Source organism: Humulus lupulus, chromosome X, assembly GCF_963169125.1.
Source record: "Humulus lupulus chromosome X, drHumLupu1.1, whole genome shotgun sequence".
Taxonomy (NCBI): Eukaryota; Viridiplantae; Streptophyta; class Magnoliopsida; order Rosales; family Cannabaceae; genus Humulus; species Humulus lupulus.
In genome coordinates, this window is record NC_084802.1 from 22701185 (window position 1) to 22773273 (window position 72089).

Sequence of the window (72089 nt, forward strand, 5' to 3'; positions counted from 1 at the left end):
TATTATGATGAAAACAAGATGTTTTTACGTGGTTCAGCAGTTAAAAATCTGTCTAATCCACGAGTCTATATTATTAGTTCTTTGGAGTTTCCTGGAAACTTTCAGAGAATAGTTGCCCAGATTTTTCTCTCCAAATCTCAATCTTTCGGTCCCTTGCAAATGGAGTTTCCTTCTCTATTTATGGAGAAGGTTTCAAAATTCGTTTCCACATATTTCGAGAAGATATTCTGTGAATCATATAATATAATGTAAATAAATACATTATTTACTATGTACGCGGTAATATCCCATAAAATGTGGGATTTAATAATAATATCACATTAGATCTCTTAAACATTGTGAAGTTATAACAATAAATACATTCACACACAACTGACGTATTCGGATGCTGGATCCATGTGTCTTTGAGACCATTTTCCCATTACGAGCTCTTCAATTTGGTTCGCTTATGCTCCCAACAAGTTACCATTGACGAAGTCATTATGTTCCGAGCTTACCCTCTCAAACTCGAACCATCTTGTCTGAGGGCTAGAGATACATCAAAAAAACTTATACAAGTGTTGAACCCTTGATGTTGTGAGTTGCGAGTCCAACTTATAAGCTCAGAGCACTTTCGAGGTTACATATTTCTCGAGCTCGTGAGGTCGTTATTTACAGCGAAAACATCTCTGAATAATAGGTAAAATGATGGTCGTGTTCATTTCGAGCTTACACCTAACGAGCGTAGATTTCGAAATCATAATTCCCATATTCGAAATTTGGGTGTAACAGATATAAAAGTGCAACATTTTGAAAACATTGAGTATATTTATTACAAAAAAAAATTGAGTATAAAAGTGCAACATTTTGAAAATATTAGGTATTTTAGTCGCAATTTACTCTTTTTAAATTGGTCTAGAATCTTCATGAGAATATAAGATTATTTGATTTAAAATCTTGTAAAGTTAGTAAGTTTTTTAACTGATTCCCGTATGTATATATATATACTAGGTAAAAGCAACGTGCAATGCACGTTTGCTTAGTTTTTCCAAAATTGTAAACATTGTATATAATTTTAATAAAAACTGGTTCACTATTTTTTTAAAAATATATATTTATAATCGAATGAATTATAGTTCTAGCAGAAAGCAATGTGCAATGCACGTTTGCTTAGTTATATTAAGAAAATGTGTGAATTTAGTTTTATTTTATCACTTTCATATTAAATTTTATTATTTAATCAAGGGTAAGTAAGCATTTAGTACGGTATATTTTTGTGAAGTGTCGTTTTGCTACCCTATATTTACATTAATAGTCATTTGGTACTATGTATTTCATTGATATAATTTTACCAATTTAATAAAAATTATGTCAATTATATGAGTTCCAAATATAAATTTAATTACTTAATTACATATGATTGATGACAGTTTAGTCATATTGATAAAAATTATATTTATGAAATTTGAGTTTAAATACTAAATATCTATGATTTTGAAATAAATAGTACCATATGATTGATTATTGAAAAAAAGGGTACCAAAATGATATTTTGTAAAAATACGGGTTCCAAATGAATAAATATCCTCTAATTAGTGTCATATATTTTAAAAGACAATATTTAATATAATGTATGACATAAAAATATTACTAAAAATATTGTTGGAATTCCAATAATAACATTGTAAATAAAAAAATAAAAATAAAATTGCATATAGTTTAATAAAGAATGTGATTTTGTCTGAATAAATAAATAATTAAAAAAAATGAAGAAAGAGATTAATTTGTCTTTGTAGTTTAGGATGATGATTCATCCTCGTTGTTATCTTGTTTGGCTTCAATTGAGAGAATGAAATGTTTGTATTTCACATTATTCATTTTTTCTTCATCTCCAGACAATTTGATTGTCCATTTTTTTGTTGCTAATTTATTTGCAACAATTTCAATGTGTTGAGGAATTTCCTACAAGAACAATTTAGAGTTAATTTAGATAAATTATGGTATTTTTCATATGTATTATTTTGAAATGTAGTAATATTTATTCTTACCTGTGTAGAATTTTCCACCAACTGGACTGTAGAACTACCAAATATCTTTTCTACTACTTCTCCGAACATAACAGCATCGAGCTTTCCAGTATCATCTTCTAGTTGCACATATGCCCTATCACTTAAAATTTATTTAAATATATTAGTTTTAATGTGAATATTAGTTTTTTAAAATTTGTAATTTATTTAGAAATTTAAATAAAATGTACTCACTGTGGTGTAGGGGTGCCTCGCTGTTTGCAGTTTGGATTTTCACAAACAATTATTTCGTCATACTTATGTTGTATTTTTCTATGGCATGTCGCACAGGACATGTAATAGTACATTTGGGCAGAATCAATTATATTTATCTTTGCTTCTATCCAAAAGTATTTTTTCTACATCAAATAAGAATATTTCTTTAGAAAGTTAATAATTGTACTTTGTTATTAAATTGAAATAAAAAAGTAATATTTACCTCCATAGATTGCAAAGCCTTCATTGCACGGGGAATATCACAAATTTTGACGGTTTTTTGAAGTCCAATAGATGATATAGTAGTAGATAGATGTGTCAACGACGTTTCAATGATACTTTTAATTTTCAGTGTATTATTATTCGCCCTTTAGAATAAAAAAGGAATAGTAATAAAAGTTAATAAATTTAAGAAGATTGTATGAAAATAATATAACTAAATGTAAAGTAATTTGAGCAATATGTGTATTTTAATATGGGGGTTTTACCATTACTTCAATGCAGTTGCCTCTGGAATTTGAGGATTGATTGTAAAGGTACTTGATGAACGTGATGATAAGGACAATCATGTGTTCAATTTGAGATTTATATTAATGAAAGTATATCAAAGATATAAGAATATATAAGTTATGTATTTGTAAGTACCTCTATATGTTCGAACAACTATTTGTGTTCCCAATATTATTGGGCATTCTTGAATAATTTTTGTTATTGTTTTGCATTCGTCTTGGACAAACCGACCCCACATAGTCAATTTTATTGGGTTGAAGCTGACAAATTAGATTGAATAAAAAATGTTAGTGTACATTTTGTAAAGTAATATCAATACTAAATGTAATTGAAAGTGTGTTTTTTTTTTACCTTTCATCGATAAGATATATCTCTTGGATTGTTTGTTGTTGAAATTTTGTGGGTATCTCTTTTGTTGATTCAATCTGGATTGCAACAGCTAAGAAATCTACATATTGAAATAAGAAAATGGTTATTTTGATGATAATCAATTTGTATAAGAAATAAATTTGAAATACCTATTCGTTTAGTTGAGTCTTTGTAAGAGTCCAAGTCTGTAAATGGAACGATGTTATATTTTGGCACCTCTATTTTATTATCTTGTTCTTCTACATCTTCTATTAGTGTTCTTGAGTTGAGGGTCCAATCATATTCATATGATCCAATCTTGTACCTTGGGTTGGCATTTTTGACAAGTGCGTCACTGATATAATAAGAGTGAAACAATTTTAAAGTGTCCTCTCTAGAGTCAATATCTGTTCCATAAATTACTGATTGGACTCGATTCCCCTGAACCAAAATTTTAAGAAATAATGGTTAATATTGTATTATATGAGTTGCAAATGATAAATAGAGGTATGCTACATTCATTTAGGAGAGTATTAGTAATTTTCAAACTAATATATATTATAACAAATATGATACCTGTTGGTCAATTAATATTAGATTTTGGTATTTGACTGCTGAGGAACGACTTGTTCGCTTTGGAGATTTGTCTGCCACAATCATCTTGATTTTCCAGGGTTTTGTATTTGGTGTGATCTCGTTGATCGATGTACATATTGTCGGCATTTTTTCCTGTAAAGATAAAAGAATATTACACACATAAATATAATGTATTTGAATTATTAATTTATCAAATAATTGATTGAAAATAGATTAATAAAATCTGTGAATATTACTTACGTAAACATTAATTTAAACATGATGCTGATAATAATTATGTGCACACAATATTTTTGGTGTAGTTTTTGTCAAGTTTATCAGTAGTCACTGGTCGAATTAAAATCCTTACTATAGACGATGTCTTTGCCCTTGATAAAGCCACGTACAATTGGCCATGAGAAAATACTGGCTGTGGTAAATAATTCCCAACATAATCTAATGTTTGGCCTTGTGACTTATTTATGGTCATTGTAAAACTTAATCTTATAGGAAATTGAGTTCGCTTAAACGGAAAACCACTATTATCATCCACATTTGGTAAGAATGGTATTCTTGGAATGAAGACTCTTTTTCCCATATGATGTCCAACGGCAATTTCAGCATCTATGATATTTCGATCGAAAGCCCAACAAATCAAACGGGTTCCATTGCATAGTCCCTCTGAAGGATTAATGTTTCTTAGGAGCATGATGGGACAATTTTTCTTTAGTAATAATTCATGAGGCGGAAGTCCATTAGGCGTTAATGTGTTTAAGAAATCTTCCATAACTGATTGCTCAGTTTTATCTATTGTCTCATCTACACTGTAATATCGCTGGGCTTCACCTGGAAATCTTTGTATTAACAATGCATTTATTTCATCCACAAAACTATTCTTTGGTGTTAGTATGGCCCGATTCATCATAGTTGACATATTTCCTGAATAATCTTGAATGTTGTGGAAAACGTCTTGTATTAAGTGATCTAATGAAGTCTTGTCATCATCATAGGGAACAAGCATCCCATTTGGTATTTTGATGATTTCATCTTTTGTAGTGGGTGGCAATCCATTACCTACTGATAACACATAATTTGAAAACATTGGATCTAATCTTGCTCGCATATTTTCAGTTAGTCGAAACTTAGTCAATGTAGGCCACAAGTAAGAATGAACCAGACTGGAATTAACCTGCTCTTGTCTAGTTCCTTTACGGACCACAGGCAATACTTGTCGAAAATCTCCCCCAAAAACAACAACCTTTCCACCGAAGGCTACGTCAGAATCATTGATGTCTCGTAGCATTTTGTCTAATGCCTCTATGTGTTGTTTTCTTGTCATCGGTGCCTCATCCCATATTATTAATTTTGCTGCACGAAGAAGGTTTGCAAGTGCACTTTGTTTGCTCACAGAACATGTGGTTTTTTCGTCAGTATCAAGTGGAAGCTTAAAGCGAGAGTGAGCTGTTCGACCTCCTGGAAGTATAGATGCAGCCACACCCGATGAAGCAGTTGCAAGTGCTACCAAGTTTCTTGATCATACTGTTGCCAGAAGTGCCCTGTATAGGAATGTTTTCCCTGTCCCACCTGGGCCATCTACAAAGAATGCAGCATTTTGGTTTGATAAAACTTTTTCCAACACTACATTATACACTTGTTGTTGCTCGCTATTAAGTGATCTTGAAGATGTAATATCTTCTTCTGGAATTTCAACACCCAACTCATCATCGATTTCTCTAGATTGAAATTCATTTCCATCGAAAGAAATGTCTTCATCAAGAAGATGGTAAGAGTTAATGTTTTTCCCCATTGATTCAATTGTAGAAGAGATTGACCTTAATACATGATATCTTGCAGTCGATGTAGAATCTTCTGAAGATTTGAAATCAATTGACATATCTTCCTCAAAACATTCCCAAAGGTCTCTTGGATTGGTTGGATTACAATATACCAATATTGTTGCGAACAGTCGCCTCAAACTGGATGGCATTTGATATAAAGATGCCTCATGTAAACAGTCTTCTAAGCTACTGTCTCTTTGTAACAAACCATGCATTGTTGCTGCCTCACGAAATGTGGGGGCCAAAATGCCCTCGACTGTTCTAAGATCTTCAAAGGACAACGGTCCCCTTACATGGTTTAGCAATATCCGCATGAAATAACGCTCACCCTCAAATGGATTTGCTGTAACAATACGACCTATGACTGTTTTCGTTTTTCGGGGAGTCCATTCTTTGTGTTGATGGTTCCAAACATAATATTCTGGAATTTGTTTGTACAGTAATTTCTTTACATTTTCATCTACTCGATTTAATGCAAAGAATTGCGTTAGCATAGTTTTTCTAGAACGGTCTAAATTGAGGATGTTAATTAGATCGTCGTTTGCTTGGAAAGTGACCGGGTGTTGATCCTCCAGATGTAAATGCAAACTATACACTGTTGGGGACATCTCATTGATAATAAATCCATATATTCTCCACATTGCTTCTGGGGGAGCAATCCATCGGGATGACTGGAATTGTTGGATTTCATCAACTTGTTGATTGTTTGTTTCAGAAACCAAGTTGAAAGCGATACGATCATGACCTTTATAAATGTACTTGTAAAGATATTTCACTGCTTTTATTGTAGAACAAATCTCTACATTAATGTGAGAGTCAAATATTGCAAGGAGATACGGGTTGTATGGAACAACCCAACGATTGTCTAGATATTGTCCTCGGACCTTCACAGTCATTCCATTGTTTGAACGCCTATATATTGGGAAGCAATCATTTCCAACAGTTGTTGCAGATGCATAATTCTTTGGATAATTACTTTTGCATCCACGATTTCCTTTCATGCAAACATTTGATGGATTCAATACTCCACATGGTCCATGCATCATGTGCTTCACAACTGCGTTATGGAGGTGGATGTTTGTATTTTTATCAGGTATCTCTGCTGATACGATCTCATCAAAAGATTCTGGTGCATGGAGTTTCCACTCATTTTGTAAGATAATTAAAAAGTGGGCATGCGGAAGACCCCTTTTTTGGTGCTCAATAACATAGACATATGCTGACACTTTTCCAAATATTTGCCTTTTGAATAACTGGTCCTTTAATTCTTCCAATTTTGCACGAAACACTCGAGCAACCAAATCAGGTCGATTTTGACTCTCCTCGTGTGGACTTAATTCATTTGTAATTTCTGGTCAATTTGGATTGCATGTCATTGTTAAGAAAATGTCAGGTTTGCCGTAACGTTGAACTAAAGCCATTGCTTCCATATATCTTTTTCTCATGTCTCTTGGACCTCCAATAAAAGAAGATGGGAGTATAATCCGTTTCCCAACATTAGAAGGATTTGTTTCCCCAAGTGTAATTGTATCAACAATACCTTGATATAACTCTGATCGAATATGTTGTTGCTTGCCTCTAAAATAATCTAGTCTTGAGGTCTCGATCTTCACATACATATCGACTACAAATTGCTGCAATAATCGACCAGAAAGCAGCAAAATTGATCTGACATTTTCTCTTATTTGCAACTTGTAGCAATAATATTCGCGACATGAAACTATTGGGCACTTTCTTTGTTGGTTTAATCCTACAAAAGTTGAATGTGAAAGAAATGTTACTAACATGAATGTATATATACTAAATGTATTTTTGTAAATATTTAATACTATGGTCTAACCTCGCTCTTCTTGTAAAGAACGCCCTAGACTAATACTTACAAAACATTCGCATAACATAATTTATAAAAGAATACCATCCATTATTAAAGGTCTCAGGGGGACTTATTTAAAATCATGCAAGTTGGCGCCATAAGTTTAAAATAAAACATAGGTTTTTATGCAAAGTTCAAAGAAAAACCAATTAAGTTAAATAACAGAGTCCCACTGATAATTTAGGAAAGTCTCTTAAAAACAAAACATAATTTAAATGGCGTTCTACGTTGATCGTTTTATCATCCATAGGATTGCCCCACGCCATACACCCCATGATGAAAGAACTCCTCACGTCACCACACGTGCCATAGAGAAAACCTATTTGCTACCTGGAAGGAAAGTAAGGGGGGTGAGCTAAAAGCCCAGTAAGGAAGTACAAGCAAATAAGAAAACAACAAACAACCAAACACTAACGTTCATCTAAAACATCATGGTATATCATAACATAATCGTAACATTTCATCACATCATAACATAAATGTGACATATCATCATATCATAACATAAATGTGACATATCATCATATCATAACATAAATGTGACATATCATCATATCATAACATAAATGTGACATATCATCATATCACAAACATACAGCATACATGATGAGCATGGAACGCTAGTTGTCCATGTCACCCTATGAGGTAAACAGGAGATCACTGGTCCTTGAATAACCTCGGCGCGTCCGCCCTAGGAGTCACGTCTCAATGTCCTTAGTAACTCGTTCGATGCATCTGACATCGAAATCTGTTTGATGTATCTAACATCGTATTCTGTTTGATGTATCTAACATCCATACACATATCACATTCAACAGATCATCACATTAAGGCATTCATAATTTCATAACAGTTCATTCATATAACAGCCTTACCATTCATATCATAAAATCATAAAATCTATTTAACTTCCTTACCTCAGGTCCAAGCTAAGAATTTCACAATCTTTCAACGAGCCTATATCATAATCAAAATAACGTTTCTTAGGTTCATAAAATTACTATTTTGCCCTTCCATACAACTCATGTGTGCATGGGCCATGCACTCATGATAACAGTTACACTAAACATGCAATTATCGCTAAAAAGAATAATGCTCGTTCTACCCATTTTACTAACATGATTGTTTTATAAAAATCACATAGTTGAATAATAATCATGATTTTGGACGTAAAAGTTGATTTGCATGTAACATGCATACGTGGGAATGTTGCGTAATAAAAACGTTTTCAAAAACGATAATTCTACATTTATTTTATTATTTTAAAATCAATAGACATATTACATGCTTTATTTTTCTTAAAATTTCTAGGTTGATTAAATTTCTCAAAACTTTATTTTATTTTATAAATTTATTTTATTTTAGTTCAAAATAAAATATGTGACATTTTCATTAAATAAGTATTAATTTACCAAGAATTACCCAACAAGCTTGGATTTAATTAAAATACCTATTTTAATATGTTTCTTTAGAAAAATATATTTTATCATGGTGTTACACAAAAATGATGTGAAAAATATATTTTAAGTGTGGAAAAATACATTTTGATTTAATTTATTTAAGACTTAGTTTTTAAGTAGCAAAAATCCATATGTGACAATTTAATAACAATTGTTAACCTTTTTAAAACAAACTTTCAGCCACCATTTATTTTATTCAAAAATCACAAATAAATAGAGTCTAAATATTTTTCTCAATCAAAATAAAGAAAAATCATTATTTAACAAAATATGCATTCATACCATTAAAATATCATTTTTCAATATTACCATAACTTAGGAAAAATAATTTATTCCAAAAATTACTCAAATTCATTTTTAGTGAAACTTACTTCATATTTTATTACAAAATTCCAGAAACTATTATTATCATTAAAAATCACCATATTCAAGTTTATAAACCCATATTTTCCCAAAATTCAATAAAAATTCTGTAGGAAATTAATTGAGTAAAATATCATAACATGAGACTTAAAATCCTCTTTTAATTTCATAAAAATTAACATATTCATCAAGAACATTATTTATGCATGCAACTCATCTTTTTATCAACTTTTACTCAATTATTTACAAAAAAAACAGCAAGCTTAATTCTTTATAAAACTCAACTTTTGTCTCAAAAATTACATAAAATCATACATGCTTAAAATCTCATTATACTCTTATAATATGCATGATTCTAATATCACTAACATATTCACATGAATCCTTTTAAAAACCATTTGTTGCAATTCCATGAAACCAACAAAACACTATCAATAAAATAACATATAGTAATTTATAAGCACCATATTCACATATGCCTTATATTAACCTAACATGTTTCTATCATTATTTTCATGCATCTTATAATTTAATCATTCAAAATATAACATGCATCTAACAAAATTTCATGATCAAGATATCAAGATTGTCATTTATTCTCTTACCCATATAACATAGGTCCTAAAACATGGATCTAATTTATTGTAAATCACACAACATATCAAGAACACCCTTGGGTGTACCTAGGCCGAAATCACCAAACATGCACTCATAGATTATTACAATTTTTATGCATAGCAAAATCAACATCACAACCCTTAAACACAAATCATACTCTCACAAAATCCAAATCCTATACATCAATCCTACCAAAATCAACCATTAGCACCATTAACAAAACCTCATATACAACCCACCAAAAACAATATAAGGGCTAAGAAAAGGCCATTACCTATCTTGATTGTAAAATCAAGAACACAAAAGATCAATACCCAAACTCCACACCCTTGTTCAAGCCTAGGGTTTTTATGGGAAAGCCACCATGAGGAGAAGGAAGAACCCAAACGCACACAAGAAAATAACACAAATCAATAACATATTATCAAATAAAGAGATTATGCAAAAGAGAAAACAAGAAGACATACTCTAGGGGGTTCCTCTTTACCTTCTCCTTCCTTCTTCCTTTCTTTCTTTCTTCCTCTCTCTCTCTCTCTCTCTACACGCCACTCTCTCTCCCTCTCTCTCTAGGTCACGGCAGCCACACACACAAGAGCAAAGGCTCTTCTCTCCTTTCATAGCCTCTTTATCACAAATCCTCCCATAAAGTCTCTCCTAACACAATAAGGTAAGTTTCCATTTCCCTTTTATTTTTCTTAATTTCTCTTTATTTTAAAAAGATATAAAGGAATAAAAATATGATCATGCCTATCCCCAAAATGATTATGGTCTTAATTTTTTTTTATTTTTACCATCTTAAGGAAATTATTCATTTCCCACTAGGTCACACGCCCAACTCCCTATTTCCCTTTTCTTTTTTTTTTTTTTTTTTTTAATAAATTAACCCAAATAAAATCTAAAATAAGGAAACATAAAATGTGTAGAAAATCTACACATGTGCACCATGCTACCATGCACTAGCACACACTAAATCACTAGGGTGCATTACTATCTACCATGCACCTTAGTGCATTCCACCATAGCTCACATAATTACCTCAATTGTCACACTTAAATTAAAATGTAACACTAATAGTAAAATAACATGTTACACAATTATTCACTTATTAAATTAATTAACCAAAACATTTCTAACAATTAAATAAAATAACACACAATCAAATAAAAAAAATAATCAACCAAATAAACTAACAACACTTAAATAAAACAATTCATCACACTTAACATTTAAATCAAATAAATCACAAAAATTTAAATAATCTAAAAAAAATAATTTGGTGCACTACACTTCTGTTGCAAGTAGTTCGTCTGCAGTGGTTGATTCTTGAGGATTTATTGATGGGTTTATTTCATTGTACTTTGATCTGCTTCCTCTAAGCCTTTGAATCCCTTGATGCCAGCCAGTATCACCGAAAGGAAATAATATCGGATATTGCAGTGGATCATAACACCCAAAGTAATACTGAACTTTATGACTTCCACCAGAATGGTTATACACAAGAATATTACGTCCTCTTGGTTGATCTCCGTCATCATTTTCGACCCATATCGCTGCAACTTGTGAGGATGTAGGGGCATTGAATACACGTTGATCAAGCCCAGCATCTGTTTTTATATGAATGATTTGTTTTTCCAAATCAGGGAGATCCCCAAGTGAACGAAAAAAAATAGAATAAGGATTGATGTGAAGAATACTGATGAGCTGGGTTACAATTGATGGCTCCATTCTGTCTGAATCATTAATTCGATTTTGTAATTCATGCTCCGTGTCGTAGAAATACAATTGGAGATAAGAAGGACGACTATTGGAAGGGAGCAAGTCGTTGATATAGTGATATATTTGTCCTTGGGTTCTGAAAGTATATACTCCTCTATTTCTTCGACATAGCTCTTTATCAAAATTAACACCGAACGATGTAAACGCAAACTTATTGTTATAAGTTCGAATGTATGTTCGGAAATGTTGAGATTCACTACTGTTGGATGTAAACAGTGCATAAAGCTCATTTGGTACATTATTTGTGGCTAGAGAAATTTTTCCATCAGCACAACAAAACCCAGTTGTTTCATGGCAGAATCTCTTTGCTTTACAATGTCGACAGCTAGGCACTAATGGGAGTGAATATGGTTCAGATGGCACTACTTTAAGCAATTGTCTAAATCCAGTAGAACGCGTATGCGATTGACCTATTTTGATGAGAATGACTAATTAGAAAACAAAATGAAACTGTCCATATTGTTTTGATGAATAATTTTGAAAAACTAACTAATTTTATATTAATTCCTTACCCCTACAAGGTATTGGTATGTTTGTTTCATAGATTAGATCATGTCGAACAACATATGGGTCCTATTCATAAAAAAATTTGAAATGTTAAGAAAAAAACGAATAGAAGGATGGTTGAATTAGACAACCGAGAAAAATAATTTCAGGAAAACTTGTTCGATAAATACATTTATAGATGAATTTGGCTCTGAATGAATTAGCCTGTTGCCATCAAGATTGGGATAGATTAAGACTTCACGAGACGATCCCTCTTCATTGATGTCGGTATGAGTATGAGAATTTCGTTGTCTCTTTGATACTCTTTGAAGAGGACTAACATGTTCAATATTGTTCGTATATTGAACGCCAATATTTGAATGTTGAGTAATCAATACTGTCGTACGATCACTATCAAATGTGTCCAAATCATCGTTATTTGATGATTCAGTATCATTTATACGAATTGAATTGGTTTTTAATGCTTTCTGTTTAGCATATCTCTCTCTTTGTTTTCTACGAATTTCTTCCTTTTTTTCTTCTGGAAAATCTTTATCTGAAATTCTTCTTGTAGGTGGTTTGTCATGATCTTCAAAAAGGAAAAAATTTCAAATATAAAGTTCATAAATTATTTTTAGGTTTCTAATTTTTTTAAACTATTATTAATGAAATCTTACCATTTCCCATTATGTCTATGCATGTAATATATGTTTCAACTGCAAGATATATTTCTATAGGAAAAAAATAACAAATGTATCATATCATAGTATAGATTAAATAAATCAAATATACTAATTAACTAAATTTTCATATTCCAAACAACTTCCACTTATTTATGTAATAATAAATAATTAATATTTTAATACTAACCTGGTAGTACTCAAAGTGTTGAAGGTGAATAGAGATGAGTGTAATCCTGAAAGTAAAATTATTATAATAATAAAGTTAAATTTTTTAGAATAATAAATAATTAAATAAATTAAAATAAGATATTTTACAATGATAATTATTTAAAAATAATAAATCATACATTTTATAACTTAAATAAAATTTAATTAAACTTAAACTCACTTATTAGAATAATATCATATTATACATATTATATAATATACTGTCAATTAGTAACAAATTATTATTTATTTTTAAAAACTAACAAAAAATTTAAATTTAAAATCCACGTATAATATTTAATATTACATTAAACATATAATATATAATCTCTTGATATCACTCTCAGATTTAAAAATTAGAACAAACATAAACTTAAATAAAAATAAATAAATTTTTTAATATTATAAATAAAACTAAGCAAACGTGTATTGCACATTGCTTTTACCTAGTATATATATATATGAAAATTAATAACAATAATATTTATATATTTATTAAGATATACAATTCATATATTATGAATATTATTATTAGTATATATCTTATTTGTTATCCAAAATAACATAATTAACCTATAGTTACACCAATATTTATATGTAAATCATTCACTCAATCAATCACGATTAGCTTCTTCCAATCTCTCACCTAGATGTTCATCATATGGGTTCTTTTATCTATTTACGTCCACCAAAGTTTTTTTTATTTTTATTTTTCAAAAAATAAAACAAAAAACAAATTATGTGAATTCTTTGTTATAACTCTATGGTTTTAACCTTGATATGATTATTAAGAAAAATAAAAAAGTTTGTGGGTCCAACTTTGTACCACCGTTTTCAATTACATATAATTATGTTTTTATTTGATTTATACCATTTTTTAGGAAACCACTTGAGTATATTTTGTGGTAGTTTTTTATTAAATAAAAAAGTGGTAGAAATCTTATTTAATTTTGGGAGGGGTTCAAATCCAATAAAAACATTGGGCTTTGTATAAACAAAGGCTCATAATAACTGAGATTAGGGTTGTTTCTTTGTATTGTTGAAATTGAGAAGCAAGGAGTTGGATTCAATGGCTTTGACCAACTTTATACTCACCGTGCCTGGTGTTAGCGCCGTCGTCAAGCTTCTCAGATCCGATGTAAAGCAGTTGGCCTCAATCTTCAGGCGAAACGTTAAGCACATAAGAAATTAGTTCGAAGAAGAATCCTCCTCTGCCTCCAAGTAATTTTCTTTCTATATAAATATATAAAATGTATATTTATTTTATATATTCTGACATAATTGTAGGGTTTATGGTTTATAATTCTGTAGCTTAATGGGAAATTCATTGGTTTGATTAGCTTTCATATTTGATTCTTAGTTCACGGAATTAGTAGTAACTTTTGTTTAAGAACTTTGTATGCTAATTTGTGTTCTATATATGTATATATCTGGGTGTGTTTGACCCTGGCATATGATGAATTTAGGCCAATTCAGTCAATTGTTAAGGAGCAAAAATTGCTCCTTTTTTTTTATTAAGTTGGGGTTGTTTATGTTATGGACCAAGTAAGGCTATATTAGTACCTTCCATTTTGTTGATGGGAGCTTCTAAAGTTACCTCCTGTTCTGGCTTATTATATTGATGCTGTTGGAGAAATGCTTGAATTAGTTTTAAGGGAATTTTATAGAAAATTGCTCATCATATTGATATGGAGAATCCTAGATTTGTGGTATGGAATGGTTGACATATTTGAGAGGTTATTTCCTCATGTTCTTCTTTATTCATTCATTACCATTGATAGGTTAGCATCGCCTCATGTGTTAGAGCAAAGTGTTAGTTTCAGCATAAGTTTTTTTTAGGCAGTTTTTTTACTTAGATTCTGGTCTTCGCTATGATTTTTGAGGTAGAGCATTGTTGAATCTGTAATAAGACTATAGGTACTTTTTATAATGATGAATCTGTTATAAGTGTCTGGACTATAGGTACTTTTATAATGATAATAATATATTCCAAATTTGTATACCTAGCTTATTTAATTTTAATTAATTTAAATATATAAATGAAAATTTTGTTCAAGTAAGTTATAAATTTTTAGTTAGTAATTTTTGTAGTATAAATTTTGGGTAGACATAATTGGTGGTAAAAATTACACATTATTGGGCCAAACCCAAACTAATTATCTGAAGCCCAATAATCAAAGCCTATTGGGCCAAACCCAAACTAATTAATTGAAGCCCAATAATCTAACCCTACCTACAAAACCCTAGTATAAATATATATATTTCTACCACACCACATTTCATTTCTAAACCTAGCCGTCTCCCTCCCCTCTCTTCACAACTCTTAACCTAATTTCATTTCTAAACCTAGCTGTCTCCCTCCCCTCTCCTCTGTGTCGTGCCTTCTCTTTGTCTCTTGGCAATGGAACCCACCACCACTCCACCAGCTCCACCAACCCTCTCCTCTGTGCCTTGACTTCTCTACTGAACCGTTAGCTCCATCTCCCCTCACCCAAAAGCACTCGGCCCTTGTCCTCTTCACCCACTACTCTCATTCCATAAACTATTTCGACTGAGGCTCAGATCTGAGATCCTCTGAGCTATGGGGGAAAAGGTACTTTCTTTTAATTTATTTTGGATAACTTTTCTTGGGTGATTCATATTCTCTTTGTATTATAATGTGTGATTTTGCTTTGTATTCTATTATTTATAAATAAAATTTCAAGGGTATATTTGTTTGGTTTCAGATGTATTTATTCAAAGTAGATATTTGTGGGTTGTGTTCAGCCTCAACTTCGGCCTCATCAATACTGGCAGTTACTATGTCCTCATCAATGACCTTTGATTGTTGAAATAGCTGCTGCTTCTACAAGAAGAGTATTTTATTTCCAAGAAGCAAAGAAGTTTATGCCTTTGTGTTTTGTTGTTGATATATAGCCCAACGGTTGTTAGCATTACTTGTGGTCCTTCTATGTGTATGAGTTTATATGTTGTATTGTTGGTTGCTCTTCTCAATTTCCATGGGGTTTTGAATTTATTCATGGTATTTTATCTTATTGGAGGAAAATTGTGTTTGGTTTGGATTTAGGTTTTGGGTCGAGAATTTTAGATGTTTTTTGTATTTAGTTTTCAGTTCTTTGTTTGTAGTGGGTATTATTTTTAAAAAATCTAATTATGTTGTTTTCTAAGTCTTTGTGTATTGAATATGCTTAATTTGTTTTTTTGCTTCTTTTTAGAAGCAGTTAACTGGGTCATGGCTTTGAATTGCAGCGGCTAGGTTGCAGCTTGGAATGGCTTGGTATAATTTTATTTGAGGTATATTATCAGTTTTTTTGTTTGTGTTTTATTTACTTTCAGGTTTATATTTGATTGGACTTTCCTCTTGTTTATTTATTCATCTGTTTGCAGGACTATAACCATGTGGATGTTTATGTAATTAATGAAAAGTTTTTTAATTTAGCAGGAATTGACGTTGTTGGAATGTTCTATATGCATTTTTGTTTATATTTTTTTATCTAGTTGATTATGATGTCAAAAATCAATTTTTCTGAAACAATACTTTTATGTTTATGTTTTTGAGATGGTGGATTTATGTTTATGTTTAAGTATTGTGCTGAAATGAGTAATAGGAATTGAGTTTTTGAGATGGTTGATTTATGTTTATGTGGTATATATTTTTTTGAAATGTGTTTGTACTTTTGTTTTCTAAGGGTGGGTCAAAAGAATGAATTTCATATATGGGGTGGGTTAAAATAATAAATTTCATTATATGGGGTGGGTTAAAAGATTATATTAAATATTAATGTCCTACTTTTCATATGAAGTATTAGTTTTATATATCTAGGTTGCAGCTTGGAATGGCTTGGTAGAATTTTATTTGAGGTATATTATCAGTTTTTTTGTGTGTTTTATTTACTTTCAGGTTTATATTTGATTGGACTTTCCTATTGTTTATTTATTTGTGTGTTTGCACAACTATAGCCATGTGGATGTTGATTTTTATTTGACTATATTTTTATTTGTTATGTAATTAATAAATAGTTTTGTAATTCAGTGGGAATTGACAGGTTGTTGGAATGTTCTATATGCATTTTTGTTTATATATTTTTTTCTAGTATATTATGTTATCTTATTAATACTTGTATGTTTTGTTTCTCTATTTACTAATTGATCGTGTTACTATTTTAAACTCACTAAATTGATTACTACTTATTCAAATCCTTTTATTTGTGTGATTAATTTTTTGTTTGAGTATTGTTGAAATATTTTTATAATTTAATTCTGTTTTTTCCTCTAATGTAAGCATTTTTGGAGATTCATGCTTGTAAAATTTTTGACATATGATGATCTGAGAATGGTTTGGCATAGGTGAATTTATGTTACTATATTTTTTATGTGTACATGTTATATTAAGTTTTAATGTGTTACTTTTTAGAGGCAAGTATAAGTTTTAAAAGTTTTTCTTTTTCTTTTTTAATGGCTACATGGGTTTTCAATAAAATTAAATTAGATTTTAACAATCCAAGTATTAATGAGTTAGCTCTGGATCTAAGTATTTTATTTTTGCATTAGCATTGTTTCTTGATAGTTGATCTAATCAATTCTAAATTCTTATTAATGTTTGTAGGTTTTATTTGTCTATTTACTTTGTTACTATTTTAAACTCACTAAATTTATAAATTGAAAACATTTAAAATATTTTTACTCACATAGCATAATATATTATAACTGAATTTGTATAAGAAGATACCTTGTGATTTGTTGAACCTTATCTTATATGAACTGACTGCACTGATTTGTGAATAACTGCCTGATTAGAGAAAAAAACCAAATTTCTGTAAGATGAATATGGTAATTTATAATTGAATTTGTATAAGATGGCATTTCACTGCCTCATTTGAGATAAAATTTTATTTTGAATAAGATGCATAAAGTAATTAATTATTGAATTGAGTAATTTGTTTAAACATTTTTAATTTACATTATTTTTTACTGTCGATTTACCTTGTAACTTTGCTTAGAATGACCACCTAATTTTAGAAAAAAAAATGGTTAGTAAATCAATGATCTATGATATAGAGTAATTGATAAGTGAATACAGTAATTTGTTTAAAAAAATTTGAATTTGCATTATTTTTATGTGTCAACTTACCTTGGGACTTTGCTGTGAAGATTGACCACCACCTGGTTGTGAAAAAAATAGTTACTGAATCAATGATTTATAATCATAAAGAATTTGAGATGCAATTATTTAAGAAAAAATTGAATAGTAAATTGAGATATAATTATTTATGTGAAAATTGTATAGTAAATCAATAATGGATGATTATAAAGAATTTGAGATATGATTTTGTGTGACAAAAATATTTACCGTGTTCTCTTGTTTCAACTCCAGCCTAACAATGTAGTCAATGTACTCACAATTGATAGAGTTTCGAGAGAGATAAATTATATTTGATAAGGTGACTCTTATATAGGAGTACTGTTAAATTAAAGATATTTTTTTTAAAAAAAAATTAAATTTGATTTTTTTTAAAATATCTAGATGAAACAGATTATACATTCAGTAATGTTAATTGACGTTTTTTTTTAATTCAAAAATAAATAAAATAAAAAAATCAAGGCCTATAAATATTTTTATTATTTTAAATAAAAGTTTAAAAATTGAATTAAAAATATCAATTGTGGGATTTTTTCTAATGACGTTAACAGATTTTTTTCAACAGTCCAGAAATATGCACGTGTACTTAAAAAGTTTATATAGAAGAATACCATCATATTCCTTACGTTGTCAGATTCTTAAAAGCCGTCAAACTTAACAGAGTTTTTTAATAATTCTGTTTTAAATAAAAGTTTAAAAATTGAAATAAAAATATCAATTGTGGGATTTTTTCTAATGACGTTAATAGGTTTTTTCAACAGTCCAAAAATATACACGTGTATTTAAAAAGTTTATATAGAAGAATACCATCATATTTCTGACGTTATCCTCATGTTACTTTAAATTTTTTAATTATTTAAAGTAAGTCTGTTAAAATTAACGTCAGATTCTTAAAAGCCGTCAAACTTAACAGAGTTTTATAATAATTCCGTTAAACCAAGAATTTCCGTTATCTACACACTTTTTATATAGAAGAGATATATTTGTACTAGCTACAAGTGATGTGCAATGCATGTTTACATAGTTTTATTTATAGAATTTACTAATTATTTTTATTAAATTTGTATCATTTTCATATAAATTTTAAATAAATAAACAATATTATATATAAAAGAATGACATAAACATATTAAATGAAAAATTAAACTAAAACATTGTTTATAATTTTTAAATATATATATATAATATGATAAATTTTTAAACATAAATGATAATTTTTTTAATAAAAATTAAGATTGTGTATTATATATTATTATTATTATCATAATGATATTTTATAAAATTTAATTTTATATTAATATAAGAATTAAATATTTAGTCTTGTATCAAATATTATTATAATGATATTTTATAATTTTGAATTCATATTAATATAATTAGTAAAAAATTAGAATTATATATTATTATCATAATAATATTTTATAGCATTTAAATTTATATTAATATCTCTTCTATATAATAAGTGTGTAGATAACGAAAATGATTGGTTTTAATGGTTTTTTATTTTTTATTCATTAACTTTAACAGAATATTCTTATATATAACAAAATATCCTTATATTTAACGGTATATTATAAACATGATTTAAACTTAAATTAAATTAAATAAATAAATAATTAAACAAATTAAAATAAGATATTTTTTTAGATATTTTACAATGACAATTATTTAAAAATAATAAAAACCATTCATTTTATAACTTAAATAAAATTTAATTAAACTTAAACTTAAACTTAAACTTTACGTATTAGAGTAAAATTATATTAAATATATAACATAATATAATCTCCTATCAAGTAGAAACAAATTTCTTTTTTAAAAAAAATTAATATTGATATTATATTAAACATATAATATATAATCTCTTGTTACCACCGTCAAATTAAAAAAACTAGAACAAACATAAACTTAAACAAAAATTAATTAATTAAAATAGAATATTTTTAAGATATTTTAGGGTATTTATTTAAAAATAATAAATCCATATATATAAATTTTTTTATCTTATAAATTTGTGTGATAGTTTATTTCTTATCAAGTGATTGGAGTTCTTTTCTTCATCAAATTCACCAAATGACACTGCGAGTTACATTTGAAACTAAAAATAGTTGAGTTACATTTGAAACTAAAAATAGTTGATGCATGTATACTACTCTACACTATGACTTTTTTTTTTTTTATATTATTATATTATTAATTTCTTTTTAAACATTATTGTAATTTATATATATGTCATGTATCCATGTAAATATATATATTTATGTCAATGTTGTGTTTAGATGTCATATATGTAGATATTATTGATATAAATATTTATATATACTATAGAACTGTAATTCATTCTATTATATATTGAAGAAAAAAAATGAACAGGTTTTTATTAAAATTACAGACAATGTTTTGCCCTAATTTTTAATACATTTATGTCATACATTATATTAAACATATTTTATTTATTTTTATAATATTGTTTGTTTATTTAAAATTATATGATAATTAAAAAATAATAAAAATAAATACGTGTTTTAATAAACATGTTTATAACTTTAAAACTAAACAAACGGGCATTGCATGTTATTTTTACCTAGTAATTATTAAATATCTAATCTTGTATTATATATTATTATAATAATAATAATTTATAACATTTGAATTTAAATTTATATTAATATAATTATTATATATGTAGTCTTATATTAAATATTATTATAATAATGATATTTTATAATATTTGAATTTATATTAATATAATTAATTAATATATATTTTTAATTGGTTTTAAAAGTATATTCTTTTAAATATTTAAAATATTTCGTTAAAAGTTAACAAAACAAATTGTTATAATAATAATATTTAATAATATTTAAATTCATATTAATATAATTAGTAAAAAAATTTGATTATATGTAAATTTAAATTCATATTAATATAATTATTATATATTTAGTCTTATATTAAATATTATCATAATAATAATATTTTATAATATTTGTTACACCCAGATTTCGAATATGGGAATTATGATTTCGAAATCTAGGCTCGTTAGGTGTAAGCTCAAAATGAACACGGCCACCATTTTATCTATTATTCAGAGACGGTTTCGCTGTAAATAACGACCTCACAAGCTCCAGAAATATGTAACCTCGAAAGTGCTTCGAGCTTATAAGTTGGACTCGCAACTCACAACATCAAGGGTTTAACACTTGTATAAGTTTTTTGATGTATCTCTAGCCCTCAAACAAGATGGTTCGAGCTCGAGAGGGTAAGCCCGAACATAATGGCTTCGTGAACGGTAACTTGTTGGGAGCATAAGCGAACCAATGTGATGAGCTCGTAATGGGCAAGTGGTCTCATAGGCACATGGATCCAGCATCCGAACACGTCAGTTGTGTGTGAATGTATTTATTATTATAACTTCCCAATGTTTAAGGAATCTAATGTGATATTTTTATTAAATCCCACATTTTATGGTATATTACCACGTACGTAGTAAATAATGTATTTATTTGCATTATATTATTTTATTCACAGAATATCTTCCTGAAATATGTGGGAACGAATTCTGAAACATTCTCTATAAATAGAGAAGGAAACTCCATTTGTAAGGGACCGGAAGATTGAGATTTGGAGAGAAAACTCTAGGCAACTATTCTCTGAAAGTTTCCAGGAAACTCTAAAGAACTAATAATATAGACTCGTGGACTAGGCAGATTTTTAACTGCTGAACCACGTAAAAACATCTTGTTTTCATCATAATATTTCACTTCCCCTGGTATATTCTTGTTTAATTGCTCTCCTTTTTAAGTTGACGAAAAATGGCATCAACAGTTTTTGTGCTTTCATTGAGAGCCATTAAACAGTGTGTGAGTCTGTTTAGTCATAGAGCCTCATAGATTAGCAATGGCTGCGAACGATCCCAATATACCTGAGGAGGAAATTCTAGATGAAGACGAATACCCACGACGGTATGGAAAGCAGCTTATGGTGAATTCTGACCCTGATGAGAGGAGTGACTCGTCTAACTCCCGGGGACCATCTGCCCCCAGAGCCGACGAGGATATGTACTACAATCCCGTGGGATATGTTCCAATCATGGAACTCGAGAATCGCCAACTGCGTAAATAGATGGCAGAAGCTACAGAACGCAATGAAGAGTTAGCCAGACTAGCTGTTGAAGCACAGGCGACTCAGGCCTCACCTCCGCAAGATACCCAGGCTTCGCCTCCGCGGAACACTCAGGCCCTACCTCGTAGGCCTAAGGGATGTCCTCGTAAGAATGCGGCCATCTGGAGAGCATAACAAGCACTGCCACCAACATCCCCTCCTATTCAGCCAAGACCCCAGAAGGGGGAATCAGGCTGAGGCCAACCTGACTGCTGGAGCAGCACACACGGGAATGGGGAATAACCGAGCCCCCTCGGTGGCTCGAACCCCAAATCCTGGTGCAGTGCAGAATATCCCGGAACCTAACCGGGCGAATTTGGGACCTTCCAAGCCCAAAATTGGGAGACAACCACCGTCTCCCATAAGACACCTGCCATCACCAATAAGGAATCCCTCACCAATTCAAGAAGTTCCGCGACTTGACCCTCAAAATAGGGATCGACAGGCTGGACGGGGACAAAGAAATGGAGAGGCTGCCCGAGATCGCAGGGCTCCTCAACCTACTAGAATCCAAATGTCGCGATCACGAGCTGCTGGGACAAGGAGACCAGCAGGGGATCCACCTCGTAATCACCGAGCGACAAGCTATGTAAATGAAAGCTCGAATTACACTAGGTCCGTGAGCATTTATGACACAGAGCCAAGGAATGTCGGGAATCGAGGAGATCAACCTGACCTACGGGAACATTTAAACCATAATCGGAGGCTTGATAATCCCTCGAACCCAGATCTGCGAAATTATTTAAATAGTCGCAAACAGCCAAATTACAATCCTGCACCGAGGCAAGGAGCTGGAGTTGTTATCAACGATAACCAGCCCCCTCAGGTCCCAATTAGGCATCTCGTATATCCTGTCCAAGAAATGATTGAGTAGTTGGAGAGAGCATTTAGGCTCTTACAGAACGAAAGTAGACGAGAACGAGATGAAGAGTTCGATAAGGAACTCAAGCCATTTGCCCCACATATCTCTAACACCCCGTTTCCTCAAGGATTTAGAATTCCTCATGCCCCACCATTCGATGGAAATTCGGATCCATACAGCCACTTGAGCACATTTAACACAATTATGCGAGCCAGCAATGTGGGCTACGAGCTCAAGTGTATGTTGTTCCCAACCCTCCCACTGGACTAGCTAAAAATTGGTTTGAAAAGTTCAAAAGACATTCGATAGAATCCTGGGGTCAATTGTCAAGAGATTTCAAGAAACAATTCAAAGTCATGGTCGGCATTAGGCCCGAGGCTTCGGCCTTAACCAATGTCCAACAGCAACCGAATGAATCACTGAAAGGTTACCTCACAAGGTTTAACCTAGAGGTGGCCCGAGCTTGAGATGTCTACGATAGCGGTCATCTAATGGCAGTTTGAGCCGGAGTAATGCCTGGAAGTCCTCTCTGGGAAGACTTGCAAAGGAAGCCTGTCAGGTCCTTAACCAAGTTTAATCGAAGAGCTTAGAGGTTTGTTAATGTAGAGGAGACGAGGTCAGCATTAAATATGACCTCCCAGCCCATAACTACAACAACAAACACAAACTCTACCTCAACCTCGGCGGACCCTACAACTTCAAAACCCCCTGGGGACAACCTTTCTAAGAGAAAGAAAAATGAAGGGAGTAACCCCGAGGCAGATGGGGGAAAGAAGAAGAAAGGGGAAAGGTACTTCTCCTTACACAAAGTTTATACCAAGCTGAATGAGTCTTAGGAGAATATCTACCTGGCTAATGAAAACCAGGTCCCTTTTAGACGACCTTATCCCATGAGGAACCAAAAGGTGAAAAGAGATTATAGCAAATACTGTAGATTCCACAGAGATATTGGACATACAACCGATGGGTGTATACAATTAAAGGACAAGATCAAAGGATTGATCTCGAGGGGATATTTCGGGCAATATGTAAGAAACTAAAACCCCAATCAGGCTTCCACCAGCCAAAGGGCAGTAACTGCACAACCTGCCCAGAACAGTAATTCCCGAGCTCGAGAAGATGAACGACCTCCTCCGATTGATGGAGAAGATGTTATAACCATCTCGGGGGGACCCCATATCGCAGGATCGGGCAAGAATGCCCAGAAAAGATATGTGAATAAGTTAAAAACTGGTGACAGTTCTCCTTATGAACCTGAGCCTAGACCTCAGAAACAACAAAGGGTTGAAACTCAACCCATAACTTTCACTGAAGACGATGCGTCTCACGTCCAGTTCCCTCATAATGACCCCCTAGTCGTAACCCTCCAGCTCGCGAACAAGAGGATACACCGAGTCCTGATTGATAATGGGAGTTCGGTGAATATTCTCTATAAGGCCACACTAGAAAAGATGGGACTCGTGCTTCGCAACCTAAAAGCATGTGCAACCACACTGTACGACTTTTCAATAGAAGGGATTGCTTGTATGGGACCCATTTAACTCCCTATGACCTTGGGAGACTATCCAGTCTCGGTGACCTAGATGATGGAGCCGTCGTAGTGGATCTTCCATCAGCCTATAACATACTACTCGGGGGACCCGCCCTAGTGGGGCTAGGGGCAGTTTTGTCTGTTAGGCGTTTGGCCATCAAGTTCTCGACTTCTGGTGGCATCAAAACTTTGAAAGGGGACCAGCTTGCGGGAAGAGAATGCTACAAAATTTCCGTTAGAGGGAAGAAACAAACAAGTGCACAGAAACTTTTCATAATTCAGAACGAGGACGGGACAGTCTTCGAAATAGATGAAGGAATCGACCCCAGAATAGAGGAAAGGGTTGACCTCGAGCTGCTAGAAAAGCTCGAAGAGGTAAAGCTCGAAGAAGTCGATCCCCTAAAGACTGTGAAGGTGGGGAAAAACCTTTCTGAAAAGGCGAAGTAGCAATTAATTTGTTTCTTAAGGAAGAACCAGGATGTTTTCACATGGTCACATTTAGACATGATAGGGATAAATCCAAATGTGATAAGCCATGCACCAAATATTGACAAGAGCTTCCCCCCGAAGCAGCAAAAATGAAGACTCTTGGACGATGATAGGAAGAAAGCTCTAAAGGAAGAGGTCGACAGGTTAAAGGCAAATCGATTCATACGGGATGCCTTTTATCCTGATTGGATCACCAACCCAGTATTGGTTCTGAAGCCCAACGGGACGTGGCGAACCTGTATCGATTACTCCGACCTCAACAAGGCATGCCCTATGGATTGTTTTCCCCTGCCTCAGATCAATCAGCTCGTAGATTCCACAGCGGGGCATGGTCTTATGTCATTCATGCATGCTTATTCTGGATATAATCAGATCACCATGCACGAACTGGACTAAGAGCATACGAGCTTCGTAACCAATAAAGGGTTGTACTATTACAACGTCATGCCCTTCGGGCTTAAAAATGATGGAGCAACGTACCAAAGAATTGTGAACAGAATGTTCTCTGAGTAGATAGGTAATAACATGGAAGTTTATGTTGATGATATGTTAGTCAAATCAAAACATGACGATAACCATGTGGACGACCTCGAAGAATGCTTCGCCATATTACCGAAGTACAACATGAAACTCAACCCCCAAAATGTTCTTTTGGAGTATCGTCGGGGAAGTTTCTGGGCTTCATAGTGAACGCGCGAGGAATAGAGGTTAATCCTGACAAGATCCAAGCGTTAATTGACATGCCGTCACCTCGAAAGCATAAAGATGTCCAGAGTTTAACTGGACGGATGGCGGCATTAAGTAGGTTTATTTCTAAATCTACAGACCGTTGTCTTCCATTTTTCAATCTCTTGAGAGGAGGCAAAAAATTTGAATGGATAGAGGCATGCGACCTCACAGAACCTCCGATCTTGTCAAAACCTATCACAGGAGAAGTCTTATACTTGTATCTTGCAACAACCGAGCACGACTGTCAAATCCTGGAGGAAATTCATGAAGGATGTGCTCGCCCGAGAGGACAAAAAGGTCCAAAAACCGGTGTATTATGACAGCAAGAGACTACTGGGGGCAGAATCGAGATACCCTCTGGTGGAAAAAATGGCTCTCAGCCTGATCCACTCATCTCGAAAGCTTCGACCTTACTTCCAAGAGCACCCTATCCATGTGTTGACTGATCAACCACTGCGACAAGTCTTGTCCAAACCAGAGGCCTCGGCTAGATCGTTAAAATGGGTTGTTGAACTCGGACAATTCGAGATCACTTATCATCCGAGAACGACCATAAAGGGGCAGGCCCTGGCAGACTTCATCATGAATGTACGGGAGTATCTGATGATGAAGTTATAACCCCAACCCGCGAGCTGTGGAAACTTTTTGTCGATGGATCTTTTAACGAAAATGGATCAGGGGCAGGAATCATATTGATCACTCCAACAGGAAATCGATTTCACTCTGCTTTGAGGTTCAGCTTCGAAGCATCTAATAATGAGGCTGAGTATGAAGCTTTATGTAACGCCCTGGTTACCCTAGAACAGTTACGGTGGACCGGAAATTTGACCCGCTACCCGAGTCCTTTGGTCAAAAACGTGCTCTAAGTGTAATTAACAGATTAAGGTGGAAATCTAATAAAAAGGAAATGGATATTTTTCATTACAAACTGCTCTGCAGAGCTAATCAAACATTTACAAGTTGTTCTCAGTACAAAACAATCATTACAGTTTCAAATTTACAATCCCGCCGACCTAAGCGGCAAAATAGGGTAAACCCCCTAGTTCCTCTGAGAACGCCTTGGCCGTGGTGGTCAAGCGGCCACATATGTACACATCACCACCTAAGCTCTCCACTCAAGGTTGGGTGAGCTTTTCTTTCCCTTTACCTGCACCACATAACACCCATGAGCCAAGGCCCAGCAAGAAAACACAATAAAGCATGATATAATATCAACAATGATCGTAATAATCATCCAGGACTATCAGTCCCAACAAATAGGTGACTATCACAACAGTCACAAAAGTGGGTACAGCCCCCTCTAGCCATGTGACGCTAGGGTCACTCGGGCTTAACTGATAAGAGAATATTTCATAAGTTTGAACAGGATAGGTGTATGGTGATTAGTCACCAACATAACCTTCCTCATGACTTACAGTCATAAACCCTGGAACAGCGTTCCCTAGCCATGTGACAAACAGTCACCGGGGCCATATGCCCTGGCTCTGAATAACTGGTCTTAGACCAGACAAGCGCTTATAAGTTCATCGACCTTAGGGTCAGTCCAGCGTTAATACCCCATATGAGTCATTCTTTGCTGATATCAATTAGATCTAATCTTCATTTGGCTCGGCGTTCATGACGCTATGCCATTTCTGACTCTTTAGGTCAGTGTCCCTGACTAATCAGTACATATACAAGTATTCAACATTTGCTAGCATTTAATAGGCAATCCATGTCCACATTTATCAATCAACATGCCTCAATAATAATCATGCATGTCACATATACACAGAGTGCAATTTTCTTACCTCAGATTCGAGCTAGAAAGATTAAAAGAACGACCCGTGAGAACGATCAACCTTTAGTCCTTTAGCGGTTACCTAATCATAACCAAACACGGGACATCATCAATAATAATGGTCAACATAGGTTTCCACACCAATATCTAGCCTCTGGAAGATCAATCCCAACTAATCCAAGTAGTAGGGACACTCCCGAGGCCCATAGCTAAGTTCTTAGGGTCAAAACGAGCAAACGGGGTGAAATCAGGGCAAGGGCTGCGGCCCTGGCACCATGGGCCGCGGCCCCCAGAACTTCCTGAAGCAAGGGCCACGGCGCCCTCCATCAAGGGCCGCGGCGCCCAGCAGGCTCAAAGAACCCCACCTGCTTCTTTAAGGCAGGGCCGCAGCACCCCAAGAACAGGGTCGCGACCCCCAACTCTGGGCCATTCCCAAACGTATTTTTAACACTCCAAAGCCTCCAAAATCATACCTAAACATTCCCCAATCATCAAAAAAAAGTTCCCAAGCTTCCCAAAGATCCAAAACCTCAAAACCCAAGGTTCAAACCAACCAAAAACCCAACAATTTACAAAATCAATTCAAAGCTTAGAAACTCGGAAAAACTCAAAACTTAAACTTCGATTACCTTTGATTGGGTTGTTTCCCGTCAAATCCTTCGGTTAAGAAGCTTCTAATCTTTCCTAGAATCGCTATGCATCGACCCTCGCTTGATTCTGACTCCTAGAACTCAAGATATCTTCAAAAATGCTCAAACGGTAAAACTGACTATCGAAAGGGAGAACAAGAGGTTTTCTAATCATACGTTCTATCTGACAGCTACTTCAAGCTTAAGTAACCTCAAATAAAACCTAGTGCTCAGGGTCCCGAAAATACCCCCGGGGACATTATAGTCAAAACCTCCGAAATTTCACCCTGATCTCAAATATTCCCAATTTATCATCAAATAAACATTTCTATTACCCCAAAATTGCCCCATTATGACAAAATCGCTAATCCATTATATATGAACGTCTCATGCCGAATAGCTCGAATACATCTCCATAATAATGGAATCTCATTTACAAATCACATTATGCACCCAAATACACATATTCACCCTCAATGGGCCAAATTATAAAAATAGCATAATTATTTAAATGTGGACCCACATGCACGCATATAGCATCATATCATAATATAATTCACATATACATGCAAAATATCATTTAATGGCATAATTAAACAAGTATGGCCCTCCCAGCCTACTAATCCCGCCATTAAACCATATCAGAGAATTCGGGGCATTACACTTTATTGGCAGGACTCCGAATAGCCAAGGAACTCAAGGCCAAAGCAATACACTGCTACAATGATTCTCAGTTGGTGGTCAAGCAAATTCTAGGGGAATATCAAGCTCGTGGCATAAGGAATGCTGCTTATTTAGAAAAAGCCAAAGCTACTCTCGAACATTTTGAGTTCTATGTCATAGAGTAGGTTCCCCGATAACAAAACTCAAATGCAGATGCCTTAGTCAGGCTTGCCACATCCAACAAAGTTGACACGCTGAATGTAGTACTGATAGAGTACCTGTCGACTCCCAGTATCAGCGAGCCTGAAGGGGAAGACGTATGCATGATTGACTCTGAACCAACCTGGATGACCCCAATAGTTGATTACCTTGAAACTGACATTCTCCCAACAGAACAGAACAAGGCTCGGAAATTGTTGTATCAGATTCCGAGATAAACTATTGTGGAGGGAAGGTTGTATCAGAGAGAATATTATATGCCATCACTCTGATGTGTGACTCCACTCGAGTCAAAGAAAATCCTGGAGGAAATTCATGAAGGATTTTGTGGAGACCATACTGGGGGGCATAGTCTATCAAAGAAAATTATAAGACAATGGTACTTCTGGCCCACTATCAAAGCAGATGCATTCGAATATGTCAATAGATGTGATAAATGTCAGCGATTCGCTACAATTCCATGAGCTCCACCATCTAAGCTAACCATGATGACCTCCCCTTGACCATTTTCGGTTTGAGGAATCGATCTCATAGGTTCGTTGCCAACTGGCAAAGGTGGAGTAAAATATGTTGTGGTCGTGGTCGATTATTTTACAAAATGGACCGAGGCCGAACCCCTGGCAACGATTACCTCGAAAAAAGTCTTGGACTTTGTGGTAAAAAAACATCATCTACAGATACGGAATGCCAAGGAAGATAGTATCAAATAACGGCACTCAATTCGACAATGAATTATTTGCCCATTTTTGTGAAAAAAATGGAATAATAAAGAGCTTTTCCTCCGTTTCCCATCCCCAAGCGAACGGCCAAGTCGAAGTAGTAAATAAAACTCTCAAGAATTCTATGAAGAAGAGGTTAGAAGAAGCCAAGGGAAAATGGCCCGAGGAGTTACCCCAAGTTTTGTGGGCATATCGAACCACAGCTCGCACTTCAACAGGGCATACTCCCTTTTCCCTGGCGTATGGGTGCAAGGCCATGTTACCAATCGAGGTCGAAATACCCACGATTCGTAGCCATGCTTACGATCAAGCCTCGAACCAATCCCAGCTCGAAGTAAGTCTGGACTTTATCGAAGAAAGGAGAGACAAAGCTCAACTGAGAAATGCAGCATATCAGCAGCGAGCTACCCGATATTTTAATAAAAAAGTTTAGGATAGGAAGTTCGGATTGGGAGACTTAGTTTTAAGGCGTGTGTTCCTAGCTACAAGAGACCAGCCGCTGGTGTACTTGGACCTAATTAGGAAGGACCTTACCAGATCGAGTCAATCATTCGACCTGGAGTCTATAAACTGGCGAGATTAAACAGAGAGTTGGTACCGCGAGCTTGGAATGACGAGCATCTGCTACCTTACTATCAATAGTGTAGGAGTGATGTCTCATTGTAACCAAGCATGTCTGTTTTTACAATTTTTTTATAAAATTTTCAATTCTTATTCTTGTGTGTTTTATTTTTTGCAAACTCTCTTAATTTAATAACCTATGGTCACACTCATAGGATATTAAGGGGGCATCAGTGGTATACATACCAGAAGTTTGAAAAAATAAATAACATTAAATAAAAATGTTTGGATAATTAACCGACATAGAAATTATAAGTATATGCTCAAAATAAGTGTCTGGATATAACCAGATTCGCGAGCTAAGATAATTTGGACGTAACCAGATTATAAATAAGTGTCTGGACATAACCAGATGCGCGGCCTAAGATAATTTGGAAGTAACCAGATTATTAATAAGTGTCTGGATATAACCAGATTCGCGAGCTAAGATAATTTGGACGTAACCAGATTATAAATAAGTGTCTGGACATAACCAGATGCGCGGCCTAAGATAATTTGGAAGTAACCAGATTATTAATAAGTGTCTGGACATAACCAGATGCGCGACCTAAGATAATTTGGACGTAACCAGACTATTAAAAAATAAGTGTCTGGACATAACCAGATACGTGAGCTAATATGATCTAGAAAAAACTAGAATAAAAGTATACAAGTGTATGGATTACAAACCAAACACGGCCTATATAGGTTTGGAACAAACCAGTTAAAACTAATCGACAAAAGTTGGAAAAAAGATGAACCTACTTTGAGCTAAGTCGAGATCGAGGCTGGAATATTTTGCAAAAATAGTTTCAACCTCATAACCTTAAGGAGATACTTGAGGAAGAGGAAAAGTGACTAGAAACAACAAGATATAGCTAAACCACCTATCTTACATGCCACATAAGTACTTTTGAGTGCATGGTAAAAGTAAGATCCGACCTTGACAAATAACGAGATCAGACATGGATATATCGAGCAAACTGTGCATGAATGCATCGATACTCAAGCTTAAATCCAACAGATGTTTGTATGAATAAACAGACATAAAGGCAAAATTTAATATAAATTGCTCAAAATATTTCGATCTAAGAAATGTGAGGCAAAAATATTAAAGTAAAGCCGGACATAAAGTTAAAAATATCAAATATAAAAGTTTGAACAAACAAAAAATAACTCTTGTACGAGCTGTAAATTGTTTTTGCCCCAGGGGCATAAAAAAGAAAAATCAATCATTACAAAAATTTTAATGGGACGCAACCCATGATCTCCCTTCTAAGAAGCTAGATCATCCCCCCCGGCGGCACTCGCCTCCTTGGCCTTCTCAGCCTCCTCCTCAGCTTCCTCCGCCTCCAGCCGAGCTTGCCACTTAGCCATGAGCTCGTCCTCCAGGGTACCCAAGAAGCTTGTGTCAAGATCGGTATTGTTGGCCCAGATCCTGTACATGGCCATATCCACTGCTCGATCCTTCCTTTGTTTGAATTCTTCGAGGAGGTGAGCCTTTTCGTCCTCCATTATGTCGAAGGTGGCCTTCTTCTCCTCCTTGAGCTTGGCGATTATCTTCTCAAGCTCCTTGATCCTCGAGTCCTTCTCTTTGAGCTCAGCCTCCAGCTTTGACTTGGCAGCTTAAACTCGTCAGCGAGCTTGAGCCGGAGATCCTTCGACTCTTGAGCATAACTCATGCTCGCATGAACCTTGTTGTTCAGCTTGTAATTCAGCTGAGCAACTACAGCGAGATCCTAGTACACAAACAAATTAAGTTATAACATGTTCCAAGTAAAACTCGAACAATTAACAAAGTAAGGAAAAATTACTGAGGATATGAGCTTGGTACTCTTGTCGTAAAGGACACTGGAGTCCCGAGCATTGACTAGGAATTGCCACTGAGGAGCCCCAAGATTGTTGAAGCTTTGGCCCACTCGAGATAGGACATTCGAGCCAAGAGTGGCTTCGTCAGTCCCCGCAGCACTGTCAATGACATACTCATTAGAATGAGTAGAAATCGACATCAGGCGCTCCCGAGTTAGAACTAGCTTTTTGGAGTTGGTGCAGTCGTCTAGAGGGCTTGGGTAGCATAAGGTATAGGAGGAGCGGCTTCCACAGGAACCATAACCTGAGGGTCCAAGGTCACAACCTGGCTCGAGCCTTGAGGGCCCAGGGGAGGAGAAGTCACCTCGATCCTTTTGGGGACTTTGGCAGGCCAACCAACTTTTTGTGACGCTCTCGGGCGCTTGCTTTGCTTGGCTCTCGAGCGGCTATTGAGAACATTTTCGAGGTCAAAATCCATGTCCCCTACATAATCAAAGTCACACATTAGTGCACGAGCTTAAAAATACCAAAGTGGAAGTTAACCTCGAAAGGTCCCTATAGTCGTTTGTTCCATATTGAACGGCTAACCCATCACAAACTTCATTTAAACTATACATAGTTTGGTATTTCCCTAGCCAACTATCGAACCTATGAACCCTATCATCTACCCAAGACCATACGTGGAAGTTATCCCTAGAATCCGAGAATAGAATCAGGGTGTCGGGTTTGTATTGAAGCAGGGAAGGGGACCACAAGGCCGAACTGAGAATGACTTTACCTCTGTCACTCGAGCTCGAAGCCTCATCGTACGCATCATTTCTCGAGCGTAGACTCCTGCGACGACGAGCTGGGGATCGGGCCCTCTACCTCGGAGGAAGTTTGTCTGTAGGGAGTGGTACATGCTCCCACATGACGTATTTTCTGTAAGTGTCGTTATCCTTCGTTTGATCCTACTCTAGGAGACCACAAGCTCGAAGTTTATCTTCATGAAGAAGATATGATAGGGAGCGCCTACAGTGGGGCAACCGGAGCAGAACTTCCTTGTGCTCCTTCATTGCGTCCGTAGGAGTAGGACGGTGATAATTGGCTGGAGAATTGAATATATTACAATTAGCTCAAGCCTAAACATTAATCAAGCACGATTAATAGAATCCACTTCTGTAAGTGTCTTCTTTTCCTTGGGATAACTCGACAAGTAATAGAATCCATCTCCTCCCTGAGCTCAGGAGGGGTTGCTTTTCAGACAAAAGTGATATAGGATCTCTCTTGGAGAAGGTCCTTCCCACTTCAGTTCGTGGTACAACGACCTCAGGGCTGACAAAACCTTGTATGAATTGGTCTGGAGCTAGAAAGGCGCTAGCCCAACAAAATCCAGATAGTCCTTAAAAAAGGACTTCAAGGGCAGTAGAGCCCCTGCCTTCATATGCTCGGGACTCCAGGCCACGAGCTTCAGTTTATTGTCAAGATGACCATCGCCCAGAGTGAAGCAGTTTCGCTCATTGGAGGTAAAATCTCGACACCTCAGTAAGCCTGATAATCCTAGGCCATGGTGAGCCAGTATGTCGGAGATTTGTCCTAATGAAGACACCGAGCTCCAGTAATGTTCAACCTCAAAAAATTCCCCTGGATGTGGGGACAGTAGCGGGTTGCGATGTAGACGGATGATTTGATGACTCCTCCATTAGCGAGAATACAAGATCACCAGGCTTGAAGGCAACAATTACTTTGAGTGTGGGGTCGAGTGGGACCGGTCTAAGCTCGGGGTCAGGATCCAGGTAGATTGTGACCCGAAGTTTCTTCCTTTTCTTCTCCTCGACCTCGTCAATTTGACGTCGGAAGTGAGCTCGAATATCTTCTTGTTCACACCTCACTTTATGTTCGCAAATTAGCCACTAGTTTCGAGTGAAGGGCGATTCTGGACTTGGAGTTGTCAGAGAATAGGGAATTGCGAGCACTGACCCCCACCATTTTTTAGAATTCTGCGACATCTAGCAAGAAAGAAAAGGGCAAGGGCCAGGCACACAAGAAATAAGAGTAAAATTCTGGGTGATTTGAGCTTGAAGGCCCAAAATCACGGAATAAGCTCGATCAAGACTGAAATCTCAAAGGAATGGGATGAACTTCAAGGAACCCCCCGAACCATTGTAAGGTTCGGGTTTCAAGCGTGTATTTGACGCGAAAAAGGGAAAGTGGATTCATTTTAAGAATCACAGATTTTTAGGGAAAAAGTTGACAGTTACTCAGAAAGGTGATAATTTTGGGAAACATGCAATTTAAAACCCTAAATCAATACCCCATTTCTTGTTCTACACGGTACATTACCCGTAGTCTAAAAAATAATAAAAAAGCTACATTTGCATCCTTTACACTAAAACTGGGTTTGAAACTCATGATATCAGAAATATTTTGAACCCAAAGTCTACGCAATATCAGCTAAAAAATATGGTTGAAGTTACTAATTGCTACAAATATTCTAGTGCAAAACTAGTAAATATGTTTACGGCACGAAAATGCACGGAAAAAAATATATATGAACATATGGGGTCAAGAATAGAAACTTACACATAGTGGCTGGCGGATACAGAGAGATCGACGATTGAAGGAGCGGTTGCAAGAAAGTTTTCACGGAGTTGTAAATGCCGAGGGAGTTATGTTTCTTCGGTTTGGAGAACATGCAAAGATAAAAGTGAAGTTTTCAGCTCTGGTTCCTTCTTTCCTCTCTGAAACTTGAAACTTGAAAATGAAAGTGAAGAAGAATAGGAGATGAGGCTATATATATGTAAATCCTAATTTTAATAAAATGTTTATTAATTTTTAATTTAAAATATCTATTATGAGTAAGAATAAGAAAGATAAAATAATTTAAAACCTATATTTTTCCTTCATTTTCTTATTATTTCTCAAACTAATAAAAAATATATATATATAAATGCAAAATTTAAAAATATTTGATATATTTACCACTAACAAAAAGTTTGGGTACAAAAGTATAATATTTTGAAAATATTGAATATATTTACTGCAAAAGAAAAAGAATGAGTATAAAAGTATAACTGTTGACCATCGTTTTGGCCAACAGCGAGTAGACGCAAAAACGACAGAAAATAAAATAACACTAAATAGAAAATAAACGACACAGGAGTTCTATAGTGGTTCAACCCCAAAGAATTTGTAATAGCCTAATCCACTTAGTGTTTTTATATAAGCCAACCTAAACTTGAGATCAGATGAACATTGACCAACTGAGTTTCTCAAGTGCAAGTTAGAGAATATTTCGACAAAGTTTCTCTAAAGAGTCCAGTTTCAATCCAAAAGTCCTCAAAATGAAGCCATAAGCCTTGTATTTATATGCTCATGGATTGTACACAATGGGTCCTAAGTCTTGACTCAGTCATCAGCCATTTCAACTATATTTAATTAATAAAATGTTTCAAAATATTAATCAAATTCAAAATACAACAAAATGAGCTATTATTTCGGGATATCTGAGAAAAATCCTCCAGTATTTACGAACATTTTTGCTTGGAGATGTTGCTGATATTCTGCTAGATAAGTTATTGGGCAGTAAGTTCCTGAACTGCTGCTAGGGAACTTATTGGTCAGTAAGTACCTGAGATGTTGAAGTCTCTGGTCGACATGTTTTCTGAGATGCTCTTTTGAAGTCTCTAGTCGGCATGTTGTAACGTCCCGAATTCCCTAATGTGGCTTAGTGCTTGGATTAGGGGCCAGGAGAGTCATAATTGATTTAATATGCGATTATATGATTATATACATGATTATGTGAGTTATATTATTATATGATGATAATTACATGCATGTGGGCCCACTTCTTATAAGAAGGGAATTTTCGTAATTTTGGCCCGTCGATGATATATTTGTATATTTATGTGCATGTATGTGATATATGGGTGAGACCACATTGTTATGTGGATATGTTTGAGCTATTCGGCATGAGACGATCCTAGGAAGCAAGTTAGCGGTTTGGTCATAACGGGGTTAATTACTAGGCTTGGGGTGAGCCTAGGGGTAAATTTGTATTTAGTACATTACCGAGAATGTGCAGGTAATGGGATATGTTTTGATAATTATTTGAGAATATTGGGAGTAATGGGAATTGGAGGACGTTAATTATGATTAACGGGACAGGTGGGAAATGATAATTTTTCCCTTGCTTAGCTTTAAACCCGAAAAATCACCAGTGCCTTCAAATCATGCCGGAATCCATCCTTTATTGAAAACAACACCAAAACTTGGGTTTTTCTTCTCTTTTTGAACCAATTTCCTCGAAGTATTCAAATCTTCCTTTTTATTTGCTAAAACTGAAAAACAAACAAACAAAAGCGAAAAACTGAACTAAATGAAATAAAAACAACAAAAAGACTACCTAAAACACCACCTAACTGTGACATAAACTAGACTCAACAAATTCCCCCAAACTTAACCTTTACTCGCCCTCGAGTAAAGATTGTCACTAAACTTAAAACATAACACACCAACATACAGTTAAGCCTCCATATTATTCACATCGCATTGTCATCACTCACAAAATATCAACTGCATTTTACAACCAGAATTTCAATCCAATCACCCCACCAATTAACCTGACGGCCTCAATTGAAAATTAGAATATGATTTGAAAATTACAAAATGAACAATTAGAACACATCATACATGTCTCACTCATACCAATAATCCACTAACCAATATTCAATATGCTTGCACACTTGTCTTTCTCCACTAATGTCAACAACACATGTTTTGGAATCAACAAGACGTTTAAGGTTTATAACATTTTGGCTTAGGTAACGGTAGTTGAAAAAACATTTAAGCTTCATTATACCATAAGCACATCAAAAATCAATCAAACCAACCATCTTGCATTTAATAACCATCCCCCAATTCACCAACTTTCCAACAATTGAGAACTCATAAAATAATGCTCCATCATCACTTTATTTTATTATTTATCACCTTTTTTTTTTCATTTTTGTTTTTTTTTTTTTGAATGATATACATAAATTAGTGACGTTGCAAGAACTTTTACATTTCTCTCAATCATTAAAATACATCATTTATCCACATATCAACAATTTCACCCAATTACAATTCTTTCCCCCAAACTTATTTCTAAGCTTATGACATAATTCAAAGGACAAGGGAAAATAATAACGCGTACATTTTTTGCTTAATAATGTGGTTAAACAATCAATCAAACAAGTTAAGGCACAAAGGGGCAAACTAAGGATAAAATAATATCGGTAAACTTGAAAGGCTCAAACGTTCCAACAAAATTGCCTAGATCATTTTTCCAACACACATGTCATCAAGGATTTCGTCTCAAAAGACAAGCAATGCAAGTTCTATCCTATTCCACAATTCATTCCTCATACCCAAGTAAAATATGTATAACATACGCTAATTACTCATATTTACACAACATGTTAAAATTTCCAAGAAGCATTAAAATTAATCCAAAGAGTGATCATACCAAGCACACAGTTATTCACACAATCTCTATTTCATTAGTGATCACAAACGATATTATTAAAGAAATTTCACCAGCTTAACTTTTCGACACTAAAGACAAAACTAAAATAAAAACATTAAACTAAAAGAAAAAAATGAAGCAAAAGCAATAAGCCTCTCCCCCAAACTAAAATTTCACATTGTCCCCAATGTGACCTGAAAACCAAGGAGAGAAAACTTACCTCAAGAGACACGCCACATCAGTATGGCGGTGGTGGAGGTGGTGGATGGTAGGGCATGTATAGCGGGGGATACATAAAGGTATGTTGATCGGCCTCACTCATCGACAATTGTTGGACTAGAGCATTTAGGGCATCCACATACTGAGTTTCATACTCATTGTGCTGCTCCATATATTGATTGAAATGTTGATTTTGAGCATGAAGAATTTGTTGAATGATGTAATCCAGCCGATTATGCGTGCCCTGAGTATGGTAATCAATTGGCCCACCAATAGCCAAAAATGATGCACTACCACTGGGTCCTGCATCATTAGTTGCACCTATACCAACGAGATCGATCTCCTCATCATCTCCACCTCGCGGACGTTTAGGGGCTTGGCTAGGTTGTGGAGGCTCAAGAGACGCCGGAGGAAAACCATGAACCATAGATAGAATGATAGGTTTCATGGGCTTCCATATTATGTCTCCATCAAACACTGACACTTCATAAGTCTTTCACAACTGAGTTATGAACGTGCCATGCGCCAAGCCACCAGTGGTATTGAATTTACTGATGTTGCGAATGCTATTCCTGATTATTCATCCCACATCTACTATTTTGCTCGTCATGATAGCGTAAACCAAGATACATCGCACCCGATCAATAAAAGATACATGAGTGTTGGGCAACAAACGAGCACTCACAAAATAAGCCCAAGCACGGGCGATGCGATTCAAGTGCCAGCGAAACAAATGCTTTGGCTCACCACCATGATAATGAAATCGAGCCCCCGACATGCTCAATGTTTCTGCCACCTCAACATAATCGACCTCGCTAAAATGAGCCAAATGCTAGTGTTCATCTTCAGTGGCTGGAATAGTAGGAAGATGAAGCAAAGTATTAAAAGAGGCAATGTCGGATGACACTTCCTTGCCTCGAACAAAAACTTTTGCTCATCATCTTGACTGGGGAAATTTGCATAAAACTCATACAGTTGAGAGTAATTAACATTATCCACTTGCATTTTCTTACAAACTATGCCCCAATTTCAGCTCTGATTGACTCTTAGGGGGAGTTATTTGGGTATGGTTCCAATTGATACTCCATCCCCCTTCCGGAACAACATATTTCCCATTGATTTTTTTAAACAAATCTGCAGCCTCCTTAGTTTTGAATTTTCCTGTGTTAAAATCAGTGGGTGGCGGCGGTGTTTGTTGGGCTCGGGATGAGGATGCTTTCTTTGAAGAAGCACCCCTTGGAGGATTTCTTATAGGACCCATCGCACAAGTACAAAAACAATGACTATCACAAAATTTTCTAAGATAAATTGGGCAGAACCTCCTCTTGTTTTCTCACTTCCCCCAAAATCAAAATATCAAAAACAAATTCGATAGCCACTTTAACAATTCATTGTTCGTCACAAACCCACCAAACGGCTCCACAACAATTTACACTCACAATTTATCCAAAAACTACCAACTGAGCATTGAAAATTCAAAGAAAATGGATAAATTGTACTTACTTGAGTGAAAAACCCTTGTTTGTGAACTCGTCTCCTTCCTTTGACAACAATATTTTCAGAAATCCATGATATTTGATAGGAATTTTCTGAAATAGGGCTTTATGAAGGAGAATATTTGTGTTTTACGTCAAATGAAGGAGATTGGAGATGAGAAATGGTTGGGGAATGGTGATTTAATGAGAAAACAAATGGGTTATGGAGGCTGAGAATGGGGGAGTCGGAGGTATGGGGAAGATGAAAAACAGAAATGTGGGGAAAATTTGAAAAAAGTAGGGTTTTTTTATTTTTTATAGAATCTGTCGCGACCCAGCGCCGCAGCGCACCCACTCTAGTGTCGCGGCCCGCCTCCTTTTTCTGAGAATTTTAGCTTCAAGGGTCACGGCCCTTCCTAGCCTATGTCGTGGCCCTCCTCTTAATTTTTTTCTTTTCTGGGTGGAAGTGTCGCGACCCTCCTTGGTCTGTGTCATGGCTCGCCTACTCCCTTTATAGAATCCCTGTGCCTCTGTAAGGGGGCTTGGTGCGGCCCAATAAGGCTGTGCCGTGACACTTAAGAAAATATATTTTTTTCATTTTTTTTCTTTTTCACGCTTCCCACGATTTCATATGTACAATAGACCAACTATTCATAGTTTACAAGTGCAAAAATTAAACTTAAAATTTTGTTCCAACTAGACCAAAAAGTAAAGAAAGCAATAAAAATGTATGGAATGCCTCCCACAAGCGCTGTTGTTAACATCATTTAGCCGAACGTTGAACTCCTCTTCAAAATGGCTTCAAGAGGATTATTGACTTTGCTTGATCAAATGCACTGCCATAAGTATGGCTTCAACCTTTTCCCATTCACCTTAAAAGGATCTCCATTCTTTCTTTTTACTTCCACTAAGCCACATGGGAACACTCTCACAACAGTAAAAGGACCTGACCACCGTGACTTCAATTTTCCAAGAAATAGTCTCAACTGTGAATAAAAAGAAGTACCTGCTGCCCAGGTTGAAACTCTTTTCTGACTAGGTTCTTGTCATGCCAAGCTTTGGTGCGCTCCTTATAGATTTTTGCATTTTCGTAGGCCTCATTACGAAATTCATCAAGCTCATTTAGTTGCGAAATTCTATTCTCACTACCAGTATTCCAATCAAAGTTTAACGTTTTCATTGCCCAATATGCCCTGTGCTCTAACTCAACTGGGAGATGATAGGCTTTTCCAAAAACTAAGCGATATGGAGACATACTTATCGGTGTTTTAAACACGGTTCTGTAAGCCCATAGTGCATCATCTAACTTCTTTGACCAATTTTTCCTTGAACTATCCACAGTCTTCTCAAGGATACTTTTCACCTCCCTGTTTGAAATTTCAGTTTGACTATTTGATTGGGGATGATATGGCAATGCAATGCAGTGGTATACACCATAGCGAGCTAGAAGTGCATCAAGTTGTTTGTTGACAAAATGACTCCCTTCATCGCTAATGAGAGCTCGGGGTGTACCAAAACTAGTGAAAATATGTTTATGTAGAAAGTTCAACACAGTTTTACCGTCATTGGTATTCATAGCAACAACTTCCACCCATTTTGACACATAATCATCTGCTAACAGGATATACTCATTACTGTAAGATGGTGGAAATGGACCCATGAAGTCAATGCCCCAAACATCAAAAAGCTCAACTTTCAAAATCACATTGAGGGGCATCTCATTTCGCCTTGAGATATTACCAGTGTGCTAAAATCGATCACAAGCCTTCATAAACGAATTAGCATCTTTAAATAGGGTTGGCCAATAGAAACCACTTTGCAATACCTTAGCTGCTGTTCTAGTGGCTCCAAAATGCCCACCACATTGTAAATTGTGGCAATGGGCAAGAATATAATGCATCCCATCCTCAGGTACACAACGACGAATGACTTGGTAAACACAATACCTATAGATAATAGGCTCTTCCCAATAGTAATGCTTCACCTCAGAGTAAATTTCTTCAACTATTGCCTCGTTAGTTCAGGAGGTACAATCTTTGCAACAAGAAAATTCACAAAATCAAAAAACCAAGGCACAACAAAATTTTCACTCACCCCAAATAACTGTTCATCTAGAAATAAATCATTAATGTGCACAGCTTTCTCATTCTGACTCTCTTCTACTTCAAGTCTTGACAAGTGATCAGCTACCAAGTTTTCAGTACCCTTTTTGTCACAAATCGCCATATCAAGCTCTTGTAGCAATAGAACCCATCTAATTAAGCGAGGTTTTGCATCCTTCTTTGTAATCAAATACTTGATAGTAGAGTGATCAGTGTACACAATCACCTTGTTACCAATTAGATACGGTCTGAACTTGTCAAAAGCAAATACTATGGCTAGCAACTCCTTTTCTGTTGTGGCATAATTCAACTGAGCATTGTTAAGATTTCTACTAGCATAGTAAATAGACCGAAATACCTTGTCAATACGTTGCCCCAAAACTGCGCCAACCGCATAATCGCTAGCATCACACATCAATTCAAATGGTAAATCCCAATTTGGAGCCACCACAATAGGTGCAGATGTCAGCTTCTCCTTCAGCACTTTAAAAGCATGTAAGCACTCTTCATTAAAATCAAAGGCAACGCCGTTCATCAACAAAGTAGAAAGAGGCTTTAAAATCTTCAAAAATTCCTTAATGAATCTTCGGTAAAACCCAGCGTGTCCTAAAAAACTTCTAATTCCCTTAACTGACACGGGCAGTGGAAGATTTTCTATTGTAGAGATTTTTGCTCGATCTACTTCAATACCTTTACTAGATACTTTGTGCCCAAGTACTATGCCTTATTTTACCATAAAATGGCATTTTTCTCAATTTAACACCAGATTTGTTTTTTCACAACGGTTCAATACATTCTCCAAGTTACCCAAACACATATCAAACGAAGAGCCAAAAATAGAAAAATCATCCATGAAAATCTCAATGCTCCTTTCCACTATATCCGAAAAGATAGCCATCATGCACCGTTGAAATGTTGCTGGTGCATTACATAGTCCGAATGGCATTCTCCTGAAAGTAAATGTGCCATAGGGACATGTAAATGTTGCTTTCTCTGGGTCCTCTAGTGTGATGGCAATTTGATGATACCCTGAGTAACCATCTAAATGCAATAATACTCATTACCAGCTAACCTATCCAACATTTGATCAATAAAGGGAAGTGGGAAGTGATCTTTTCGTGTTGCCTTATTTAACTTTTGATAAAATGCGCCATCCGTTCACTGTTCGAGTTGTAATTAGCTAGTTATTTTCATTTTTACTACTGTAATTCCACCCTTCTTTGGAACCACCTGTACTGGACTCACCCAAGCACTATCAGAAATTGGGTAGATCACCTCGACGTCCAACCATTTAAGGATCTGCTCAAGTACAACCTCCTTCATAGCTGGGTTGAGTCTTCTCTGAGCCTCTATAGATGGCTTGCTATCTTTCTCCAATAAAATTTTATGCATTACTGTTGAAGGACTTATTCCTATAATATCCACCAATGTCCACCCAATGGCCAATTTAGGAACCCGTAAAACCCTCAACAATTTCTCCAATTCAGTTTTTGAGAGGTCAACTGAAACAATTACAGGTCAAGTCTCATTCTCACCCAAGTATGCATAACACAAATGATCCGGAAGGGCCTTTAATTCCAATTGCGGTGGCTGCTGAATAGATGTTAATGGTCGTTCGGGTCCCTCTGCTAACTCTTCAAACTTCTTCCTGTATAGTTGGTAAAAGTTAATCCAATTTACGTATTCTCTCATCTCGACATCATCATCATCTTCCTCACCACCTATCAACACCGCCTCTAATGCATCACTACTCACCTTTCTTTTCGAGATTGCTTTATCTATCACATCCATACTATAGCAACTGTCACTAGCCCTCGGATACGCCATTGCCTTGAAGACATTGAATACCACCTCATCTCCTTGAACCCGAAGCTTCAATTCACCCTTCTAAACATCAATGAGAGCTTGGCCTGTGGCTAGGAATGGTCTTCCAAGAATGATAGGCATGTCTGCATACTCCACCATATCAAGAACAATAAAATCAGTAGGAAAAATAAACTTATCCACCTTCACAAGAACATCTTCAATGATACCCCGTGAATGCTTCACCGATCGATCTGCCAACTGTAGAGTAATTGTTGTTGGTCTGGCTTCACCCAAACCAAGTCTTCTGAACACAGATAAGGGTATCAGATTAATACTCGCCCCCAAATCACACAAGGCATGCTTACACTCAAATTTTCCAATTGTGCAAGGTATAGTAAAGCTCCCCGGATCTCTCAACTTTTGGGGCAGCTTCCTTTGCAATATTGCACTACATTCTTTAGTGAGCGCCACAGTTTCATAATATTACATCTTTCTTTTCTTAGATAGAATCTCTTTCATGAACTTTACATAACTGGGCATCTGCTCCAAAGCCTCAGCAAAAGGAATATTGATGTGCAGCTTTTTGAACACCTCTAAAAACTTTGAAAACGGTTTATCAAGAGTAGTTTTTCTAAGCCTTCGAGGATATGGAACTTGGACTGGCTGGTCAACAACAACTGGAGGAATTTTCTCTGTGCACTTGTGATCTTCAGTAATCCCTTGCTCAACTGTATCAGACTTTTCACCCAAATCTTCATTCTGAACCACTAATTGTTGTACACTAAACTGCTCAACTTGTTTACCACTCCTCAAAGTAATTGTCTGACATTGCTCCTTAGGATTAACTTCAATGTTTCTAGGCAAGTTTCCCTGAGGTCTATTATTCAGCATATTGGCCAACTGCCCCACTTGTGTTTCAAGATTTCTGATAGAGGATCTGGTCTCAGTCATGAACTGAGTTTGAGTGCTGGTAAGAGACAATAACGTAACTTGTAATTCATTAGGCCTGTCTGGTGGAGCTTGTGACCTAGGCTGTTGTGATGAAGAGGCTTGATTCATTGGTTGTTGTTGAGGCATATTCTACTGATACTGACCTTGAAACTGAGGTTGCTGGCCCTGATTTTTTCTCCAAGAAAAGTTGGGGTGATTTCTCCACCCAGCATTGTAAGTGTTGGAGAATGGATTATTGAATGGCCTCTGAAAATCTCCCACAGCTTGAACCTGAGCTTGGTCCAGAGGAATGTTATTATTAATACTACCAGGACACTGATCAAAAGAGTGAGAACCACCACAAATTTCACACCTAGCTGCCATCTGAATCGCATTAGCAGACACATTATTCAGCTGCAATTGTTTTGTCAACAAGGCCACTTGTGCTATCAGAGCAGTAATTGCATCAAGTTCATGTACCCCAGCTACCTTTCTAACCCCAGATGACCTCTCATCAGGCCACTGATGATTGTTTGTGGCCATATCCTCTAACATTTCATAAGCTTCATTGGCACTCTTACTCATGAATGCCCCACCAGCTGCAGCATCAATAATTGTTCTTGTTGTACCACACAGCCCATTGTAAAAATTGTGGACCAACATCCACTTTTCTATACCATGATGGGGACACTTTCTCAATAGCTCCTTGAACCTTTCCCAAGAGTCATACAAAGATTCACCATCTAGTTGATGAAAATTATTGATCTCCCCTCTCAATTTAGCAGCTTTTGATGGAGGAAAGAACTTGGCAAGGAATTTCTGAGCCAAATCCTCCCAAGTATTTATCGAATTGGATTGAAGGGAGTTCAACTAACTCTTAGCTCTTTCCCGCAACAAAAATGGGATTAGCCTGAACCTGATTGCATCGTCGCTCACCCCATTATACTTAAAGGTATCACACAACTCCAAGAAATTCACCAAGTGCATATGGGGGTCTTCAGAAGGCAAACCACCAAATTGGACAGTGGACTGCACCATTTGCAAGATCGCCAGCTTAATCTCAAAATTATTAGCCTCCACAGCTGGCGGTCTTATACAGTTTTGTACTCCCGTAACAGTGGGCAATACATAGTCTCTCAGTCTCCTTGCATCAAGATTTTGAGCCTGACCTTGAACAACCTCGGGAACCTCATTATTCCCGTCATTCTGTGGCATTTCCACAGTATGATGAGCCAACCTCTTGTTTCTTCTGTTTTGTTTGCAAACCTTCTCAATTTCAGGATTAACAGGAACAAGACTATCTGCTCATCTTCTGCTACGCATATAACCAAACTACCTGAATTCGACAAAGAAATGCAGCTGAAACAGGTTAGAAACAAGACAAAAAACAACCAAATTATAAATAAAATTAATTAGACTGATATTGATAGTTTTCAGTCCTCGGCAACGACGCCAAAAACTTGTTGTGAAATTTATTGCTACGCAAGTGCACATATCGCAAATTAGTAATAATCTTGGTAAAACCAAGTATCATCCTCAAGGACTGAATCACCAATTACCAATCAATTAATCTTTTTGGTTCTATTTGGCCAATTAAACTTTGATTCTTGTAACAAGGCAAAAGAAAATATAAATTGCAGAAACAATAATTAAGAACTTAATAAAAACAATAAGTAATAGAAAAACCTTGAATTTAAATAATGAGAGAGTAATTAGGGCATTTAATCTCATCAACTATCCTCCCTATTAATCCCTAATACAAGTTACCAATTTCTTCTTCTTTCTTCCTATTTCAATTAACGAGTTGACAAAAGCAATTTATAATCATGTTATGAATTATAAACTCAATCTAAGTGAAAATTTTCTATATTTCTATGGTAAATTTAATTACAAAGACAACATTAATCAAAACAACTCAAAAGAGAATTACACAAATAATCTAGATACTCTCGTTCCAAATTAAAATTGCGTCCTAAACAACCAAAGCAAATTCAAATCGCACTTCTCAGATTTTGATTCAAAACATAAAGGTAATGACTATAGATGGCCAATCAATAATCAACATGCACATATTTCAAGGAATTGAACAGAAGATGAAGAATAAATGATAAATTGCATTAGTTCATAATATGGATTCAAGCGATTCAATTAACAGCCCTAAACAAAAAATTAGTTCAAAACTGTCATTCTAAACACACAGAAATTCAAGAACAAACATAAAAAATAAATGAAAAACAAACAATTGAGGAAGCCTCCAAAGGTGTTCTCCAAGATTTTTATCCACCAAAAAACTGTCTGCCTCTTTCTTTTCAAAACTAGGTTTATAACCTTTTTTTTTTCTTTCTGAAGGACTTGGGCCGCGACCCAGCTCTTCAAGCACCGCGGCCTGTATCCCAAAAACTGTATTTTTTGTTGAGGCAGGCCGCGCTCAACTGTCCACCTGCCGTGGCCCGTGTCTTTGTTTCTTGGAGATTTTCTCTTCAAGGCCGCGACCTTCAAAAACCATGTCGCGGCCCATGTCCTGACTCTGAAACACTGCTTCTGTGAAGAGGTTGGCCGCGGCTCCAAATTGCTTAAGCCGCGACCCTTAATGAATTCTTCAATTTTTGCAATTTTAAACCCGAAAAATCACCAGTGCCTTCAAATCATCCTGGAATCCATCCTTTATTGAAAACAACACCGAAACTTGGGGTTTTCTTCTCTTTTTGAACCAATTTCCTCCAAGTATTCAAATCTTCCTTTTTATTCGCTAAAACTGAAAAACAAACAAACAGAAGCGTAAAACTGCACTAAATGAAATAAAAACAACATAAAAGACTACCTAAAACACAACCTAACTGTGACATAAACTAGACTCAACATAAATGAATGGCAATATTGCTTACTTGTGAATGACACTGACTTATTAGTCAGAAACGACAATGGTGTTGAGTATTGGTCGGGAAGTTTTAACTTATCAGTCATGATCAGCAATAGTACTGAGCGCTGGTCATATGGAATTGACTTATGAGTCAAGAGCGGCATTAGCATTCTGACCGCAGGCTGAAATGATTAGATCTAATCAACGTGAGCATTAAATGCTTGACCGACCTATTGGTCGAAGAAAACTAAAGCGCTTGGCTAGTCTATGAATAATTACTCAGAGCCAGAGCAAAAAAAAAAGGTTCAAGTGACTTGATAGTCACATGGCTTAGGGCGCAAGACCCCAGAGAGACTCATTAGTCATCTATTCAGGGCGCTGGACACAAGGATGCCTCATTAGTCATCTATTCAGGGCGCAGGACCCCAGGATGCCTCATTAGTCATCTATTTAGAGCGCAGGACCCCAGGATGACTCATTAGTCATCTATTCAGGGAGCAAGACCCCATGATTGACTTGCTAGTCATCGTCTGATTAGGGCTGAAGCCCCAGAATGATTTCATGATCATTTATTTATATTGTATACATGCAGTAATAAGTTTTCTTACTAAGCCTTGGCTCACGGGTGCTATGTGGTGCAGGTAAAAGGAAAGAAAAGCTTACCCAACCTTGAGTGGAGAGCTTAGCGACGTGTACATATGCGGCCACTTGACCACCACGGCCAAGGTGTTTCTCAGGGGAACTAGGGTTTAACCCTATTTTTACCGCTTAGGTCGAAAAATTGTAACTTTTGAACTGTAATGACCATTTTGGATGTAAAAAACTTTGTAAACACTTTTATAAATCCCATGTACAACTTAATATTTTAAATAAAATATATTTGTTCCTTTTGATCGAGATTTTCACCCTGGCCCATTAATAACTCTTAGATGCGATTTTATGATCTAATGACTCGTTTAGTGAGTTAAGCACTATTTAAAGTACATAGTGTGACGGTCTTGGCTAACTAGGGCGTTACACATGTCCTCTGAGATGGTCTCTGGTCGACATGTTCCCGACCAGAGGTGACCAATAATAAATTATAAGCTCTGCCCAGTAGGTCATTTCCTACTCCTCTACACTCCCTCTGGTCGACACATTTTTTGATCATCAATGTGCCACCTGGTATAAATGTATTGCCACTTGTCACCTCAAATTGTCATATCATTACAGTTATTGTTTGGGGATAACAGTAGCATTTTGAAAATATTTGGTATTTTAGCCGCGATTTACTTTTTTTAAAATAACAAAGGGTAACAACAAGTTTTTTGCTTCACACAACTTTGACCTCTTTGCCCAAGTCCCAGCGGTTAGGATTAATGCCCTAAAAATATGTAAATACATTTTATTGGTTTTAAATAAAAGTACAATTTTATTATATTTGAATGTTATAATTGTTGTTTGAATTAATTATATAATAATATCAAGAAAATTCCCTATTCATTCATGAGAATATGATCTTATATCGAGAGAATTAAGATCATATATAATGAATAAAATATTCAGTAACATATTAAAGTAAGGAATCTTTAATGAATGGTTACTAGTACGGTTTGCTAAGCATACGAGATACAAATAATCTATATTCGGATTACTGATGTGGATATAAATCTTAGTAAATGTGTTGTATATAATAGAGATTATATATGACATGACTGATGATAATTAATTATCTTTATAAACTTGTCGTTTGACGTAAATATTTAATTCTTATCATAATAGATGATCATTTGTAGATCAATCTAAATCATGAGTATTAATGAACTCCTGTTTATGTTTATTGGATCTTTTGATTCACTCGTTACGGTCTCTTAGAATAAACTGGGAATATGAATTATAATAATGGAATCCATGCTTTCCAAACGAATTGGATATTGGTTCCCTTAAGGGTTGATTCTGGAACTGAATAGTTATTGAGCTCAAATCTATAATTAGATTATAGATTAATTATTCGCTAGTGAATTAATGGTACTTAAGGATCAAGAGGTAATTAGAAGGGTAAAACGGTAATTTTGACCGGTTCTAATTAACGAACCAATAATGAAGGACAAAACTACATATATTGATTATATCAAGGGACTACTAGAGAAAACTCTATAGATATAAATCTATTTTAAAAGGCAAGGAAATAATTATGTGATAATTATGGATAATTGATTAATTGTGAATTAATTAATTATTTAACTATATAGTTTTATTTTGAAAAACTATAGGTTAAAATTAATATTAATCTTGTTTGAATTAACAAAAAGAGAGAGAATAATTAATATTTTATTTATAATATGATATTTATTTATTTATTTTAAAATTGATATTTTAAGATAAAATTAATTTTGAATTAACTGATATTTATGTTGGGATAAATATATTATCTTAAAGATTGATTAAATAAAAAAATAAGAAAATCAGGGAAACCTGATACATGCTTGGGCGACGCACACTGTATTGTATAGTGTGCGGCGCCTATACCAGGGATTTATTCCCTAAGATTTGAAATTTGAAATTTGAATTTCAAATATTTTTGTAATGCCCCAAATTTCCTAATAAGGTTTAGGACCTTGATTAGGAGGCCGGGAGGGCCATAATTGATTTATTATGATATTTAATGAGTATATGCATGTTTATGTGAATTATATTATTATATGATGGTGAATGCATGCATATGGGCTTAAATTTTAAATGCAAGGGCATTTTGGTAATTTGGCCGTTGGGGGCGTGATTGTGTAATTTTATGCATATGGGTGAATTATAATTTTACCACATTATATGTGGTTTGGTTCGAGCCTTTCGACGTGAGACGATCATGGGAAAGCAAGTTTTCGGTCTAGTCATAACGGGATTAAGTTCGGGGCTCGGGGTGAGTCTCGGGATGATATTGATGATTAGAGCATTACCGAGAATTAAAGGGTAATGGGATGTGATTTATTGGTAATTGAAGATATGGAGATTAGTGGGAATTGGGAAGCGTTAATTATGATTAACGGGATAGGTGGAAAGTACCAATTTTACCCTTGAAATGGTTTAGAGGCTTTTATTGGCTTAAGGGTATTTTGGTCATTTTGGGTTTTGGATATATATGATTTAAAGGTTGCTGGCTGTAGAAAGTGGTAGATTAAAACAGAGTTAAAACAGAGCATATCCCTTCTTTCTCCCTTCCTTCCCGTACAAGTTCTCCTTCACCCTCTTCTTTAGGTTTTGAGAGCCTATCTTGAGGAAGCAAGCTAGGGAGTCAAGCTTGGGGAGGTTTAGCTTGAGTTTGGCCATTAAAGTGGATTCAAATCGTGTTTGAGGTAAGCTTCAACCATTAATTTCTGGTTCATACTCTATTTTGAGTTTTAGCTTTTGACTTGTGAATCACTTGCAGAAAGTTTGAATTAATGGAGGTATGGGTGATGTTTACTTTGGGTTTTGATGAGGGTGAGTTGTAGAGGATGTTAGGTGGTTTAATTGGGTGTTAGGTTGTGATTTGAGACAGGTTTGAGGGGCTAGTTCTAAGGGAAAATGCAGGGAGAAATCTGGTGTGCGAGTTGTCGAACTGTAGGTTGCGCCGCGGCATGGTCAGGGAGAGCCGCAGCCCTTGGAGTAAGCTGGGTTTGGGCGCCTCTGTTTGAGGGGCGGGCTGCGGCATGGCCAGGGAGGGCCGCGACCCTTAAGGTCATTTTTGCCAAGGAAGGGGTTTTAAGCTTGGGAATTCAAGCCTTAAGCCTCGGGGTTGTACCTAGTACCTAGTTAAGTGGGGATTGATGTCCCGGAGGCTAGATATTGATTTGGGAACTTAAGTTGATCATTTTTATTGATGTTACCTTATGTTTGGTTATGACTAGGTGACCGCTAAAGGACTAAAAGCTGATCGTTCTCAAAGGTCATTTCTTTTATTAATTCTCGCTCGAACCCAAGGTAAGAAAACTGCACCCTGTGTGTATGTGACATGCATGGCTATTATGGATGCATGTTGGTTGATTATTGAGCATGACATGCATGGCTATGGTTGATGCATGTTGGATGTTTAAATGTAAACATTGTTAGCATAATGAATGCTAGGCAAGCTTTCCCATTTGCATATGATTATTATTGAGGCATGCTAGATGATTAAGTGTGATGCATGAAATGCACGAGAAACATATGATTAGGGCATGTCATGAGTGATGAATATGAGATTGGCCAGAGCTTGAGTCTCTGAGTTTGTGCATGATCATGATTATGCTGGCAACTATTTAGGAAGCATGCTGAATGCCCTATTCTTGGATAATTGGCATATGATACATATTGATAGCATTGCTTACTTGTGCATGGTACTGACTAGTTAGTCAGATTTGGCAAAGGTGCTAGGATCAACTGTGAAGCTGTGACTTATTAGTCAGGTTCGGCAGTGGTACTGGGCACTAGTCACATTGCACTGGTCACATAGCGCTGACTGATTAGTCAGAACGGTTTTAGCGTGGTTCACGCGAGACAACGGAGATTAGATCTAATCGACCATCAACATTGAATGACTCAAGGAGCATTAATGCTAGACCGACCTCGAGGGTCGATGATTGAGATAAGCACTTGGAGGCTAGTGGCTTACCTAGCAGCCACTCTCCCTCTTGAATCATATGATGTTCACTCATTGATTTGGAAGCTTTATGCTCCGTGTGATTATAATGATAATCATTTGATAATGCTTATGTATAGTGTTATGTTTTCTTGCTGGGCTTCGGCTCACGGGTGCTACGCGGTGCAGGTAAAGGCAAGAGGAAGCTGGACAATCCTTGAGTTGAAGGGCTTAGGTGATGATGTGTACATATGCGGTTGCTCGACCGCCACGGCCGAGGTTTAAAGTGGAACTAGGGTTGAACCCTGTTTTGCCGCTTAGAACGGCCTGTTGTAAATATTTTATGTAATAAACTCTGAAATTTATATTTTCGGGATCCCAATGTATATATTAAACGTTCTAGTGAAACGTTACATCCTAATCAAAGTTTTTAATCCCTAAACTGCTAATCATACTTAGTTTACGATTTTGGCCAAATGACTCGATTAGCGAGTTTAGCACTGTTTACAAGGCACACCGTAACGGTCCCAGGAGTTGAGGCGTTACAATTTTTGTTTAATCAGTTATTCAATTATTATGTTTAAATATGATTTAAATAAATAATTAAATGTAAATATCTAATTAGTTTTAAATTTGAATTAAATAAAAAATATTTAATTAGAATAAATATCTTTATAAGTCTCATACTATGTGACTTTTAGAATAAGACTTCATTATTATTTTTGAGAAATAAAAAATATAGACTCTCTCTCTCTCAGGCGATAGTTTTCTCTAAACCATAAAACTATACTAAATCTTCTCTCTGTCAAAACTCTCTAGATCTCATGTGTTGCGTACATCTAGGGAGTCACATAAATCAACATTTTGAATCCTACGTGCCCACACACGTCCTTGTGTATTTGAGGATTGGTGTGGAAAATCAGAGTGTGAGGTATCAGAACACTAGATAGGAAGATCGTTGATTTATATAAAAAGACTTAAGGACACTTGATAGGCTACAAAAGGTAATCCCTGATATGTCTGTGTGTGATTCAATATTTATATATGTGTATGATCCTGGATGGTATTAATATTTATTAAAATAGATCCATATATTCTGTTGCGTACCTTTGATTTGATCACGTAATACCAACACCAGCCTCCCTCTATAACTTTGATGAGGTCTTCGAACGACACCTTTGTTGATATAAATTTTTTTCTGATAAAATTTCAAACAAATTGATCCACAATCAATATCAAATCAAAGAAACATCACAAGATTCAACTCATCAAGATCAAATTTTTATGGCCTTTAACAATTTCCATTGCTACGATGACTTTGGATCTCTACCTTCGGTGAATAGTAATGCTACCTTCAACGACATTTCAACTTACTTTTCGATAGTTTCAAATATTTACCTAGATTCGATGATTATCAACCGCTAGTTAGCTCTGATACCTCTAAATTGCTAACAATATCTTTTGGATCACAAATCCGCAAACTGTTTACCGAGTTTTTCAGAAACTATAAATATGTTATGAAATAAGAGTTGGAAAGAAAGGATTAGAGATGAACAATCACGATTTTTACGTGGTTGGGTTGTCAATGAGCCTTAGTCCACGAGTCACTAGTATTAAACTTTAAAGAGTTTTGACAATGGAGTTTTTCTACAAGTTCAGCAGGGTTTTTGCTTACAAGAGAAATTATGGGATCCTTGCTACAATGCACAACTGACCCTATTTATAAGCAGTCAAGTAGCTTGGGCTGGACTAATCCGGGCCCAATAGGGGTGTAATTACATTTTGCTCGCTAACGGAGCCATAATACAAATAATGTAACATAATTAGATGTTGTTAATCTGGGTCCATTGGGCCGGCTTAGGCATGGACAAGCCTTAAAACTGTCCTCAGTTCGTTAGTACGGACTAACTCACGTGGGCTATTAAGGGGATCCTGGGGACAGGATCTGTCAGAGTACTGGCATTACTGTTTCCTAGGAACAGTTTACGTTTCGTGCATACCCCATTCTGCAGGTTAGTTAGGGAGACTAACCTCCGGATTTTTCGGGAACACGTCAGCATCAAGGAAGACGAGGCTTGCCCTATCCGGACGTATGGTCCAGATACATTTACAAATACCCGAGATCGTTTACCTAAGTCATGGTTTGTTTACCAGGACCCAGGTTCGTTTACCAAGGCGAATACCTTGTTAACGACATCTTCTCTTGAATCCAACTTGGTGGGATCTGTCTCCTGGAGTAAGCCATCCGCCATCATTATTTGCATCCCGGATGATGTAGGTTGAAAGTGGTCAGGGAGACAATATGGACCTGCACCTTGGTTCTGGCCCCCTCACTATGTTAATGCTACTTGCCTATCATCGAGCTTAGTATGGTCAGGAACATCAGGGTTTCCTGATTCATTGATCACTAGGTCCAGGTTGAGCTCGAGCCTCTACTAAGGGCCCATGGACCCGTTTGACCCTGCCACGTGTCATAGGTGGAAAATATGGATAACACAAATCAAGAAAATAAAATCAGGCGAAACAAATCAATCAACAAAGCTAATTTTTATTTTTATGCAATCATCGAAACATGTTTCCTATGTATTTTAATATAATTTTTTCGTTGAATATGTAATGTTTTTGTTATGCTCTAAAAATAATGTGTAAACCATGGAAATAAATCACATTATATGTTATTGTTCAATCACTCGTTATTCACAGTGTTGACCTGTGAAATTGGCCCACGGTCGTATGTACAGTATACGACACCTTTTGAATGAAATGAATATAATATATGACAGAGTACAAATATCATAAGTAAACATACATAAATTTTATAGTGATTCAGCCCTGTTCTCATGAACATTAATAACCTAATCCACTTAGTCTTTGGTATTGAATCACTTGATAGACAAATACACAGATGAACTGAAGTATTCACTCGTCACCAATTCGCCTAAAGTTTCTCCCCATAAAATATCTCTCTCAAAATTGTTCAAAGAAAGATCCAAAAGTCCCCTTTGGGTCCGTTATTTATAGTACCCAGGGGCTGTTACATGATCAGTAATACTTGAGATCGTGGTTTGGTACACGAATATTGGGTAGTGGAGATACGTGTCCACCTCCCTATGATTATGAGATCATGGGTCTTCTCGTTGTTTCTCTGGATCGTGGTTGACGATGAACGATTGAAACCTTCGGGAAAATTCTAAGTCTTGGTTGGTCTATGAGACTTAGGTGGTAGGCTCGATGACCCTTTAAAGCTTGGGTGCTAGGCCTGATGACCTTCTGGGTGCTAGTCCTGTTGATCTATTGGGTGCTAGGCCTGGTGACCCTCTGGATGCTAGGGTTGCTGATCTTCTAGGTGCTAGGTCGATGACCTTCTCGGTGCTAGGCCTGCTGATCTTTTGGGTGCTAGGCCTAATGATTTTAGCTCGAACAAGCGTGAACTTTATCCAGCAAAGTGTATTTGGGAGTTTAGGCCGACTGCCCTATAAAGAATAGGGTGTGCCGACCACCCTTGTGGCTCTTGAGCATGTCAGGCCGATGAGCCCTAGGGGTTGGGGTCAGGCCGACCACCCCTAGGGGCTAGGGCTAGGGCGACCACCCCTAGGGGGTCTAGGTCTGGTCGACTTCCTTATAGGTCCTATACCTATATTTTTTTGCTCAACGGTCCTTATAGGTCTTGTGTGATGCCACGTGCCACTTTCTCATTCGCCACGTCATTTTTTGAATTTTGAGGGATAATACACAGGGTAACTAGTTACTTGTATACATTATGCAGTTACCTACCATGTTACCACCACAATAGTAAGTAAACTCGTATTAATAGCTAAATAGATACCAAGATACTACCATAACAAAATATAATAATAATAACTGTTTTATTGTGATTAATCATATATATGAAGTATATCACATTCTTAATTCATTTTTGGAGGCAAATGGAATAAACATAATGATTACATAGACTACACATGTTGGGAATTTATGACTTTAAACTTTATTAATCAACAATGCATAATATGAATAGTTCAATATTACAAACCCTATATGCTAATTAAGAATCTTATTCAAAATATGAATGCAAATCTTGATCATCAAGTAAATATATTTATGATATGAATGCAAATATTGAGAACAAAGAATTAAGTGATTAAATGATGAAATATTTAATCATCAATACTGACAACATAAGCAAAATAGAATGATAGAATACAAGATCGGGGTTAGAGAGATGAAACCTTTTGTATTGAGCAACTTGAATCTTCAAACTTGGGGAACTTCTAAGACTTATACACGAATTAACATCATTGTCCAAAATCTTTATTCCAAGCCTTCCCTTTGTTGCTTGAAGCTTCACCAAGATAGAATGCGATTTGGGATTGAACAAGCCTTTGAAACTCACCAATCTAAGCAATATTTTGTGAGTGTCTTGGAAAAAACTTATGATCTTTGAGAGCTAGAGAAAGATATTAGAGAGAGATTGGAGAGAGTGTTCAAGTCTTCCAAAACTCTACGAGAACCTTTTTATAGTGTAGGCACTGCCATTAGGTCTAGCCATATAGGATTGAAGATAAATAGTCATTTGGAGCTTATTTTACGTGTTCGTACAGACACCTCAGACAATACGTCACCTGCATGTAGGCAATGTATCACCTGCTGGGGCTTTTGAGCCCCTTCGCATTTAGGCGATGCAATGCCTCTTAAGAGGCGACACATTGCCACCTCCTCTGTCTTTTGACCCTTCCAATGGTCTTAAAACTGCTCCAAATGATACCAAATTTTTAGGATACTTAGATACTTTCGTGTATCACTTTAGATTCATAAAAGTCACTTTTAGATACCTACTACATAATCTTATGTTTTCACTTCAACTTAAGTGAAAACTGTTAAGTGTTTTGCACCTCAATTTGTAATCATCTTAACTATTATATTTAACCAATCTAAACATTATATACTAATTCTATAATAATTACTTGGTAAATCGGTAAAAAAAAAGATATACATAACAACAGTGTAAAATTTAATATTTTTTACCAAATAGTAAATGGAACACCACTAATCAAGCTACTCACAAAAGTATTCTACACAAAGATGAAGAAAATATTATGTAGTAATTAGAACACAATAACTTCCAAACACATCTTGATTGTATCACTAGAAATGAAAAGAACAATTCAAATATAATTATTACTTAATATTCAAATACTATGTAATTATTAAACATTATGATTAGAATAACTACCAAACATGCTCTCACTATGTTCTAAAATGTGGGATATCAATTCACTATCCTAAAATTTAATATTACAATGTTTAACTTTCCCAAATTGATGGACATACACTTATTATTTCCTCAAAATGGTATTGAAATTTAGAAAATAAAATGTAGTCACCACTATTATGCACATGCAATATAGATAATCATATACATAATTTATACAACATACCATAATAATTGAATGTAAGCTAAGAGAATTGGGTGAAAACATTATCCAAATGCAAAATTGTTGAAAATTATTTGCATGTACAAAATACAAAAAAGGACAAATTAATACGTACAAAATTTTGAAAAAGACAATGACAACTTTATCATGGCATTACAAATCCTCCCCCCACTTGTGGATTAAAATAAATTCCCCTAAAATCTCAATTATTTAATTACAAAAATAAAAAATGAGGACTTTTGATCGACGGCTTAAATCCTTCCACGTGGGAGTGAGATCAACCATTCCAGACCGATAAGCCCAAACCAAAACCCTCCCTTCTCCTCGTCCCGTCCCATCATTTGGTACAATTGTAATTACTTCAAGAACCATAACCCAATTTCGTAATTTCATATTTTCCGTATCTTTAAAAAAATAATTAAATAAATAAATATAAATATAAATTCCGCACGAGTCGAACTCCGTAGAAGAAAAACCGAGAATAATAATATTTTGTTTATTTAGATTGGGTTTGTGTTTCACATTCTCTCTCTCTCTCTCTTCAGTTCTATTCTAGCCGCTAGGGTTTTTCTCTCTCTAACAACACTGAAAAAGTTTCACTCTTTCAGATCTATTTATATACAGAGAAGTACGAATATATATATATTTTTATAAATTTGATATGGAGTTGTTTTTAAGCTAGGGTTGCGTGGTCGCCCTTCACTGTGAGATTCTCTCTCAGCGAGTTTTTGGTTTTTTGTTCTTTTCGGTTGTCGAGCTTTTCAGTATTCGGGAATGGCGACCGCAAACCCCTTTGATTTGTTGGGGGATGATGATGCTGAGGACCCATCGCAGTTGATCGCTGCTCAGAAGCAGGCGGCGGCTGCTGCTGCTGCTGCGGCGCCGACGAAGAAGGCTCAGGCTCAGGGAAAGCCGGCCGCTTCTCCTGCTCTGCAGAGTAAGGCGGCTAATCTGCCTTCCAAGCCTCTCCCTCCTGCTCAGGCTGGTGAGTTTTTGAGTAGCTTTTGTGCTGTGAATGAATCTTTTTGTTGTAGTTTGGTTGAGTCTTTGGATTGGTTTTATGAGTTATTTGAATGTTTATCTTTGGTTTTGATTGGAAGTGTTACTTTTTGTTATGGATTTTAGCTGTGAGGGAAGTGTTTCTGCGAGCTTAATGCTTTTTGTTGTATTTGGATGTATACATGTATGTATATTTATTGAGAGACGATATACTTTATTTGGGGTCAGTTTTAGCCAATGTTTATTTTTAATTTTCATGCAGGGTCGAATGGTGGGTCTTGGGTATTTTTTCTTATTCCCATATATGCTTACAAGTGACATTGCTTTCCTTTTTATACCGTGTCTCTGTGCTTTTTGATGGTTTGGAAATAAAATATCGCATTTTTACCTGAACTTTAAATAAATAATGACAGCTTAATCGTGGTTATGCAATGGTTTTAATTCTGCTGTAAAATAAATGTATCGTTTGAAGTAGCAGTTTTAAGTATCAATGCTTTATACTTCAATTGAACTGAGGTCTTTTGTTTTTCCTTTGTTGGGGATTTTTTTTTACTGATATGCATTTCAAGGAATATTTGATGTCGAAACTGAACAAATTTAATGTGTCATGTTATTGTTTTTCAAGGAACGACCAATATGATAAGTGATAGTTGGTATTTAATAAGCTTTGTACTATTTGCTATGCTAGGAAGGCGTTTTCAATGAATTTTTTATAGGAAAACAGTCTTATAAATGGCTGTGGGTGTTGGTTTAACGTGCTGTTGGATTTATTTCAATGATAAATTTAATTTTTTTGTGCAAAATGTTTACAATCTTTGCCGTTTTTCGGTACTTCTATATCAATGGATTTTTTTTTAATGGTGATTTATATTTGTTTCCTTATCTTCTTAAATCACTCTAGCTATGGATGGTTTTCTGTGTATCCCACTCAACTAATTATGTGTTATTTTGCTTTATTTCGAGTAGTGAGAGAGTCCAAGAATGAATCTGGTCGAGGTGGACGTGGGGGTGGCCGTGGTTATGGCCGTGGTCGTGGCAGTGGTGGTGGGTTCAATCGTGGATTTTCGAACAGTGAACAAAGCCCTGCTGGTCAGGGTGCTGTTGAGGAGGGAGATTCTGGGAGAGAGAGGCGTGGCTATGGTGGACCTCGTGGTGCTTACCGTGGTGGTCGTCGTGGTGATTTCAGTAATGGAGAAGGTGGTGAGGGAGAACGCTCTCGCAGGCCATTTGAGCGCCGTAGTGGAACTGGGCGAGGGTGATTATTGTCTCTTTAACTGTCCATTTAATTACCAAATTACTTTCGCTGTATATTTATAGGCATTTAATATGAATATTTCATGTGTGCAGAAGTGAATTTAAACGTGAAGGGGCTGGCCGTGGGAACTGGGGAACAGATACTGATGCATTTGCTCCGTAAGTATCCACTTTCCTAATTTACATATTCCCTTTGATATGGATCCCTTGCTACACATTTTTTTTAAACCTGACCTTTTTGTTCATGATTGTGCCATACTCAAGAGTAACTGAAGAAGCCGTCAATGAGACTGAAAAGAACATCGGTGATGAGAATCCTGCAGGGGAAGGTGCTGCTGCAGATGGAAACAAGGAGGTCCCTCCTAATGAACAAGAAGAAAAAGAGCCTGAGGATAAGGTGAATGGTTTTCTTGTAATTTAACATTTTTTGGTTGCTCCTTATCTTTGAATTCATTAGTTTTCAAATGAGAGATCTACGGGACGAATTGGGTTAAACTAATTCTTAGTGGGATATAGATTTCTTTTTCTTTTTTCCTAGGGTGATAGGGTTTCATAAAGAGGTTCTTTTTTTGCCTTTATTCTTTCTCATGCATAAAATAAGCAAATGTATGTGTTTAGGTTTGGTAGTTTATAAAAGAGGACAATTTAAGTTGCTGTTTGTGTGTAAAGTTAGTCTTGGGGAGAAAAAAAGCTTTATTGTGTTCATATAGAAGTTGCAGAACAGCAGGAGTTTGCAACCTGGTAGTGAATTTTATATTTGATTTGTCCTAATAGTGTCTGTAGGATCACTATGTGGTAACAAGGCTATCTCCGAAGGTTCCTTGTTTAAATTCTTACGAATTGTTTGATCAGTTCTGTATTGTTTAACAAGTATTTGAGTTCATAGGTATTTGCATTACGAGTATTTTACTGAAGTTGAAGTCTACTGTGACATTAGTTGACATTTCTTCTGTGATTAATGCCTCTTATGAGATGAATATACCAAATATTCTGACGTATATTATTTTATGTTTGGTCAATAGGAGATGACACTGGAGGAGTATGAAAAGGTTCTGGAGGAGAAGAGAAAGGCTTTGCAGACACAAAAGGCTGAAGAGAGAAAGGTGGATGCTAAAGAGTTTGCATCCATGCAACAGATTTCAAGCAAGAAAGAGAATCAGGACATCTTTATCAAATTGGTGATTACAATGAGCCCTTTGGTTATGATTTTATATACCAAAATCGAACTTGATGATAACTGTCCTTACCACTTGAATTCTTGATTTGTTTAGGGTTCTGAGAAGGACAGGAAGAAGGAGGCTGCTGAAAAGGAGGAAAGGGCAAAGAAGGTTGTGCTTGCTGTTCTATCGTTTTCGATTTTCGATTTCTTATATTGTGCTGTTGATTGATTTTACATTAAGGTTTATATTTCCTAATTGTATTACAGGTTCCCATTTCTTTGTTTTGATGGAAGAACAGTTTTACTTCCCCCCCCCCCCCCTCCTTTTCCTCACAGTTCAAACTCTTGATGAGCATGAATACTGGTTTTTATCTATTTAACCTATCTTGTTAGTTTTTATATCACTTGTTGGGTTGGCTATTTAGGCAGTTGGCCTGATCCCTTTTCCTCACAGTTCAAACTCTTGATGAGCATGGATACTGGTTTTTGTCTATTTAACCTATCTTGTTTGTTTTTATATCACTTGTTGGGTTGGCTATTTAGGCAGTTGGCCTGATCCCTCTGTGTTTTTGTATGCAGCTTCTATTTAAAGGTTAATTTGCCCTGTTTTGCCATTTTAGTTATATTGGATTCCAGTACATGGTTAGAAACTAGAAGGTTAGGACCTAGGCTGCTGGTATATGACGGTCATATAAGAGCATGCTAGTGTCAAAATGATTTTTGCAAATGAGAATTTCCGTCTGTATATTGTTCATTATGCTCATTTATAGAGTTGAAAGAAAAGCATGTGATGATCTTTAACGTCTACTTTGCCATCCTTGCTTTATGTTTTTTTAGTTTAGTGAGTAATATTTTGTTGATAGATAACTTAGGCATTAGATTAGGAAAGGTATTTTGACTTGGATCCCTCATTTGTCTTGCATCTGAGATTAGTTTTAACCATGGCTGTATGCTTATTCTCGTCTATTTAATTCTCGCTACTATCTTTTATGATGCTCTCCTAGTTGTTGCATTCCATTTTTTCTGGTTGTTTACTGACTGTATTTTACTTTGGTGGTGTGCTGTTCTTAGTCTGTTAGCATCAACGAGTTCTTAAAGCCTGCTGAGGGAGAAAGGTTCTTCACTCCGGGCGGTCGAGGCCGAGGTAGGGGCCGTGGTGGTTCAAGAGGAGGAGGGAACGTTGGAAACTACCAGAGCAGCAATGTGTCTGCCCCATCTATTGAAGATCCTGGACACTTCCCAACCTTGGGTGGAAAGTGAGACACCCGAGAACCCCAATTTACATAATGCTCTATTTTAGATTTTGGGTTCTTTTCTTTAATCTGAAGCAGGAAATTGACATGAATAATTGGATTTTTTCCATTAATAGTTTTTCTTGTCCTTCCTTTTTTGCTCACTCTTGTGCCTTAGATGTAAATTTCAGGCATTTTCTATGTTCCCCTCTAGTTTTCTTTTCTTTTTTTCATTTTTCTTTTTCTCTTAATGGGACTTGGGGGCATATGAAAAGGGATTTATTTATGGATAAAAATCTCATCGTTGACCAGTTTTGTTTTGAAATAGATATCTAGACATTTTCTGATTTTACCTGGAAAAGGTTGTGGGGACCTCTGTTTCTCTTTTTCTTTTTGTACTTAATTTTAAATGTCCAATCATTATCCCTATTAGGATTTGCAAATATAACCCGATTAGAATTAGATTTTGGAATAAATTACACATGTTTCTTGCTTAATATCTGAAAAATGTTATTTAAAAAAAAAAAAAATTCTTGCGAGTTATTTTGATTTATAAACATTTTCATGGTTTTTTTATATATAAAAACGTGTATGGTTTAATGTAATTGAAATAAGTTTATCAATCTGATATATTGATATTTTTATAACTCGTCTCTTTTACCAAATTTATAGTCGACTATTTGTTTTCTATTTTTCATATATATTAAATGTCCCTAGTTTTAATTTTCTTAACACTTGCATTGCATGTCACTCAAGTTTAGTCTTACAAAAATCAAAATAAGAAAAATCTTTGTATTCCACTCCAAAATGACAAAATGAAAAAGAAATTTACGATGCTTTAATCTAATTACAAAAATATGTACCCTCTCTTCCTCTTCTATTTCCATCGCCAATGTTGACATGTATAGTCTAGAAATGAGAAATGAGAAAATCTGCATCCCTGAACAAAGATGTCTCATCTTTCTCTCTTTTTCACTCTTCATATATAGGGTTTAATTATTATTTTTTTTTGTAGCCAGTGGTTGCAATCTAGTTTTTGTATAACCCAGTTTGTTTTGTAAATATTATTTATAGAAATATAGGGCTGTTATGAGAACAAAAAATAATTTTTGTAGCTTTAAAAAAACAATATGTTTTTAGTTAATATTTTCTAAAATTAATTTTTTAGTTTTATTCTTTTTAAATCTTAAATAAAAAATTAACAAATATATTTACAAAAAGAAACATCTAAGGAGGCAAAATTTGAAGAAATAGAAATTGAGAAGAGAGAAATTAATCCAAGAAAAAATTAGAGAGAAGGTGATGAGAAGAAACTGAAGAGAGAGAAGTGAGTAGAAAGAAAGTGATGAGAGAGGAAATGGCGAGAGAGAAAAAATTATGAGAGAGAAAATGATGATATATTAAGTGATGAGAAAGAAAGTAAGGATATAGTAAGTGATGAAAGATAAAATGATGACATAATAAATGATGCAAGACAAAATAAGGAGATAAAAAATGATGAAAGAAAAAATAAAAAGATAGAAAGTGAGGAGAGAGAAAATAGCGAGAGAGAAAGTGAAGAGAGAAAAGGTAAAGGGAGAGAAAGTGATGAGAGAGAAAATAAAGAAATAGAAAATGATGCGAGAGAAAGTGATGTGAGAGAAACTAATGAGAGAGAAAATTATGTGACAATAAATGATGTTAGATAATAAAAAAAAAATAGACAACAACAGAAAACAACTTGTTGTTTTCAAAATTTTCTATTTTTTGTAACTTTGTTTTTAACAATTATTTTCTGAAAACAATGTCAAACACCCCAACTTGTTTTTAAAAAATAGTTTTTAGCTTTTAAAAAGAAAATACAGTTTTTTAGTTAAGGAGAACCTAGTGACCATAGATAACATATCGTGAATATATATATATATATATGAATAATTTTATGTTTGTTTATTTCTCTTGTTTCATCCAAGTTGGGAATATAGGATATAATATCCGTTTACAGTGAAAAGAGTTGGGAAGACGTTGTTAATAATAGAATACCGAGAGAAATATGTAAGAACTTTCCATCCAAGATTCAATAGTTGGTCCATTCTTAGCCTTGGTAAAGTCCATCTTGTTGTGATAGGAATGAATAAGAGCAAATAAGTTTTAGCTAATGTAATAAATATACCAATTGTCGGTTCAAAAACCCCATATGTTTTATTTATTTAAAAAAACTTATAAACAAATATGTATGAAATAGAAATATTTAAACCGCTCAAGTAAAGAACTGTTACAAATAATAAACAAACTAATAAGTTTAGATAGGAAGCAACGTAAAATAAACTAAATTTGATCTCTGGGTATTCAGTTTGATAACCTGCTACTAATTCTTTTTCTGCTTCTGGTAAATCAAAAGGTAATATTTCACATTCTACTAGCGAATAAATTATAAAAATTATAAACCCTGTAGGTTGACGCCACAAATTCCATCCCAAAAATCATATTTTGATTGGGCCAAACGCCCTCATATTTTTTTAGTTTTGTTATAGAAATATATTGTTTAATTAAGAATTAGCCCATAATATTGTTTACAAAAATGTTTATTTATTTATATTTTTTCAAGTTTGTTAAAAAAAAAAAATCTTTGTTATTCCATATTTACGATGATTGAATTTGAAGTTTACAAGGAGATAAGAATAGTATATAATTCTTATTAAATATGTTTGAATTCACAATTTATTTAGCCAAATAATTTTAAGATATTAATTAATTGAAAATATACATTTATTATAAGTCAACATCAAATTAGATGCGGTCTACTGTGCCTCAGCAAAGCATTGTAGACCATGACAATTTATTTTTAATATTATAGTATTATAATAATTATTATGGTTGAATAAAATAGCATAATAAAAATACATTATATTTTATTAGAGAATATATTTTTAGTGTTGTGGTTGGATTAAAAAATTTATATACTGCTAAAATTACATAATTTTGTGTTGTTTCAATATATATTTTGTGTTATGTGTTGGAAATGCTCTAAATCTAAAGTTTTCTATAAATTAATTCTCATAATATTTGTACCATATCATGATACACCGAAATAAATGAATTTGTGTGATATTTGAGACATTTAATTTTTGTACTGATTTATTATTAATATATGAAATATGAATATTAAATTGCTTTGTTTTTGACAAAAATAATGATAAAGTATGTAAATTCGATAAAGGGTTTTTGGCGGTGAAAATACCAAATATTTTTACACTGTTCTACTTTTACACCCAATCTTTATTTTTTGCGATGAATATATCCAAACCCACATGAACTGTGTCTCCGTCACTACGCAACCCCTAACAGTGTTAAAAACGCTTACGTGTACAAACCCAGACACATATGCTTTAAAATATTAATTGCAAAAAAAAAAGTTTTCCAGTGGCTTAAAAAACATATGCTTTCTTTATACCCACATTTCAGTAAGAAAAAGCAAACCCACACTCAAAGGTTTTTTTGAAACTAATTTCTTGAGACTGAAGATTACATCTGGGAAGATCATAGAAGACGACGAGTAGAAGTAGGAGGAGGAGGAATTGGAACAAAATGCCCGTGCTTCAGACTGAGGACGAATAACCCCCTGAATATGGTAAGCCACGAACGAACTAAACTAAGCTTAATGCCAATGTTTTTCTGGGTTTTTCTTGGTATTGCAAATAGGGCATTTTGTTTTGAGGAATGAAATGGTTATATCTGTATATGAGCTTAGGGGAGGATTTTTATAGTTTCTACGGCAAAAAAATGTTTTATTTTTTATTTGTTTTTAGGTAGTTAGACATTTATGTCTACCTCAGAGAAACATTTACTTTGGAATCTTTTTTTGGACTTGTATGCTAAGCAAGTGGGGTTCAATTGTCTGACTGTGTTGTGCATGCACTTTTGTGGGATAATCTTTGTTTTGTTTGGGTAATGTGCTTTGTCGTATATCACATGAGTTTGTCCATTTTCCCACTAACTTTCTTTGTATTTTTTTTATTATCTGATATGCTAGATCTGTGTGGGGGCCATTTTACTGTGGCAATGCACCATGGGGGAAATTTCTTCACTCCATTTGGCAACAAAAGATATCATGGAGTCAAAGTTTCTTTTTTTGACTGGAATCACACTGATTACTTCAGTAGATATGAGTTGGATTGGATGGTGCAATGCTTAGGGTATAAATTGCCTATGAGTTTTTTGTGAAAGCCTAAGGAGAAGCATTTGAATTTTTCTGAAATGGTAATTGGTGATAAACAAGTGATTGAAATGGATGAAGATATGATGAGAAGAAAGTATAGACAAGTGGATATTTTTGTGGTCCAACCAGAAAGAACTTTGGAGTTGGAATGAAGTAAGGAGAAAGATGCAATTCCTTATATCCCAGAACTTTCAAAGAAGATGGTGTGCACAATAGAAGAGTTGCCTGATGATACCACTATCCCAGCAGATGTAGTGGTCAACCCATTCTCAGATGATGAAGATCCTTGGTTTGATCACAATGAAATTAGATATGAGGATGTTCTTGAAGTTGTAGACATTGATTCTGTGAACTCTGAAGATGAGGAAAATGTAGATGATGAGGACCCTTTTTTTGTTGTCAATATGCTAGAGGAATGGGCACAATCTAGTTGTGTCATTGAAAACTTGCTTGATGATGCAGATGTATTTGTCGATGTGGTTGTCAATCCAAACCCAATTATGCTGCAGAAGAGGCCCAAGTTGGAGAAGAGGTCGAATAAGAAGGGCTGAATAAAGTGTCACAAACTGTTGAGGAGGCCCAATTTAATGATGTTGATGAGCATTCTCTAGAGATTCAGCATGATGAAGTTGATGTTGGTGAGAATATTCAGAGTGAAGGTGATGTTGGTGAAGGGGGTCTAGAGAGCCAGCATGATAAAGCTGCTGTTAATGAGAATGAGCAAAATGAAGGTGAAGGTAATGAAGAGTCTGGATTTGTTATGGAGGAGGAGGAGTACATGCAGAATGAGGGTGAGGCTGAAGAGATGTTTGCTAATGCTAACCTGCAACATGGTGGCATTCAGTTACAGAAGGTTGTAGCCAAGTTGATCAAAATGATGATCAAGGTGCTTACGTTAGTGATGAAGACATGCAAAGTTTGTCTAGTTCAGATGAGGATGGTAATGCCAAGAGGAGGAGAAGGTCCAACAACCAATTCAATCATGAAACAAACATGGATAACTTCAGATTTAAATTAGGCATGCTTTTTGCTCTTGTGGACCAATTTAGGACTGCATTGAAGGAGTATTTTATTAAGATTAACAGGGAGTATGTTTGGCTGGCCAATGAACAAAGGAGGGTAAGGGCAAAATGCAAGAGTGCAGGCTGCAATTGGGTCATTTATGCATGTGTCCAACTGTCAGACAAGCGCTCCTTCAGGGTAAATACATTGGTGGATAAGCACGCGTGTGGATTGGTTTTCAACAACAAACATGCAACCTCCACTTGGCTTGCGAAGCATTATCTTGAATAGTTCAGAATAAACCCAAACTTAACTTACACAGGTTTCATGCAGCTAACAACACGTACTCAGTTTTCAAGAAGAATAAGGTCAATTTTCTACAGAGCAAATAATTGTGCAAAAGTGATGTTAGAGGGGACTGTAAGGGAACATTATGTCATACTGGAAGATTATGGCAAGCAACTGTTAGAGACAAATCCTGGGAGCACATCAATATTGAAAACCAGAATGCAGGATGGAAAGAGGTTATTTGAAAGGGTGTATATATGTCTTAAAGCTTGTAAAGATGGATTCCTCAATGGTTGTAGGCCCTTATCTGCTTGGATGATTGTTTTTTAAAATGATATTGCAAAGGAATGTTATTAGCTGCAATTGACATTGATGCAGCAAATGGCATGTGTTCCAGTGGCTTATGTTGTAGTGGAGAAGGAGTACACAGGTAGCTGGACATGGTTTTTAAATTTATTGAAGGAGGATTTGAAGATTGATGAACCAGAGAGAATAACAATGCTTTCAGATAGGAAAAAGGGCTTAGAAAAGGCATTAAGTATTGTATTTCAAGGTTCGAAAGTGAGTTTTTGTGTGAGACATATGCATGCCAATTTTAAGAAGCAATTCCCTGGACTCTTAAGCAAATGTTGTGGGCCGCTGCAGGGCAACAACTAAAGTGGAATGGAAAAATAGGATGAATGAAATTAAGCAAGAGAATGTCAAGGCATATAAATGGTTGATGAAAAAAAACTCAGAAGAATGGACCAAGTCTCATTTCAGGGAGCATGTGAAATGTGACATTCTTATTAATAACCTCCGTGAAAGTTTCAACAATGTTATTCTTGATGCCAGAGACAAATCTATTATCACTATGGTAGAAAATATTATGTATTGGATGATGAGTTTGTTCTGCAATAGAAGAATGAGTGTCTCTAAGTGGGTGCATCCTGTTTCCAAAAGAATTATGGACATCATTGAGAAAAACAAGAATGTTGCTAAGCATTGTTTCCCTATGCTTGCTGGAGGTGGTAAGTTTCAGGTAAATTTATTGCAAAGCATCAATGCTCAGTCATTTGTTGTGAACTTGGAAATGAAAACATGCACACATGTAGGCTATTCCAATTGTTTGGCATACCGTATGGGCAAGCTTTAGCTGTTATCTAGTTTTCAAACCTAGATCCAGTGGGATTCATAGATGACTACTACAAGAGGCAAGTATATGAAGCAACTTATGCGACACCAATCGAACCAATGCCTAGCCCAGATAAGTGGTCTGACACTGGTCTGAATCCGATACACCCTCAAACTGAGAAAATTTTACCTGGAAGGCCTAAAAAGTCTAGAAACAAAGAGGCAGATGAACCACCACCTACTACTGCAACAAAAGCTAGGAGAGTTGGCCAAGTTAATCACTGCAGCAATTGCAAGCAGACATGCCATTCACGAGTAACATGCAAGAATGCAACTATGGAGGTAAACTTGGTACTGAATTTGTATTCATTTGCAGTTAAAATGAATGTGATTTGCTTGAGTATGATGAGTTATGTTTTTGGTTTAATTACAGCTTGCAAGGAAAAAAAAGAGAGGAAGACCACCAGCAAAGAATCCTACTACTCAAACTATTAAAAGGAAGGAGCGAGCTAAGAGACATAAGCAAATGAATGGTGGTTCCACATCTCAGACCAACTAAGAAGCTGCTCTTTAATCTTAAACTCTTTTGATGTAGAAAACTTGTTTTCTTTTTGGTGTAGTCGCCATACAATATAGGCATTAGCATACTTTTGGCATGTAGATATTGAGTTTGACTTTATCAATATTTTGGGACATCTTGGCCATTAGGAATACTTTTGACATGTAGACATTATGCTACTTAACAATATGTCATACTTTTGCTCTGTAAAGTTGAAAATATTATTCAATGACAAAATGTCATAGTTTGGTGCATCATTCTATTATGCTTGAAAGAAACACTAAATAAACATATTAGTCTCTTACACTATTTCAATGAAGCCATGATCATCACAAGTAAAATAAACAGGGAATGGTCGAACATTACATCATTTTTTTCAGCCAATACACAATTACAAAAAAAAAAAAAAACATCATCTTCCTCACATTTCCCTTTACCAATCAGGAGCTTGCATGAACTCTTCCATCCAAACTTCCATTCATATAGCCACAATTTCGACATTGAAAAGGCTCCACACTAGGTTCAAAGCAAGGCTTATATCTATCTTCATATTCATAATATCTACCCAGATCACCATCAAACTCATGTACTCTTCCAAGCTAATAATTGTTAGGAAAATATATATTGCATCAATGGATATGGGTAAGAATATTATAACTCTATGCAATAATATTACAAATAAATATAGATTGATTAAATAAGGTTACAACTCTATAACTGAAAGTACAAATAAACAAAATAGAAGAAGAAGAAGAGAAGAAGAATGGAATAGTGAAAAATACAACTCTAAGCAAAAGATTACAAATAAAGTAAAAGTGTTTGGAACAAAAGAAAAGATGATTACAACTCTAAACAAAATTACAAGTAAATAAAACAAGAGGAATGAGAAGAAAAGCAATAGAGGAAATTGTAAGAACAAAACAAAGAAAACTCTCACTTACACAACCTATGTGAAGAGTGTTGGGGATCACCAACTTGAACAAGGTATAAAACCTTTGTCCAAAAGCTTATTTCCCCCTAACTCAAGCACTAAGGGATCTCTCTCAGATATTGGAAATGCTTTCTGGAATTATCAAGCCTCAAGGTGTTTCTAGCCAAGTGCTCTAATGGATAGAAATGTTGTGTCTTACAAGTGAGCTATAGGCTCATGTTTATAGAGTTTAGAGACACCCCTTGAATTTCAAATTCCACCAACCCCCATGGCTGTTACCAATGTTTAATTGGATTAATATGGAATTAAAAAAGATATTTGGGAATTATTTGGGTTTTTTAAGCCGTTCAACAAAGATTGAAAAAACTGAAAATTGGTCAGTTTTTGGCCTATGGCCTCGGCCAGAGACATTAGTGGCCGCGGCCACCAACATTCAGTGGCCGCGGCCACTGACCAATTTCAGCACAAAAAATGTGCTGTTTTCCAAATGGTTCCAAACCCTCCCAAATGATTTTGTAACTCCCAAAACAGATTATTGGGGTTAAAATCATATCTCTAACAGCCATATCACATATGGATTTATGAAATTCATCTCAATATTGTGTAACAACAAATTTACACAATAAAGGGTAATATTTGGAAGTTACAAATTTGTAACACCAAATATGTTACATTATTTGGATATATCTCATATCTAAATATTGGAACTCTTTATTATATGTTACAATATGTGACACTCTTTGTCACATTTATTTAATCTAAAACATTATAATATAATATAATATAATATTACATTATATTATAAAATAATATAACATTCCCCCACTAGATTAAATAGTTATCTATTGTAACACTTATTTAATCAATCATTATATTTTGAAATATAATATATCCCCCACTTGATTAAATAAGAACTCTCTCTTATAGGAGTCATTGCATTAGTGCATAAAGCAAAGTGTTTTTCAACTTGAACTTTACTATAGTGTAATTATCACAAAATTTGTCGAAAATTTGGTTGCACTAGGCATTGAACCATCTTTTCATGATAACAAATCGGTGATAACACACACACCTTTGCGATGTTCACTTGAGACCTCTATGTCTTGCTTTGCAACGTTAATGACCATGTGCACTTTCCATTCATGGAAGTTCTTGAGAATACTCCCAATTCCCATGAGAGGCGGCACCACCCCTAGGTCCATATATGTAGAATTTTTACAGTATTTTGTTACCAAAAATGCTTGTCTTTACAAGACTGAATTCTATTAAAAAACCTTTCGGTTTTAACCCTCCACTTGGTAACACACAAGTACTCAATATCTCAGATGAGACTTGTTTTGAGTACAACTAATATTCACTTGATTGACTTGTTATTACCTATTGAACCTAACACTAGTTGAATAACTAGTGTTAAGATAGGTTACCATCAATTGTGAATCTCTTTTGGAGTTTAAGTCCCATCCCTCGAGATGATGCGGCCACTAAATCCCTCGTTAGCTGCTTAGTGAAAGGATTCGCCAGATTTTCACTTGTTCTCACATAGGATATTGAGATGACTCCTCTTTGAATCAATTCTCTTACATATCCATGTCTTAGACTAATGTGTCTAGACTTCCCATTATACACTCTGCTGTATGCTCTATCCAATGTCGCTTGGCTATCACAATGTATCGATATAGTAGATACATTCTCTTTGATTAGGGGAATCTCTATCAACAAATCCCTTAACCATTCGGCCTCTTTGCCGGTAGCAATTAGAGCTATGAACTCTGCTTTCATAGTGGAATGAGATATACAGGTTTGTTTCTTGGAACCCCAAGAAATTGCACCTCCACCAAGTGTAAATACCCAACCAGTTGTGGACAAGTTGTTCCCAAGATTGGATATCCAACTTGCATCTGTATATCCTTCTAATATCGAAGGAAATTTGGAGTAGTGAAGGCTTAGTACTTTGGTTTTCTTGAGATAACCTAGGACTCTTCCAATTGCCTTCCAGTGATCCACACTTGGATTACTTGTAAACCTACTAAGTTTACTTACAGAAAATGCTATATTAGGTTTAGTACACTGGGCAGCATACATTAGACTCCCTATAGCACTAGCGAACTCCAATTGAGTCACCGCTCTTCCTTCATTCTT

The 72089-nt window shown here is 35.3% G+C and overlaps 2 protein-coding genes and 1 non-coding gene across 3 annotated transcripts; 2 read left to right on the forward strand and 1 right to left on the reverse strand.

The window, feature by feature from the left end:
• Positions 1 to 1776: 1776 nt before the first annotated feature.
• On the reverse strand, positions 1777 to 7152 carry LOC133805617 (uncharacterized). Its single transcript, XM_062243792.1, has 10 exons — positions 6933 to 7152; positions 5280 to 6884; positions 4003 to 5168; positions 3696 to 3848; positions 3290 to 3560; positions 3123 to 3219; positions 2485 to 2629; positions 2352 to 2404; positions 2028 to 2148; positions 1777 to 1941 (listed from the first exon to the last, which is right to left on the reverse strand). The coding sequence occupies exons 1-10, from the start codon at positions 7150 to 7152 to the stop codon at positions 1777 to 1779; spliced, it is 3996 nt and encodes a 1331-aa protein (XP_062099776.1).
• Positions 7153 to 45026: 37874 nt separating this feature from the next.
• On the forward strand, positions 45027 to 45133 carry LOC133807651 (small nucleolar RNA R71). The gene has a single exon (XR_009879552.1). It is a non-coding gene; the product is annotated as a small nucleolar RNA R71 (small nucleolar RNA).
• A 12557-nt stretch (positions 45134 to 57690) lies between these two features.
• LOC133804495 (RGG repeats nuclear RNA binding protein A-like) lies at positions 57691 to 62209 on the forward strand. The gene is made up of 7 exons (XM_062242649.1): positions 57691 to 58203; positions 59184 to 59472; positions 59565 to 59630; positions 59736 to 59868; positions 60494 to 60649; positions 60743 to 60799; positions 61702 to 62209. Exons 1-7 carry the CDS (start codon positions 57993 to 57995, stop codon positions 61888 to 61890), a joined length of 1101 nt encoding a protein of 366 aa, XP_062098633.1. The 5' UTR covers positions 57691 to 57992; the 3' UTR covers positions 61891 to 62209.
• Positions 62210 to 72089: the final 9880 nt, after the last annotated feature.

Bases quoted from the DNA above. Each gene is read 5' to 3' on its own strand.
- LOC133805617 (XM_062243792.1), bottom strand. From the start codon at position 7,152: ATGTATGTGAAGATCGAGACCTCAAGACTAGATTATTTTAGAGGCAAG. The intron at 6,885-6,932 runs GCAAACCTGACA...CAAATTGACCAG, and splicing joins GGCTTTAGTTCAACGTTACG to AAATTACAAATGAATTAAGT. The intron at 1,942-2,027 runs GTAAGAATAAAT...TTGTTCTTGTAG, and splicing joins TGGTGGAAAATTCTACACAG to GAAATTCCTCAACACATTGA.
- LOC133804495 (XM_062242649.1), top strand. From the start codon at position 57,993: ATGGCGACCGCAAACCCCTTTGATTTGTTGGGGGATGATGATGCTGAG. The intron at 60,650-60,742 runs GTGATTACAATG...TGATTTGTTTAG, and splicing joins AGGACATCTTTATCAAATTG to GGTTCTGAGAAGGACAGGAA. The intron at 60,800-61,701 runs GTTGTGCTTGCT...TGCTGTTCTTAG, and splicing joins AGGAGGAAAGGGCAAAGAAG to TCTGTTAGCATCAACGAGTT.